The sequence below is a fragment of the Thamnophis elegans genome, chromosome 5, assembly GCF_009769535.1.
Source record: "Thamnophis elegans isolate rThaEle1 chromosome 5, rThaEle1.pri, whole genome shotgun sequence".
Lineage (NCBI taxonomy): Eukaryota > Metazoa > Chordata > Lepidosauria > Squamata > Colubridae > Thamnophis > Thamnophis elegans.
In genome coordinates, this window is record NC_045545.1 from 60,657,770 (window position 1) to 60,729,858 (window position 72,089).

General features: G+C 39.4%; 1 protein-coding gene across 3 annotated transcripts; it reads right to left on the reverse strand.

Moving 5' to 3' along the window:
• Positions 1 to 18,738: 18,738 nt before the first annotated feature.
• SLC16A1 (solute carrier family 16 member 1) lies at positions 18,739 to 60,352 on the reverse strand. Of its 3 annotated transcripts, none has more exons than XM_032217494.1 (5): positions 60,252 to 60,352; positions 30,602 to 30,852; positions 25,759 to 25,902; positions 23,470 to 24,333; positions 18,739 to 21,895 (listed from the first exon to the last, which is right to left on the reverse strand). In XM_032217494.1, the coding sequence occupies exons 2-5, from the start codon at positions 30,816 to 30,818 to the stop codon at positions 21,636 to 21,638; spliced, it is 1,485 nt and encodes a 494-aa protein (XP_032073385.1). In that variant the 5' UTR covers positions 30,819 to 30,852; positions 60,252 to 60,352; the 3' UTR covers positions 18,739 to 21,635. The 3 variants fall into 3 exon arrangements, with proteins under 3 accessions (XP_032073385.1, XP_032073387.1, XP_032073386.1); XM_032217496.1 differs by lacking the exon at positions 60,252 to 60,352 and adding an exon at positions 60,096 to 60,166; XM_032217495.1 differs by lacking the exon at positions 60,252 to 60,352 and adding an exon at positions 38,301 to 38,505.
• Between the last annotated feature and the right edge of the window lie 11,737 nt (positions 60,353 to 72,089).

Genomic DNA, 72,089 nt, shown 5'->3' on the forward strand with positions numbered 1-72,089 from the left:
TAAGCAGTCCATTTGTTGTGGCCTCAGCAGCTCAGCTGCCTTCTTTTGCCATGCAGATGAAAGGAATGAAGATATCAGAAAGGTGACACTCAGCGGTGTGAGACTTGACTCTTCATTACTGACTCATCAAGCTGTGGGATCGATTCCATTTTCCCACAGTTTATTGTAGTTCAAAGCTTGGTTAGCTTTAGCATTTCGTTTTCTAAGGCTCCTTGCGCTCTTAAGACAGACATCAAAGAGAGAGTAGTATTAGAGGGGTCAATGAACCACTCGGAAATGGCAGAGCACCTGTGAAAGTGGATTGCTCTATTCATTAAGATGTATAACAATAAGTCTTTTCTGGAAGGAAGCAGCTTAGAAATAGATGAGTTTGCTAACTTCAGCAGAGGTGGGCGGATTGTTAAATAGCCTGAGATGTGTTTTGCGAAGGTCTATTTGTTCAATAAAAATATTCATATTTCAGTGTTCTGTGGCTGTTATTCTAATCTGCCATCATGATGTGAATCATGCAGCTTTATGAAGTGGACGCAGAGAAAATCTTTTTTTCTGGCAAGTAAAGAATGCATCAAATTCAGACAAAGCCCAGATTCAAAGGCCTTCGAGGGTGCTGGAACAAAGCCAATTCTGTCAGGATTTAGAATTCCCCCAAATTCTGGTCCTAATCTGTAATTTCCAAGACATTAAGAGTACTGCAACTCTTAGAAATTCATTTTCCCAGTCAGGGAATGTCAGCCAGAAAATAGGAAGGATTTCAGGGTCTAGCAAATACCCTTCAGTTTCTGTCAACCAAATCATTATGGCTGCACAGAATTTTAAAGAATAGTTTGATTAGACAACATTATGATCAAATAACCCTTTTGATACACCTGCATGAAATAAAATAGGAACCCACTTCCCATGCAGAAAATTGTGTCAGACGATGGTAAAGTACATCACAAATTTACCATATTTTTCTGAGTATAAGACGCACTGGAGTATAAGACACACAAAGATTTTGAAGAGCCAATTTTTTTTAAAAAAGGTTTTGTACTCTGCAGACCTCCCCAAAATAGCCAGTTTTTCACAAAAACAGGCTCATTTTTTAATTATAAAGGGGGCATGGATAGCATTTAGGAGGCTTGTAAGTGCTCCTGGGGGTGGGGTGGGGCCAAAAACAAGCAAAAGAATGGCCCATGTTTCGCGGAAAGGGGCCTGTTTTTTGTCAAAAAAAGGCATGCATAGCCTTTAGGAGATTTATAGAGTGCTCCTGGGGGGCTGGGGGGGGGAGGCAAAATTAAGCAAACAATGGCCTATTTTTCTCTCCTTTCTGCCCTCCCCATCCCCCAGGAGCACTGTGGAAGCCTTCTAAAGGCTATGCATGGTCATTTCGGTGAAGTGGGCGGGGTTTCAGGAGGCAAAAAATGCTGTATTCAGTGTATAAGACACACTCATATTTTCAGCCTCTTTTTTGAGGGGAAAAAGGTGCGTCTTATAGTCCAAAAAGTATGGTAGTGTGAGTTTTCTAGTGTTTCTGGGATTGCAGCAGAAACAGAGAAACCCATCCTTTGGGAACCAGGACAAGCAAGTATCGTCCAGAATGAACACCATGCCATCACTGTGGAGAAAAAGTTGAAATCCAAAAAAAGATTCCTTAAGCCAGTTTTAATTGCACTGAATTTCACCATATTTCCACGGTTTTTTGGCTAACCAACATAGAGTTCTGCCAGCAAGCTGCAATCTTGGCATCACTAAGCTTGCCTAGAAGAGAAGGCTACTGCCTTCATTCTTCTAACTTTGCCTTAAAGAGTTCCTCCTTGAGGGAGTTGGGCGATCTAGAAATACAAGAATTGATCAATTGATCAATTGTATGAAACTCTTGAAGTCACGTGGCTGAAACCTGGCAGGGTTAATATTGTCTAAGTAAACTACAAACTTTTTTTCATCCAATTTTACCCCAAAATGAAAAAACTGCATGCACATTAGGTATAAAGCAGATGTTTGTCTTCAAAATGCAAACTTAAATTATTCAATATTGTTTGACCTTTCTCTGTTAATCATTTTTCTAAATTGCATATCATATAGCTGCTCTTATGCATTACGCCTATATTTTCTGGTATAATTTATCTTCATTTATTTCTGCTCAGCCACTCATAATTATCATTGGTGATTTATGTATATTCAGGTGTATTCTTGCGTATTTAGCACAATCATCTTTTGTTTTACTTTAGTACATAATAAAATCCAATTACTCAGGAGCTAAGTGCTCCCCATTTTTACTCCATGATCTAGCTCAGCACCCAAAGGTGTTTTTTCAAAAGCAACTGGACTTTACGGTTTTTCTTTGAAGATGTTTCACTTATCATCCAAGAAGCTTCTTCAGCTCTGACTGAATGGTGGGGAATGAAAGGATTTATATTCCTTGCAGACAGCTGGTCATTTGCATTCTTTTAGAGAGTTGCTGAGGCCACTTGGAGGTTTATCTGTGTCCTCAGGGTCACCTTAGTAGTGCAAATTGGTGTGGACCCTTTTTGGAACTGTTGAAAGAACTGTGTTATAGGCTAAAGATAGATGATGTCATATCCTTCCCTTCTGTTGAGAGAAGGAAGTTCAATTTTGACATAGATTATGTCTTCGACCCCTCTTTCAACCCAGCAGTTCTCTCTGTCCAAAATGTGGGCTTTGTTGTCTTCAAAAGAGTGGCCTTTGTCTTTTAAATGCAGATGGACTGCTGAATCTTGTCCTGATGGGTTTATTCTCCTATGTTGTGCAATGCGTTTATGAAGTGGCTGTTTTGTTTCCCCAATGTACAAATAAGTACACAGCTCAATGCATTATACAGCATATACCATGTTGCTCAGTTAGTGTCTCTCTAAAAGAATGCAAATGACCAGCTGCCTACAAGGAATAGAAATCCTTCCATTCCCCGCCAGCCAGTCAGAGCTGAAAAAGCTTCTTGGATAAGAAGCGAAAACTCTTCAAAGAAAAACCAGAGGATATGAATCAGACCATGTGTTTGGATATCCATCCTTCTACTGCATGAACTATGAGACTCTCCACATGACAACTCAAACTCTGCAAAGACTGTAAAGCCTATAGAAGGGTGCCAAAATAATTACAAGCATTCAAGGTTCCAGAAACTGTTTATCAGGCAAGATGACTTTAAGCCAAAAAAAAAAAAATCCTGGTAGAAGTTGGATTGTGTGGAATGAAGTTGTTTTTAGATAGGCATAGGAAAAAACACATGCAGGTTGGGTTTTATCAGGTGCAGAAGTGATGCTGAGTTATACCAGACATTTTCACAATGTTTTGTAGAAAAACAAAACAAGTGACTAAAATTTAAATAAATTAAAATCAAAACCAGTGGTGTGATATGTGATCATGAATCCAATCACTGTTGTTTATAAGCTATTTATAAACTGTTTATGAATCACAGTAATTGTAACTCAGAAATCAGGTTTAGTATAATAATACAGTTTTGAAAAAAGGCCACTCTGCTAAATCTGAAGACTTGAAATTCTGCTTACAAAGATATAGATTTTTAAGGATACATATAAATTCTCCCTTGAACTGACTTGAATTCCTGGTGACTACATGGAGCGGGATCTATTTCCTGTCTGATGAAATGTAATCTCATTAACACAATGAAAATCATGATCACTTGGATTACATTTCCCAATTCAGAGACAGGTCTTTTTTACATTTATCATTCAAGTAATCATTCTACCACAATGGAAAGTGCTTTGATTTCAAACTATTGTCCAGCTATTGAAGCTCATAAGTTTGGTAAGAAAAGAAGAGAAGAAAACTAGAACATCATTTTCCAAACTGGCATCATTCATGCATGCTAGATTACATTCCAATCATTCTTTAGCTAAAGGTGATGAGAATTGCAATGCATCTAGGAAAGCCTGGACTAGGAGAAATTGCCAAGACTTGAGATGCTGTCCACTATGACAATATTAAGAGCAACAGAATGCCTTGCATTCCAGTTCCCAATGCAGTATTCAAAACTCTGGTACAGAAAGCTGTTGAATTTTGCTGATATTCTGTTTGGCTTGCTTCATATTATATCATAAATCACCACAACATTTACTAAGTAGGACACCTAGAGAAGACTGGCATCCTTCTTTACCTGGCATAGCCACCCTCCACTTTTAGCCAGAAGCCATGTGCACAAATGAATGTACTGAGCAAAAGCCTGCCTCAAAAGGAAGATGGCTAATTGCCTGCAAGGAGAAGAGAAATAGGATCAATCTTTAATTGAAAACGATTACACATACAAGAAACAAATTCATTCTCCTGCATGATATAAGCTCCTAATTAAATGTTAAATACATTTTTCTTTTTCTCTCCTATCCTTTGTCATACAATTTTGTGTAGAAAGAAATTAACAGTCTTGTGAACAGGTAAGTTGTTAATTAATACTTTGTTCCTTATGAACTAGGTTAGATTGCTTTGATTTATTTAGTACTTCCTTAATGCAATTACTCCCACATGTTCGGGAAATGACATCAATGGCTGATATTGGTTTTCCCAGTCTGGATAGGAACCATAGAAGAGAAAAATCATACATATTCTGTGGACCCTGGATTAGGAAAGGCCAAAGCTGTGTTGCTAAATCCAACCACAATGGTTTATAAATTATGGTTTATCACTTAAAATACTGGGCAAATGAAGCCATTATGATTTATTCAATAAAGCATGGTTTAAAATAACCTTGACATAGCATGTGTCTGAGCCAGTGACATGCGGTGAGGTTTATGGCTGGTGAGGCACCGACACAGTGGTGGGTTTCAATTTTTTTTTAGACTTGTGGAGTTCAACTCCCAGAATTCCACAGCCAGGCATGCTCAGTTCCGATTTAAAGCGACAACATTTGTTTTTCTCCTTTGCGAAACAGTTTCCTTCATTCTTTTTCTTCTCCCTCCCCCTCCTTCTTCCCTCTCTCCCTCCCTCCCTCCTCTCTCAAACAGACACACGCATACAGAGAAGTTGGATTGGACTATCTCTCCTACCCCCTTCCCTCTCTCACTCACTCTCTCTCAAACAAACACAAACACAGAAGTTGGATTGGATATATTTTCCAATAGCTTGAAAGCAACTCCTCTGCCATACTACACCATTGCAAATGCAGCCTGCTGTCTGGGTGGGAAATGCCTGAAACGCAATAAAGCCCACCCACCCACCCACTCACCTCCTGCTTGCAGGCTGGGGTGAGAGAAGAGGCAGAGAAGCCGGAGGGGAGCCGTTGATTGCAGGTGGAGCCAGGTTGCCTTTTCAAACTTGTAATCAGTGAAGCTGGGCTTATATAGTTTTATCCAGTTGTGTGTGTGTATGTGTGTGTGTGTGTGTGTTTGAAAAGGCAACAATCAAACTACAGTTGGGGAAGGATCTACACTTGAGGATGAAGTTTGAATTCCTCCCCCTCCCTCTGACCCACATGTAACTTTTCCAGCTGTTTCAGAGAGGATTTCAACTCTGCTCTTGCCTGCCATCATGAAAAGAAAAAAAATGTAAAAGGAAAAAGGCAAGAGCTGAGGTCAGGCTGAGCCAGTTGCTGCCAGAGTCACCATGGATGACTCTGCTTAACTGTTTAAAAAAAGCCTCTAAAAAGCACCCTTTACAGGAGGAGGCAGGAGAACGACGTGCCTCACTTACATCAGGAATTTTTCGGCTTTTAACCCTTGCTTAACCTTGCTCGAGTGATCATAAAACGCCTAAAGTCAGACTAGATGAGACATGTCATTCTCCTGCCTCCTTCTGTAGAGGGCGCTTTTTTAGAGGCTTTTTTAACAGTTAAGCAGAGTCATTCACGGTGACTCTGGCAGCAACTAGCTCAGCCTGACCTCATCTACATGGGCTCTACATGGGGCTGCCCTTGAAGAGCATCCGGCGACTTCAGTTGGTACAGAACGCGGCCGCGCGAGTGATTGTGGGTGCACCGCGGTTCACCCACATAACACCTATCCTCCGCGAGCTGCGCTGGCTACCTGTCGATCTCCGGATGCGCTTCAAGGTGCTATTAGTCACTCATAAAGCCCTGCATGGTAGTGGATCTGGATACTTGAGAGACCGCCTCCTGCCACCTCCCTGCGACCAATTAGATCACACAGATTGGGCCTCCTCCATATTCCATCAGCCAGCCAGTGCCGGCTGGCAACTACAAGGAGGAGGGCCTTCTCAGTAGTTGCCCCGACCCTTTGGAACGAACTCCCCGTGGAGATTCGTACCCTCACCACCGTCCAGGCCTTCCGCACAGCCCTCAAGAACTGGCTAGCCCGTCAGGCCTGGGGACAAGGATAGCCGCCCCTCCCGAATGATGAATGTATGTTGCTTATTACTTTTATTATATGTGTCTATGTTACTGTTTGTACTTCCCCTCCCTGATTTTATGTGAGCCGCCCTGAGTCCCCTCAGGGAAAAGGGCGGCCTACAAATGTTAATAAAATCAGTACAAAAATCAGTACAAAATCTCTCGCCTTTTTCCTTTTACATTTTTTTTCTTTCCCTGATGACAGTGGTTACTGCCTCCCCTGCCTCCCCTGCCTGCACATCTGGCTGTTCCGACAGGCCTGGATGTTGAAATATCCAGACCCGCCTCAATTGTGAATGTTGTGCATTTTTAAATTCTTTGTATTGTCTTATTTATTTCCTTTTCCCTGTTTATTGTGAACCGCCCGGAATCCTTCGGGAGTGGGCGGCATACAAAACTAATAAACAACAACTAATAAACAACATCTCTGGTCTGAGCTGAATTCCCCTGCAGATATGCAAGTGAAAATAAGTCCATCCTCTGATCCCCATATGCCCAAGTCATTCATATATATAATTTATAGAACAAAAATGCTTTATTCCCATATTGTGCCAAACAGGTATTTTTATTTGCGACTAAGCCTGATTGGATAAACAGTATTGCTTGGGTTCACAGGCAAACACATAAACTGGTTTGTATAATCATACAAAGTCAAAACAAAACAAACTATCTGACAACTGACAAAAGGGAAAAAGAAAAAAAATGAATCCAGGAAACTACAGATCTATCAGCCTGACTTCAATACTTGGGAAGATTCTCAAAAAGATAATCAAGCAACAAATCTGTGAACACGTAGAGCAAACAAAGTCATAACCAGAAACCAATATGGGTTTGTCAAGAAGAGATCATGCCAGACAAATCTAATTGCATTCGCTGACAAAAGGACAAAATTGGTGGACCAATAAAATGCTGTGGATAAATTTTACTTGGACTTCAGTAAGGCATTTGACAAAGTAGACCAATTTTTCAGGGCATTATAAAACCCTGGATAAAAATAAATGAAACATAAAATATATTTATCAGGTTGATATATTACTTTTTGTGGATGTAGATAAAAATGAATAGAGAAATAAAAAATGATGCAGCAACTGATCATTTGCACAAAGTAATCATGATACATAGGTAAGAAATTCCTCTAAAGTCCTTTTTATACAAACTCTACTAAAAAATTAGTATTTTTCTAAAGAAGCAATATTTGTATTCAGTGCACCCTGTAAATATAAGAGTTTAACCTTCTGGTTATTATTAGCTGTAATCGGAGCAATTGCCACTAGAGGATGTCCTAAGCTGCAAAATCAAGTTAAACCTTTTCTCTACCAAAGATTAGAAAAAATGAAAGGCTTTTAGTTCCTCTTGTCTCTAATGCAAGATGTGAATCGTCCAGATTGTGACAGATTCTTGCAGCCTTTTAGCAGAGGAAAGTGTTGCAGAAATGCAGTTCTAGCCATATTGTGTGGGAACAGTATTCTTTTCATGTTTCCAAGAGATCGACTTGCCTGTTTAAATCTGATTTGCATTCTCTCCCGATGGAGCAGACTGACTAGTTCAACTTGCTATTATAACTGATATGTAGGATCTATTATTGTTCTTATCTCCCTCCCATTCATTACTGGCCAAGGCAGCAGGCTGTGACTGCCCAAAGGAATTTAACTCTTTTTTTTTTGGTCATTTTTAAATCTTTTTTTCAGTTTTATTTGCAAGATGATGAAAGAAATACAAACCTGCAACTTTTTGAAATATAGAATACAGGTAATCCTCAACTTACAAACATTCATTTAGTGACTGTTTGAACTAGCATTGAAATCACTTGACTTATGACTGTTTTCATATTTATGACCATTGCAGCATCCCTGTGGTCACATGATAAAAATTCAGACATTTATCAACATATTCATGACAGTTGCAGGGGCCTGGAATCATGTGATCTCCTTTTGCAACCTTCTAACAAGAAAAGTCAATAGGGAAGCCAGATTCATTTAATAACTGTGTTACTAACTTAACAACTCCAGTGATTCACTTAACAGCTGTGGCAAATAAGGTCATAAAAGGGAGCAAAATCCAATTAACAAATGTTTTGCTTCGCAACTGAAATGTTGGGCTCTGGTGTGTTCTTAATTCGAAGACTACCTGTACTACCTGTACAACTATGGCAAGAAAAGTCATAAAATGGGGCAAAACTCACTTAACAACTGTTTCACTTAGCAATAGAAACTTTGGGCTGTGGTCATAAGTCAAAAACTACCTGTATGCCATAAATGAAAAGTTACATTAATGCAGGATTGATCAAGGTGGGAGAAACAAAGAATCAGACATATAAAAGCAGAAGAGCCATCCCACTCCCTATAAAACCTATATTTAAAAAGAATTTTAAAAAATTTCTAAACTTACATAGGTTTAAACATTTTAAAGACCCTTTTACACTTTACACCATTTCTAAACATTTGCCCCAAAAGTACCTGAATTACTTAATTATGATTCTGCAAGTTCAATCATGATGCTCAGCTTTGTCCCACAAAGATTCTGTTGTGGCCTGCCGGGAGCTTGCAGAGCTGGCAGCAGAGTCAGACAGTGAGAAGGTTGGGGAGGAACATGGGCCAGTCCTGGTGGCTGAGGACAGCTCAGACAAGACAGCTCAGCATTGGAGGCAGAGAGGGAGCTAGACAGCAGTGAGGCAGAGGAACAGCTGGCGCCTGTTCCCAGTGTGTGCATGCGCAGAGCTGCCTGAAGACAAGAACAACTAAGAAAGCAGGGTCGATTTAGGAGTAAAGCCACACCTTTGAGGTGATTGGCCCCTCCCATAGGAAACAAAAGAGGAGCGAATGGGGAGTGGGCTTTTGCAGGAAACAATTTGTTCCTTTGGTTGTTTCAAGAGCGGAAAGTTATGTTTGTGACTATAAGAGAATCTGTGCCAAGTGTTGCCTTGCCCTGCATTTGGAAACTAGTTATCTGCAGCTTGCCAAGCAAGATAAAGTTCTTGTTGATAAATATTCCTCTGAAAGATTGTTTGCCAAGCCTTGCTGACTGTGAATGAAAGGAATTCACAGTCGTGTAAATAAAAAAGGTTTTGCCGGGATCAAGACTCTGCTTCATGCTTGTTAAGGAAACCTAGGTCAGAACAGATTCAGTGTTTCATTATAAAATTTGTTTTGTAAATTAAGAATTTCATGAACCACATACCACTATTGTTTTAATATACTAATATGAGCAGGAAGGAGAACTTGCTTGATTATTACTGTACTGAGATGACCAATTTGGGGTGGGGAGGGAGTGTCAACAGTTGTATTTGCCCTTTTTGAAATAAGTCCAGGGCCATACTGGTAAAGTTATTGAGGCCAGGTCAAAAAAAAAACTAATTTGTTTAATGTAAATTTAATTAGCCTAGTTAGCTTTAAGCACCTATTTGATCTTGGTTGATCTCAGAAAGCTAAATGAGGTCATATATGGATAAGACTGAGAGCTTATTAAGAAACACACCGCTGAAGTTGTGGGAGGGCGTGTGGGGAGAATCCTAAATGAAAGCAATGGCCAACTTGTTTTCATGAATAGCCACCAAGCTCAACCTGAATGAGATTTTCTTAAAAATTTAATAAGATTGCATTCTCTGTTTGCTAAATATTTAATATATTTTCCTTTCAAATCACACAGCAATTTAAATTTGGTAGCAACTTTAGATAAAATTGGAAGATCAGACTCTAGGTTTTATAGCACCTAGACTCAGGCCATGCAAACTTGGTACAGGATTAAAAAGAGGTTAAAACCCTGAAGGCCAAAACTGCTCAACATTAAAAGATGGTTCTTTGTCAGATATAATAAGCCATTCTCAAATCCTGTCTTAAGCTACAAATAAATTGTAAAATGCAAGGCAGTGTCCATATAGCAGATCTGGTACATCAAGCAAATTTCTTTGCTAACCTGGTGCTTTTATCTACACACATTTCCTTCTAGCCCAATCTCTATCCCCCGCCCAAAAAGCTAAGCAGAGACTAGACAGAAGCTACTGCTGTTCTCTGCATTTTGATTCCTGTTTACACCAAGAGAGAGAAAACTAGTGATGGACAGGAAGTATTGAAAGGGGATCAAAGGGCTCTGCCAGGCATTCTCCTTGAGGCCAAGACCTCAGCAGGTATTTATTAGTGATCTCTAGTACTAGCTCTGGTACTCTGGGCATTAATCAGCCTTTTCAGACCTGTTGTTTTTTCTCTGAATAGCAGGGTACAAAACACTTGACAGCATGTCTCCAGGGCAAGATGTGTGCCAAGCAAATTAGGCACTACATTGATTTTCAGTTGCTTTTGAAGTAGTTGCTTCATATGATTCATATTTTTGCATTAGGACAATGCAAAATATTTTTATTTAGAAAGGGCTTTATTGGATAAGCAATTTTAATATGTTTTGATATCTTGAGCAGTATTAAAAATGTTTATGTATATTGTAATCACATTTAACCCTCTCCTTGTTCATATTTTAATTAGTGGCCCTAAAGGCCTTCTGTTGATAGTAAGGGGGGAGAGGGAGGGGGAGGGGGAGGGGGAGGGAGGGAGGGAGGAAGAGGGAGAGAGAGAGAGAAAGAGAGAGAGAGAATCTGTCTGACTAGATTGTTAAAATTGCAAACATGGATGCAGATAGGAAACTAGGTGTATTAAATTCATGGAATTTATTTCCAAGTAAGAATTTGTAAAATTAACTTCCTTATTTCCCGTGAACACGTGAATATTTCCAGCTTCTTTAAATTTGGAGTCATTTTCTTCGTGTGGTAATGGAAAACAAACAATATTCATGTACATTTAAGATAAGATGACTTTATTGCAATTCTACTGTGAGCACAAATGAAATTCTGTAGCCTGCTCTCAAGAGAAAGTACATATCTACCCAAACGCATACATACCATACATATACACATGCTACATACATACATTTATACCAACATTTCAATATTCATTATTGCCTGAGTTAACAAGAGAAGGCTAGCACCAGTGGTGGCATTCAGCTAGCTTGCACCACTTCGGGAGAACCGGTTGTTAACTTTCTGAGCAGTTTGCTGAACTGGTTGTTGGAAGAAATCATTAGGGAAGAGAACCAGTTGTTAAATTATTTGAATCCCACCACTGGCTAGCTCCTATTTTATATGGATATCTGTAGCCTAAGTTAAAATTGCCCATCCATTCCAGATGCATAACCATCCTTCTTTTGTGTTTATAGTACACCAAACCCACTACCTTAACCTTTCCAGCAGGCATATGGATACACAAGTAGACATCTAGACTCTAGGCTAAGATTTTCTCGTTATTCATCTACAAGCCTTCAGTACACAGAGAACCTCAAGTGTTTCTTTAGATGCCAAATGTTCTATTAGGTAGGCCTGGGCCCATGCTGGTAACAATGTAAATTTATCTTTGCATATCCAGTTTATCTTTCTCACAACTCTGTGAATATTCCAGTTCAAAGGACAATTTTTTTATACGAGGATCAAAAGATTTCTCACCAACTTGCCTACTTCTTGCAGTTGTTTAGAAAACAAGGGAGCATTCAGTACAAAAAAGCACCTTCCTACTTTTGGGACTGCAGCCAGCTCTTTATTGTTCTTTCTCAGCTGCCTATATCTTTCGTGCAACTTCCTCCAGATGCTATTTTCCCCAACGTGTTTGGTAGTAAGATCTTGTTTAAAGGCTATCAACCTCGGCTATACAGGAGAAAGTTTCTAATTCAGTACAATTCAAATCTTCTGGCAGAATGACACAGTCCCCTGGCTCAAAAGAAAAGACAGGCAGGCAAGAATGCAATCTCTTCCTCGTGGCCATCACATGAATGAGATTGAAGTGCATTATGGCAATGATTAAGCTGCTTTGCCATTGCTTGAATGCCAGCCTGTGTGTGTGTCAAGAGGAAGGCCAGGTCTTTTCTATGTCAGGAAGTGGAACAAGGAGAAGCAATGTCATCTTCAATCCAAACTGTAGCAGGACAAGAATGGTTAAGGAACAGTTAACAAGAATCAGTTGCAAACAACCAGATGGAGCTACAACACCTCCAGTAACCTGTATACAGTACACACTTGGTAAATGGGAAGTTACTGTAGTGCCTATTAGAGGACTGTAATTTCAAAGCAAGGTAGAGTTAGCAATATAAATATTTTTGGCCAATAAACAATTTGTCTCTCACTCCATATAGTAGGTAGGATGACTAAAATCAACAGGCCAAGTGCATACTTCCAAAATACCAGACAAACTGCATCAAGATCTATGAGTAAATTTCCTTGAATCCTAGATGTTAATTTAAATTTTGTTTGTGTTACAATTTTAACTTATAACACAAAGTTAAAGTGATTTCACCCAAGAAATGTATGAACCATGCACTATATCTCATTTATTTTGGGGTCTATGAAAGCACCTCTATCTACATTTGACACAGGGAACTAGTACTCTCCTATTTCAGCTCCAGTCAGTCCCAGCATTGTCAAAGTCAAGAATTGTGAAGTTATGATCAAATTGCTTTTTTTGTTTCCATTCCAATTTTGATGTTTAGTTAAAATGTATGAAAATTCCATTGGCAACATAAACCAAGTCCAATAAAAATCTAATGACTAGTTTTGTATAATCAATTTTTGTTTATTTTGAAAATGCAAGGGTAAATGCAGGATAAAGAGTGGAGGAAAGGCCTACCTTATTATTACAATGAACCCCACCTTGTGAGGTCCTCAGAATTAGCATTGTGGAAAAAGCACATTAATTTTGTTTTCATAGAAGCCTGAGATTTCGCTTCGTATTTGCCAGAATTTCTTTCTGCAGTATGCAATATAAAGATTTTAAAAACAAAATCAGAAGCTAAAGTTCTCATATTTATTAAATATATATAGATTCCTGAATGTTAAAGATCTAAAATGAGGTATCTTTTTTGGCAGATATGTATAGCAGTTTTCTTATTGCTTCTAGAAAGATGCACAGGTTGATTAATGAGGAAATTTACTACTTTTATAAAAGACTGGACTTTACGGACCTTTTGTTGCAAATAGATAAAATGAACTGATGATTTCTGCATTTACTGATTAATAAGAGCAGAATCTAAGGAAACTATGGCATGTAATTTTGAAGTGGAGAAATGATTTTAAATATGTTTATAACTGCTGTGAAAATCAGAAGCTGCTTCCTTGTTTTTGCTTCCTATATTTGTTTTGCTTTTTTCTATTTTATTGCTTTAACACCTTTTTCTTCTTTTCATTTACTTTGTTTTAAAAATCTTCATTAAAACATAGGAAAGGTTAGAGTTAGGGTTGCATGTAAGGTGTCACCGTCCATATAGTGAGTGTCCTTGCAAAAAAACAGAAGCTTTGCTTTAACTTGAATTCACAAGCAATGGCACTAGAAATTATTTTTGAAATAGAAATTCGTGAAATTCATGAAAACTCGATACTGAAGTCCACAAATCTTAAAGTTGCCAAGTTTGAAGACCTTTAGTTTAAATCATGCAGTCAAATCTTTTTTTAAAAAAATTGCAGCTGATGAGGGAAAATACACGTTCTCTAAAACAACTTGACGCTAGGAAGATTCTTTACAGGGTCACAACAGAACAGAACCACTGGAAAGTCATCTGCTTTCCTCTCCAAGTATAAAGCTTAAATGAAGTGTGACCTGGCTATCACTTTCTGCAAGAGAACTGGCTTTAAAGAGGAAGATATTTTAAGGGCATGTCATTACTTACATGTACCAAAATAAGGAACAATGCTATGTGATAAGATTGGTCAACCGCAGAAGGGGCTTAGTGTCACATGAGGATAACTACCAGGCTTAAAATAGGAACATGTTTATTACAACTTGTATTTAGAAAAAGTCTCTGAAGAAGACACTGGGAAAGAACAGAAAATGATCAGCTGAAATTGAATGGACTCAATTTTAGTAGCAATGAATGTACTGCTCTAAGACTAAAAGACCAGATTAAGGACAGATCATGACAGAGAAAATTTGCCTATGTGGTTATGAAGAGTTGACAACTTCATGGCACACAATCTGTTTGGAAAGGATATTGAAGCATCAAATAGCATGAGAGTCTGTTTCAAACTAAGCTTTCTTCCAACTGGTGTTATGCACATATCCATAGAGAGAACGTTGGTCCTTACCTGAACGTCTTTTCAGTAGAATTGTGGGAGGGGTTATGTGTGGGTATTCTCAAAGCCTGATTGGTCCAAAGACTGATGGAAATTTCTTTTCTGTCCCAGCATTCGCTGTTGGCTCCCAGTTTCCTCGAGGTCGAATGAAGAAAACTGCAAAACACAGACCACATGACCGCCCAACCCTCCACCTGGCTAGCTACCTCAGCATAACTAGGGCGGGAAAGACGCCAGACCAGCTCTCCTACTTCAGTCTGAGACAGAACAGTCTCTGAGGCCACACTCATCAATTTGGTAATTAAAGCCAATCAGTCGAAATAAGAGTAGTTTAAATTTCTTCCAACAATGTTCTCTAATGGAGCTAAAACCAATGCTTGGACCAAAGACTGAGAGGAAACTGGGAGCCAACAGGGAATGCTGGGACATTAAAGAAATTTCCCTCAGTCTTTGGACCAATCAGGCTTTGAGAATAGTCATGCGTAACCCCTCCCTCAATTCTACTGGAAAATTATTTTGATAACTATATGAAAAATGTTTGGCAGTGCTTTGACTTCCCAGTATAGCCTACAGTCTTGTTCCAAGTGCTAGCCCGGTATAATGTTGTTTGGTTTCTTAGACAAGGTCAGTCAGGTGCTGTCCACTATTGAGATCAGTTGTCCTAACTAGAATTTTGTGTCTATGTAGCTATGCGATGATGATGGCATTTATTTTCTTGGCAGTCATGATTTTATTCATCCATGCTGCAAAACTGCTATCGAAGAAGTGAGTTAAATTGAGTAGTACTGTTTTTTCTATTTCCAACAGACAACTCTCTGTCTCCAAAACAACCTAAGAAAAACCAAATTTGAAAATAAAAAGGGGGAAGGGAAGAAGTGACAGAACATGTTTATGTACTACAACACTAAGCTGTAAATCTGCTTAACAGCCCGGGTAGTCTTTTCTTTAAGCTCCAGCCAAAGAAAGAGATAGATGGCAGCTTCGTTAGCAAGTGCTACAGTGGTACAGAATCTTTACTGCCAACATCCTTATTCAACATAGTGTGCAGAATTGTTTAAACAAGTCAGTAATAGCACTTATTCAGTCTAATGCTATTCAATCTTAAAATGGTGAATCTATATGCCTTACTTTTTAATAAAATGCTGTGACAGAACTTTCCATCCACCCAGTTATCCTTGCTCTGCATGAAACAAGATTATATGGATTCTTTCTAGCCTGGGTTGAGCCTGGGCGTGGACGAGATAATGCATTAACCACCCTGGTGGATGACTAGCAGCAGGATTTACATGAGGGAATATGCCATTCTTGGCCCACGTTCATATCTCGGTGCAGTTTAACACCATTATTATATTTGTGGTATCTTTTGAGGATTGTAGCACTGTGTTGTGATTCCACTTTTTTTGAGTGGACACTCCCTGTTGGCATTAGCGCTCTTGGAAGCTCTAATGTAAGCATGCCTTAAGGCTTAGGCTCTCTACCACATTCTTTTGAAAAATACTTAAACCTAAAATGCTGATTAAGGATAATTGCATATTACAGGCAGTTGAAATGGCAGAGGCCTTGATCCTGTGGCTGGAGTTTGTGTGACAGCGAAGAGGACAGAAATGACACGATGATTCACAGCAAGAGGAAGATACTTTTCAAAAGCTTTTGATACCCAAGTTGTGCTCAACAGGATCCCCCTACAATTAGTTTCTGCCAGATCTTTAGGTGGAGGCTATGATCAGGAGGGCCCTTGTCCAGCTTCAGCTAGTGCTCCCATTTTGCTAGACCAAGAGATTCTGGCAATTCATATTAACTCACATATGGATTACTGCAATTTGTTCTACATGGGTTGCTTTTGAAGACAATTTAAGGGAGACTATGATGGCTGCTATGGTTGCTGTCCTTGGCTGTCACTATATTTTATTGATTAATTTTGCTAGCCTCTTAGTCACTATTTGTGACATGCATAGCCACAGAAAATGATTGGAGAGATAGAAAGCTACAGCTGGTACCAAAAGTAGCTGTCTGCTTACTGACCAGTCAGAATCAATATGGTAGGATAACATTGCTATGGTACAAATCACACTGCTTGATGATAGATTTCTGGGTCTGTTTCAAGCTTAAATTCTCCTCTATAAGCTCTCTAGGATCTGAGTGTATGCTGCTACTTGGACTGTCCTCTTCCAGGGTATGTCTACCCACTATGCATTAGCCAAAATAGCATGCGGCAAATTCCCCGTCACCAAGATATTAAGGACAACCCAAACAAATCTGTCATAGCCCCTTCATCTAGAATAGCTTCCTATCTTCTAAGGTTAACATGTTCCCATCCCTGGTAAAAGTGCAGAAAGCTTTGGGATTTTTCCCTCCCAAAATGCCTTTGGAATGGCCAATGATATTTTACTGGAAGCCACTGCTTAGTTGGGTTCAAAAATATTTTAGCAGCAGACAGTTGTATATTGTAAGTAAAATCTTTGGATGAGGTGGCATATAAACATCTGTATGCAATCATAGTCAATAAATCTATCCTGGTTTTTAACATTTTAGGGGAGAATAGATCAGGAATTAGTTTCAAGAATAGCTTAAGATGAAAAACGAGCCAGCAAAAATAAATATTTCCAGGATAGCTGCTTGGTATACAATCTGCTTTAAAACCCAATAATTATGTTCCATTGTTAAAAATAAATTTTTGATCCTTGATACAAGCTTTAAGTTGGAATTCATTTTTTTAATGGAACTTAAAAGCACAAACATTTTATCCAGGATGTATTTTCTATTTTCAGCTCTGCTTGTGTTAGTTGCAGAATGCACTTTTATACCATTATTTTGCAGACTAATGAAATAATAGACTAGTCCCTTGGCTTCACCACTGTAACAACTGTTCTGGGAGAGGGAAGAGAAGAGAAAATGCTATAATCCATTTTACAGTATAGATTTGGTGGTGGTGGAGGAAATAATAAAAGAGTATGTGGCAACAGCATTTGAAAGGGTTTAGAATAGGCAGCAATAAATCCCTTAACAATGGTTTCATTTGTGCAGCACAGTATCTGTGTAATAAGCATTGATGGCCTGGCCTCTCCTGTATGTTTTACTAACAGTAAATAAGATCTGTGGACTTTTCTGTTATCTTGTATACTCTGGGTTCCTCTAGGATAACAAGAATTATCTGGGCAATTCTGAGGCACAGCTTTGTGGGATTCTGTCAAACATCAAGTCAGCACTTCTTACTTTAATTTAGTTGAAGCATCACTTGAGACAGATAGCTAACCATAGAATATGAAAGGAAATAAAATGGAAGAAAGTACAACCTTTACAAATTACCAAAGATGTGCTTAATTGTATTTACTTGTTTTGATATAAAAATGTTAAAGAAAAAAATATTTATTTATATGTTTCTAGGCTAAACAAGCTATTCACAAGTCTCAAAGAATCTAGTGATCATAGACCATAAGCAAGTGAAACGAATTCTATTTCTATCTTAAGACTTGATAATTTTAAACCTGTCAACTATTCATTTTCTACTAAACATTTAATCTAGTACATTTGAAAAATATTTAACCATGCAATTATTAAAATAAATTATTCATATTCTATACTGTTATTAACTTGTAAACAATTACCAGAAAAATGCTTGTTACCTGCTAAATGTTATAGAATTAAGATAATGGCAGAATATACACTTTTATCCTACTTAGATCTTGACAGCTGAATCTTTTGAGAACCTATTTTAAGTATTTTTATAACTTTTGAGATTTGTTTATTATTCCTCTCAGTGATACTTAATTAAACATTTAAAACAAAAAGAATTTCAGTTTGCTCCCTGAAATACAGCTTCATCTACTATATTATATCTATCCCTCCCCTCAAATTTAATGTGTTTCCAGAATGGCTATGATAATTTTTTTAATTCACCAAGTAAAATAAAGACCAGAGACCAAGTGTACTGTATTAGTTATCATCAAGGCTATTTATATTTACAAGAATATGGCTCAAACTAGCAGCTTTTCAATGTTAGTTTATTGCAAACTGAACCAGTTATGCATTCTTGACACGTCGACGAGGTTAAAATACAAGACACAAGGTTTTGTAATGTTACATTTTAACAGAGTATAATAACATATATATGAAAATATTCTACTGAATGTACAAAATATGAAAAAAGCCCGATAGGCTTCTTTTGTGTTTCATTTTGGATATATAAAAAATTCTAATAAACTCAGCAGCCAAGATATTTCACAGTGTATTTTTAATACTGTCAGGGGACTTCCACAAACTCTGTTCATTAAAGGCAACTTTACTTGTCAGATTCTTCATATGGGGGAGAAGGACAGAAAATATGAAATCCACTTTTTTACATTTTATTTACATAAACGTTTAGCTTTGGAGCAGTTACCTGTTAATTTCATGCAGACTTGCATGAAGCCGACTTAAATTTCAGCAAATAGGAGGCTTAACAAAGCAAGTGTCTTATGGAAAAGTAATTTATTTTTAATTTGGCTTATACAAAATAAATGTGCATCACACATGGAAAAACATTAGGGATCAAACTTATTAAATAATATTTCAATCTACTAAATTCAGTTAGTAGAAAGGGAGCAGAGTATCATGTTATGATTAGTACTTAAAGACAGGTATGTCTACATGGTGTTTTTATGGGGAGTGAAAAATTCTTAGAGAAAAAGTATTAATCAATATTTATTTCCAGAACTATCCTGCATATGCCTTGTGCGCTTTTTGGCTTGTTGTTTTTTACACTTTACTAGCTTCCATACATTTGAGCAACTCAATCACATATCAACTTACATGCTAGAAGAATATTTCTAGATCTCACAGGTACTGCCTTTACATTATACAAATGTTTTTCTTGTTCTACTATAAGAACATGTGGGAATGTGCCTGTACTACAATTGGGGATTCTTAAAGGAACATCACTGGCCACACATTCTGCAAAGAGAACTGGAAATGTATTAGTTTGCACATGAGTATAGCAACATAGTCCATAACCTGGAATTTCTACATTCTTGGAATATTGCTAAATCAATGTACACACATTTACACAAAAAATGTTTTGTGTAATTGGCCAAGCCAATACCTGAAAAATTGAAGATAATCTGCATTCATTTTAATAGCTTTTGTTGAAGAACAACCTCCAAGAACAACCATTTTATGATTACCTATTTGTCTCTCTGTACGAAAAAATCTTAATAATAAAATTAATTAATTGCAATTTGATTTATATCCATGTTTTTAAAACAAATATACTACAAATCATGCAGATTGAATCTTAAATGGAATAAGCATACAACAGGTTAGTGACATTATTCATTACTAGTATATCTATGCACTGCTTTGTCCTGGCAGTCTAATATTTATTTATTTTTCAGAATTATAAAACACAGATTTTGCTAGTTTTTGTCCATTGTCTAAGCAGTAGCAAATGAGATTCAGTAGTGTAGGACAATCAAGAGCATATCATACCATGACATATATAATCAGAAATGAAATTTTACTTGCCATATATTCCCCATAAGACTACTGAAATATTAAATATTTTGCTGTATGAAAAGTAGGATTCTAGCAGCATATTGTTTTGCACTTTAGTAGTGACATAAAACACTACATACACTAGAGCAAGCACCCATTTGCAAGCAAAAGGAATACTTATATCAATAAATTTTCCAGCTTTCAGGAAATTAAGTAATTAACTATATTATGACATTTGTAGAATAATATTTTACATGACAAATAGATCATTTAAACCAATCATCTCCCAGACTTGCTCCCATACATTTTGAATTACTGTACGAATAACTGAAATAGGAAAAGAACTAGTCACATTTAATGGGTGAACTATGCAAATGTAATTTACATAATCTAAACTTTTGATCGATTTGCTGCAGGGCCTGGCTTGTGACCAGAAAGCTGTTTTTCACTTGTCCTTGAAGTGTGGTATTTTTCAATACAAGAAACACACAGGTTTCTACTTTGTACAAAGTTTAAAAAAACACAGCTGAGCAGCTATATATCATATTAAAATATAATCCACTCAGAGTAAGTCAACATGAAAAGCATGAAAGACTGAATATTTTATCTATCCTGAGCACAGATTAATAAAATGTTGTCTGTCCTGACACTATAGCTGTGTTAAGACAATATTCTCTTGGTACTTACACTATACAAAATAAGGAGAAATATTGACACCCCCCTCCAACCGAGAAGTATTTTTTTTAAAAAAGCTGTAGCATAAAACAAAAATATATCCCTTTGGAAGTAGCATAACTCATAAGTGAAAGTTATATATCAGTATCACTATCCATGGTAATAGTGCAAATTTTATCATTACCTAAATGTAAGCAATATTGATTTCAATGAAGCTTACTTCTAAGTAAGTATGTTTGGCAATATCCTTAGAATTTCTTACTTCAAAGCTTAAAGAGTTAATGAAAATATTATATCTTTAACTTTGTTCAATAATTGCATACGCTATCCTCTTACACTGATCCCAGCTTCAATTCAGGATAATGATACTTTTTCAAAGCATGTAACAAATCAAAAAGTAATGGTAATTGAAAAGTAATTTCCTCTCCAGAGAAAGTCAAGTGAAGACAGTATGAAAATGTTCACATATTTTATTCAAAGAAGCCCAACAAGTTGGGAAAGTTTTTAGAAGTTATTAGAAACATATCTTAGAATCTGGTATCTAGAAACATTAGGCCTGCCATACTGTTTTTTTTTTAAAGGATCCACCAGTCTTTTCTTCATTTGTTTGCGCAAAATATTTGTACACCTACCATGAGACTGGCAGTAAGGAGCATAGGAAATGGTTTTTGCATACGAGCCAATTTTGATCCCTAATAAAACAAGCCAGCTATTTTTTATGAATATTGCCTCGTAGACACAAAAACAAACAAACCCTACAACAATTTACAGAACAGTGTTAAGGCTTTGCTAAAATAGCCTAGACATGGAAGCTCTAAGGCACATATTAATACATTCACACTGCTGATAAAAGAGAGAAGCAGAGTACACATTCCCACCTTGACCCCCCCCCCAAAAAAAACCCTACTAAAATGCTAGCACTGCCCACTGACCTGTTACATATCAGGTGTTGATAAAAAAAATACTATCTGCAGTAACAGGTTTTATATTTTTGAAAAAGCCTGATTTATATCATTTTCTACCACTGTTCATTAAGACCAGCAGTTCCCTCGAATATGTCAGTATTTTTTAATGATTACAAAACCTTCTGGATTTATGAGTCTCTCACACACGACTATCTTCTTTTATACCATCTTCTGTGGTTTTTGGAGGTAGATTGGACTCCTTCTGTTTTTCAGCTTCATCAATATTGGTTTCTTCTTCTCTTCCTTCAGCAATCTGCTTATCCATTGCCTTCTGCTCTTTTGCCACTAGCCGGTAATTGATGCCCATCCCAATAAATAGGAAGATCCCAGAGAAAATAAGGATAATGCCACATGCCCAATAAGTGTATTTGTAGTCACCATATATATCATTGAGTTTACCTAAAAGGCAAAAGCGGAGGAAGAAGGGGAATAGGTTATAAGGCTGTTTTGTAATAGTGAATAATTAATGATCACAAATGCCAAGAATTAACCTCAGTGCTAAATAATTTCCTCTCATTACCGGACTGTTTCTAGATATCTGTATAACATAGGGATTCTCAAATATTGTGGTGAATTTGTGTAACACACCCTACTCTCATGAACCAAACTTACCAGTATACTAGAAGCTACTGGAAGTTGCTCCTGGCACTAATTTAACAAATTTAAGAATGATAGCAGTTAGACTTATATACCGCTTCATAGGGCTTTCAGCCCTCTCTAAGCGGTTTACAGAGTCAGCATATCCCCCCCCCCCCCCCCCCCCAGTCTGGGTCCTCATTTTACCCACCTCGGAAGGATGGAAGGCTGAGTCAACCTTGAGCCAGTGAGATTTGAACTGCCGAACTGCAGCTAATGATCCTTCTCGAAACAGAATTGTCAGGAAATTCTACATCCACCTTCCCTGCTATGTCAACCTACAGTTGCCACGTTCAACTGCAACCAGTCCTGGCCATGTCTTTCTTCCCAGAAACTTTATGCATAAGACACAAGAACCCAATTCTTGAGGGGTAGAGGAGGCGAAAGAAAATAATAGTGGTCCATAAGGGACTCTAATATATCTGGGTAGGAACATTCAAACAGCAATGTGCAAACGTATTTCAAGAGACACAGATATGTATATTTAACTAGTGCAATACTGGAAGGAATGCAAAGAACATGAGTAATGTTTTAATTAATTATCCTTCTCTTCAAAAATTAAGTTAGTATGACCAGCAGAGAAATGATTGTAAAAATCAAAGTTTGTTCTAGCCTTCATGTTGACTTATCTCTATTTAGAAATAACCCTTCTCTTAGATTTATCTTTTACCACTAAGCCTACCAATCCTGCAATGATGATCAGAATGGTGCCCATCAAAGCAGTGAAGTTTGTGGTTCTGTGGGTGGGCAAAAGTGTCCACAGGGCCAAGATAAGCTCAGCCTCCTTGCCAATATTATATAGTTAAAGGGCAATTTTAGCAAAGTTATTTTTAGCCCACCTTAGTTGAAGAGAAAAGATGATACAGCGGCAGCCGCAGTATCATTTATGCAGATAAGAGGGGCAACCCCTGGACAAGAGCTGAAAAAGGATAAAATGCAACTATCGTCACATCCAGAGGCTCATATCCAGGGGTGAAATTCAGCAGGTTCTGGAGAACCGTAGCGGAATTTTGAGCAGTTCGGGGAATCGGCAAATACCACCTCTGGATGGCCCCAGAGTGGGGAGGGAATGGTGATTTTGCAGTATCCTTCCCCTGTCACGCCCACTGAGCCACGCCCACAGAACTGGTGGTAAAAAAATTAAAATTTCACCACTGCTCAAAACCCAGTTTAAGAAATCCTAGTATAAGGCATTATTATAAGCTGAATCCTGATGGTTTTGTCTACGGCGGCATAAATTATCTTTCTCCTACTTATCTCAGGTCAGATTCATAGGTCATCAAAATGCCTATACAGTCTCCTTCCTCCCTATCCCAGGGATGAAATACATATTTTACCTAAAAGAGGTGGTCCCAAAAGGACTGGGCAACATTCCACGATAGTCACCAAACCAACGGCACTGGAGAATCGCTGAGTCCCAACTAAGTCCATCAGTGTTTCAAACAAGACAGAGCTCAGCCAGCCAAAAGCAAATCCAAAAAATCCAGCGTAGATACAAAAGCCAGCATAAGTAGTAGATAAAGGAGCCAAAAGATGGCACACGCCATTGTAGATAACAGACACAGCAAAAAAATATTGGACTCTAGGTCTAATCCACTTGGTGTTTGCCAACAAACCCATGGATGGTCTGGCAACCATGTCTACAAAAGCCAGAATAGATAACAGGAAAGCTGAAGATTCTTTAGAAAAATGTTTGCTCTTTCCATAGTTGCTAAGAAACACTAATGGTGTAAATAGTCCAAAAAACATAAACACGTTGCCAAACAGGTAAATCAAGAAGCCACGATGTGTGAAGAGTGACAAATCCAAAAACTTGTTAATTGTTTGATAGACTGTAGTCTTTTGCTTTTTATTTTTGCCAGCAATAAGATCTGTATTAACATCTCCTGTTTCTTTTACTGACCCTTTGCCGATCTCCTGCAATGCTTCCTTATTAATTTCTTTTTTCACTTGATCAGGCTTAGGTCCTATTGGTCTCATCAATGACCCAGCCACACAGCAGTTCAACAAAAGTCCTCCAAGAATTAAAAAGCTCCCCCTCCATCCAAAAATACTGTAGAAATATTGGTTCAGAGGAGCCAGCGTAGACAGGAATACAGGGCTACCAGCCATGGCTAATCCATTAGCCAAAGGACGTTTCTTATAGAAATACTTCCCAATCATGGTCAAAGCTGGGTTTAAATTAAATGCAAGGCCCAGACCTGGGGATAGAAATACAATTATATTAAATTATTAACACACACAAATGCATTCCTTACAAATCCCTGTGTTCTAGAATCAGTTTATTATTTATCCGATATTGTGGCGTGCACACTATATCCATCATATTAAGCTAAAGTGATAAAAAGTAATACAATTCCCTTAACACATTCAAAAGACTTTGGGATACAGAATGTAAAACACACACACACTAAATACTTGGGGATAGTTCAGTGATATTTGAAACATCTTTATACCAAAACTCTTTGTTTTCAAGTATAAATGTGCAAAATTCAATGATTTCATTTCATTTCATTGAAATGTTCCTATACTTAAGTGTGTTGAACTTCTACTGGACTATGCTGTTTCCAGGGTGGTTTGGTAATTTCTGGATATAAATGTCCTGGACAGGAGAACAACATATTGTGGAATACTGGCTCAGGAACACTTCAAGCTTTTCCCAGCTGGGGAATTTACTTCTAGAAACACTGAATCCCTTCCCTAAAGAATGGCAACATTTCATTTTCCACTTACTAAAATCTGCAGAGCTATATTTCATATTTTAAAAGTGAAAAACATTAAATATATAAAGCACGGGTGTCAAACTCAATCGCGTCACAGGTTCGATAGTGATGTATCATGGCAATTTTTGCCTTTGTGGAGCTGAAGTGGGTGTGGCCTTCACGTGATGTATCTGGCCCACGGGCTGCCAGTTTGACAGGCCTGATATATAGTATGCAAACCTTTTTTGAAAAAGCACTTATGAAAACCAATTCAAAGCCAAAAATAAATAAATGCAGATAGTCCTTGACTTAAAACAGGTGATTATGATACTCAGGAGAATGGATTTGTTTAGTGATGTACTTTGCTTAGTGACCACAATGTCTCATTTTATGAGCATCATAAAAACAGTCATAAAATGGACTACTTATATGCCAATAAGCAACAAAATAAGTTTGGGAAATATAGAGATACTACAGAGATAACAAATTCCTTCAGGCAGGTTGTTTTGAGAAGGATGCCAAAGATGGAAAAGACATCTCAAAGAAATGCCATCACCCGTTTGTATTCAGAAATTGCTTGGGGAAATAAAATAAAAAAACTGAAATAGCTCAATGCTATTTGACTTCTTCCCAAGCTACTTGGCTGAATGGGATAAGAGATATTGTGAATTCGCTTTTGACTAACATTCAAATGATGAATAATGATTAATATCCTTCTCTGAAAAAAAGTAGCCATGAATTCTAGCTCCCCAGCTCAATAGATTAGTCATCCTGGAAAGGAAATATTGGCCTTTACTTAACATTCCAGATTAGTGTTTTCCTATAGAAAATTACATTTCTCCTCTGTAAAACAATTATCTACATTTATATTTCTGAAAATTATACAATTACATATATCTACATTTTATAGATACATTCACTTACCACCCACAACACCAACACAGAAGTACAACTCTTCCACAGTATTACAGAAAGAGGCAGCGATCAGGCCACAGCCTGACAGGCAGCCCCCGGCAATCATGACTGGACGGCTGCCATATTTGTTCACCAGGATGCTGCTGATTGGGCCTAGAAGAAATCAAGGTATTTCCCAATCTTTAAAGTAATACACGCAAAGTAAAATAGAGACTTCTGAAGACTATGAACACTACAATACAAAAGAAACAGAGAGCAAACATTGCAAAATTAGATATTTTCATTTAAAGCCCCTAAAAGTTGGTTTTAAGATTATAGCACAGCTTTGTTCTGGTTAATCTAAATTGAAAAGTGGATGGCTTGACCTAAAGAGAAAATAATAATAATGCAATTGAATAGGTTTGGGTGTGGGTGTGGTGCGGGAGCTGGTTGCAAATGATTCCGATTTACTTATATTTGAATATTTTGGTTTATTTTTCTTTACATTTTGGTAAAAAATCTGTACCTTGTTAACTCTCCTAGAAAAGATAATTACAACTGAAAGATGAGTAAAATAAAAAAGAACATTCCAAACTATATTCTAATTTAGCCTAAAGTATATTTTATCAGTTGTACAATGAATATGCACTACTGAGTTCATATTAACAATACCAAAGATCCGGGTGGAAGGATGAGGGGAGAACTAGATGGAAATATGCAAGCCAAAAACACACTCAAAGGTTTTGATCATTTAACTTTTAAATTCTCCTGGTATGTTAACAGTTTAAATTTTGCAAATCTATCTATAAAAGTATATGATTGTTTCTGTTTGCAAATTATTTCTTAATGTATTGTGAATATTTCTGCTTTGGCATAATTTGTTTAGCGCACACATCTTATTAGCACTGAGAAGCCTTGGTGGGCCTCACTTAGCTGAACTATGCAGTCTGCTGTGGAAAACTGTCATGGGAACACAGCACAACTGGTAAAGGGAGCTGCTTGTCCATAGTGGGGGGAGTAGCATCCAGACTGGGTTGACTTCGTCTGCTCATTGATTGGACTGAGTCTGACAAGACTGTTAAGTCATGCCCCTGTTGCTAGGCAGACCCAGCTTCTGACTCAGTCTCTCAATGTGGATGGATGTGTCATCTCAGTGCTCAAGAAGAATTTCAAGTCGAATGGGATTAATTGTGAATTGCAGGTCTAAATAATAGTATCTCCCTAGTTAACACCAAAATCCCAATGGGGGTGGTGTCTGCCCGCCTATACCCCCTGGCAGTGGCATAGAGGGTCATTGTTGAACTATCAGCTTCACCGGTCGCTCTGAGGGAGGCTTTCCCCTTCTGGCCACATCGGAGGAGATTCTTATTGCCTTGGCTATAGCGCTGCCTGCGGGACTGGCCACTTGCTGACAGCCAAAGAGAAGTTAGACAGGAAGAGCGGCCACAAGGTCTGCGCCGGAGCGCTCTGCCACTCCCTTTGAAGGTCGAGCGTCGAACCTTGGCTGTTTTAAAACGCTGTGGAGCGTCCAAACTTTAAAAACAACTAGATTGCAAGGCAAGTGGCTGCAAGGTTTCAATTGTCGCCATGCAAGCCGATAACTGCAGCGCTTGACTTGTCAGCCAGCTGGGAGGCGTACAGCAGCCCTTAGAGGCCCAAGCCGCTTATTCAAGAGCTTCGGAGAGTGCACTGCTGCTGAAAGTTACTTTTGGTGCGAATCGCCATTTTGAGCCAATCCGAAGCCGCATTTCCCCCTTCATAAGGAATTACAAATTAGACTCTTTTGCTTTGGCTGAAGCCGCATTTGAACAAAGGGTCTTACAGTCTATGCATAGAGATGGTGATTCTACGTAACATGTTTAGACCCTCCCAAGGGACACCTTAGCTTTCGTCCCAGTCTGGATGTTACTCTCCCCACTATGGAGAAAGGGCGTTGGTTCTTACCTGATACGCCTAGTCTCAGTGGGGGAGTAGCATCCAGCCCCTCCCTAAATTTGGCAGGGTGTTTATTTGACTGTTAACCTACTGTATATAGACGTATTTACAGAAAATAATGGACATTAATGACCTGATTCCTGGTTTGGAGAAGACGACACACTGAGTGTGATAGAAATCCTTTGCCGGAAGCTGGGTCTGCCTACCAGCAGTCTTGTCAGACTCAGTCCAATTAATGAGCCGATGAAGTCAACTCAGTCTGGATACTACTCCCCCACTATGAGAATAGGCGTATCAGGTAAGAACCAACGCCCTTTCTCGTCTGCAATACAAGGCGTGTTTGTGGGGAACCCAGAGCTAAATCACACACCTTATTTGCTTTCTTGCTATGGTACTACTTTTTTAAATGATTGACCAATACATGAGAAATAGTACATAATTCAGCTTCAAGAGATATATCATATTTGTTTACCAGGACATCACATATGGAAGGCAGATGTTTGTAATTTGAAGCAAGACCCAGGACAGGTACAACTTCCAATTGAACAGATGTTTCATTTAATTTGTATCACCAACAATAAAGGATAATGGCCAACTGTTTAACAGCTAGATTGTTTTAGCATACAGCTAGGATCAGATATGGTTTCTAAAGTGTTTAATAATGGCAGTATTTATTTATTAATGAATGTACAGATAGTCCTCAATTTACAACAATTCACTTAGTGACCATTCAAAGTTACAACAGCATTGAAAAAAGTGACTTAAGACCATTTTTCAGACTTATGACCATTGCAGTAATCCCATGGTCACATCATTTACATTCAGATGCTTGACAACTGATTCATGTTAACGACAGTTGCAGTGTTCCTGGGTCATGTGATAATATTTTGCAACTTTCTCACAAGCAAAGTCAATGGGGAAACAAGATTCACTTAACAACCAGGTTGCTAATTTAATAACTGCAGTGATTCACTTAACAAGTCTGGCAAGAAAAGTTGTAAAAAGGGGCAAAAGTCACTTAACAAATTACTCACTTAGTAACATAAATTTTGCGCTCAATTGTATTTGTAAGTTGAGGACTACTTGTATTGTACAGTTACATGGCTCAAAAATTGTAACACTGGGTTACTAACATTAAGTTAAAATAGGCTAAAAAATGTAAGAATCAACAATGAGGCCCCAATTATTTTCTACACCGTTACAAAATGGCCCAACTGAACTCCTGGCTCAATCCTTGAGACAAATTTCCAAGATATTGCAAAAGGCCACAGGACTAGGGTCATATAAATGTCAAGAGTATGTGGTGTTCCATGGAAAAGGTACTGCAACGAAAAAGCCCCAGCTCCCTGATTTCCATAAAATGGCACCATTAATATAGATGCTGGATATTCTGACACAAACAAAAATAATCAGAAACAGATATTCACACAAAGAATCTAACTCTGTGCCATGATGTGCTTAATAGCTTGTAGTCAACATTTTTTTAGCATTACTTATTATTCAATTCAAAACCAGATAATAGCTACTGTATAATAAAAGCTTAAATGAATTCTTACCTTAACTCTTTTATGTACAAATTGTATAGTCCTTTAATTACCACTCAAAAGCTTGGGACTGATTAATTTACATTCAATATTTAAAATATTTCTTTAAAGAGCTTAAATCTAAAATAAAGTGACTAAATGCCAACCGAGAAAAACATTCTACAAACTCTAGAGCTTTTTTTAAATGCAACTAGAAACACATGTCCTGAATACTGACTTATGTCCTTTTAATCTGGATAATTACGCATTTTATTTTATTGGTGTGACATTTGACCAGGGAAGTGCCACCAATGGCAATGAAAAGTACCCCAAAACTGCTCAAAAACTGGGGGGGGGGGAGGAATCCCAGTTCATTAGTAAAGTTGAACAGATTTTTCAAGTTTTTTTTTAAATGAACACTGTTGATCTTTACATTATTGACTCTATCTGTGTTTTGCAACTGATTATTTAGGGACTGTATTTTCTAAACTAAAATCAAACAATGACAAGATTGTTAGAATTCATGTGCTTGTTGCCACCATGAAGCAGGAAAATATGCTGATTGCCTCAACAGTTGAATAAGGACAAAGGCTGTTCTCTTCGAAAGAAAAAAACCATATGCAACGCAGCATAGTTATTTATTTCTGAGATATACATGCAAAGTAAAAGTTGGCTGTTCACCATATTTCAACAGCAGTGAAGCCAAAATTATTCAGGCCTGTTTCGAAACTATGAAGAGGTATGTCTATTTAGTTTTTAAATTGCCTCAAATCCTGTAAATAAATAGGACAAAAACAATAACAAAAATAGGTATGTAAATGTGGATTTTAATGGTCCATTTCCATATACATAGCATGATTGTATGTAGAGGTTTTGTACATCCTTAATTTCTTTTAGCTCCTGGGTAAAACTTTGTTATTAATTTATTATTCAGTCAATTTAAATCACTAATAAAAAGTAATAAAACAATGGCCCAGAGTTCAACACACCTTGAACATTATCAAAAACACAGATTTAATTCTAGATAACTTTAATAATTCTCACATAGAATAGAAGGGGGAAAATTAGAGTATATATTACCTTAAGTAGTTATAGATTATTATTAGCTATTAGCAAAAATGATAGCAAATATGTTGATAACACACATATACTTCCACTCTAGTTACAAAAAAGCAGTGAATGCATGTGATTATTACAGACCATATTTCTTAGTACCAACATTCTAATACCCTTTGAAAGATATTATTTATATTTGCACAAACTAAATAGATTGGCATATTTTTCCCACACTGTGTACTATAGGAATATTTAGATTTACCTACAGATCTATTAATAACATTTTTCTTCAGTTAAAGCATGACATTATTATTGAAACTGTACAGTAAAAATGAGACTCAATTGGTTTGTAAACTTACCCCCTGCGTACATAACTGCCAACATAATAGAAGAGATCCAGGAAACTTTGCTGCTTGATGCATCAAAGATGATTTCGATCTCCTTAAAGAATACTGTAATGGACTTGGGGAATGCATATGAAAACCCAATAGAAATAAAGGCACCAATAACCACAGCCCAACCCCATCCTCCTTCAGGTGGTGTGTATCCTACTGGGCCTCCAATTGCTGGCGCCATTTTGAATGAAGTAATTCAACAGGTATTTAAAGATCTATAAAGAAAAATGACAGTATTTCTTTCAGAAAATATGACAATAAGCATTCAGGAAACATTGTTGAATTTTGTCGCTAATACTATTAAAACCATTTTCTGTTAAGACGATATTCTTTTAAGACCATACGTATCACCAAGTTTTAGACAAGACTGGGATATAAAGTTATTATAAGAGCGAGTAAGAATAACTCCTCCTGGGCTTATAAATGTCATTTCCTCCTCTTTTTAAGAAGTTAAGAATATTTAGTGTTGTCCCAACTCTAAACTGTATTTCAGTTAATCTCAACTACTGGTAAATTGTGAAAACAAATTATTGTAATAACTTTGTCTGTTTCTATCAACAGCAGTCAAAGTTCAGAAAAATAAGTTGAGATACTGTGTATCTTTAAAATGCCAAGGACAGGATAATTGAACTTAACCTGACTCAATGCCAAATTTCTTTTTCAGGCATCCATGAACCAAAGCTACATGTCAAATTCAAATCATTCCTGTCTATTCAACTGCCTCTGGAATACACATCAAAGTATCCTTTCCTTAATAAGCTTGGGATGCATTCACAAAATAGATGCTTCTCTGGAAACACTGGTAATTTGGATATGTACTAAAAGAGTTAATTGATTTCTCACCACTAGCAGTGTTGTACAATACATACTTCAAATATAATAATAAGTACCCTGTTTCCCTGAAAATAAGACCCTGCCTGGATAATAAGTCCAATCGGGCTTTTGAGTGCATGCGCTAAATAAGCCCTCACCCAAAAATAAGCTCTCTCTGAAAATATTGCAACTAATCCAACAAGGTATCTTGGATAGCATGACATTTTTAAGTCTGAAAACAAGTAATGTTCATGGGTAAGCATAATTCCTGGTTCAAGTATCTACCGACTCTTGGAATTAGTGGGCACATTTTGAACTATAAGAATATGTTAAGAGTATACTAATGAAAAACGGAGACATAATCAGTTAAAAAATACCAATTTTACATCATCACTTCCTCACCCCACTATATTACATTTATTTTTGCCTTTCTTTTTGGTCACATTTTCAAAATACTAAGGTGCATCTCCCCAACTTTTTCATATTACACAGAAAGCATCTCATATTCTCATTATTCATTCAATTGGCAAAGTGCTTCATTCAGAGATTGAATTCTAAACAGTTGTCAGGAGTGACCAATATGTATAGCTTCCCACCTACCTGACCTAATGAATTAACTAGTGAGGCTATTAATAAATCAATTGGAAGCCTTTAAGGCAGTGGTTCTCAACATGTGGGTTGCGATCCCTTTTCAGGTCGAACAACCGTTTCACAGGGGTCGATGGGACCAGTTTAGACTCCACCTCGCATTCCTTGAAATCCCTGCGGATGGGCTCCGGAATGGCCACGCAGAGCATCGCCGCGGCTCCACACCATAAAAAACATAGGTTCACGCGCATATCCTGTAAAATTAGCCTCAGAGATTTCGTAATGGAGGGAAAGTGTTCCTGTGAGGGAGAAGGGGGCTTAGCTCCTGCTTGGAGCTGTAATTGTGTGGGGCGTGCACGCAGCTGTTTTCCACGCCACTGCAGGTACTTTTAACTATATCTAAATCCACAACCAGACCTTTCATCAAGAGCCAAGCTCACACGGGAGCCTGCCGCCGTCGGGAGCTCAACGAAGCTCCTGTCAGGATTCTGGTTCGTATATCTTATAAGATCTATAGATATCTCCCCTTTCTGGCAGAAAGGGGCAGGGAGAAGGTCAGTCGTTAGGATCTCTTTGTAATTCATAGCCTTTTTTTGCTGTGAATGGAGAAGAGGTTCAACATTAGCTGAGCCTTTACTCCGGCCAGTTTTCCGCGCTGCCTTTTTTGCAGCCCTAGGCAGATTGCCCCCCCCCCAGGACAAAGCTAAGCTATTTAAAAGTCAATCCGGGCGGGGACCATTCCTGAGGAATTTCTTCTATTACTATCTAAAATACCAGCTTCAATTTCGCAAAAGGCTCCCTTTCTTTTTTAGCTGCGTCACAAGATGGCGATCTCGTAGCTTTTGTGTTTGATGTGACGTACTTAGTCAGCCCTACCCTCCTGAAGGCTTCTCCGTACTAATTGCTAAAAGATTAACTGAGGGGAGCAGAGACTTTGATTTTTGGCTCGCTTGATTGCTTGTCTTTTATTTTTACTCTGGAATGGCTCCCAAATCTAAACAGAAGCGCTTCCTTAATAACATATCTCCAAAAACTGCTATGAAGCCGCTACCCTTGCCTCCTACACCCTCCACGGGAGATTTGTTAACACAAGAATTTCTTCTCAAAACGCTTAATGATTTCAGACAGGAAATTAATCAACTGATATCGGATTTATATGATCAATTTGATGCTAAAATTGCTCAGGCAAAGAAGGATATGATCGGAGTAATGACAGTCATGACAGATTATATTGCTGAAACGGAGGACAAATTGGAACTTTTGGAAGAAACTAATCTTAATTTGATATCCAAAATTCAAACGTTACAACAGGAAATTGAAAATGCTCAAAAACAACTTGTCATGATAAATTATAATAAGACTGCCTTTGCCATAAGAGTTAGAGGATTGCGTGAAAACCAACAGGAGAATTTGAAACAGATCTTCTTTGAGGCTTTCAGCCGCTTGGTGGGAAGTCCGGGATTTAACTTTGATTGGCAGATTCAAAGAATTTACCGCCAGAATTCGTGGGTAGCAAAACAGCGACAGCTTCCGAGGGACATAATTATATACTTTACCACAAGGGAATCCAGAAATGAGATAATACAGAGGCTTTACAGCAAGAGGTTGAGAATTGATAGACAGGACTTGATTGTTTTTAAAGAGATACCATCTCAAATATTAAGAACAAGGAGAGAGTACGCTTTCTTAACCGAAGAACTCAGAAATTCTCAGATTCCATACAAATGGGAAGTCCCAGCTGGTATTACAGTTACATTTGGCAACCAAAAACACCGCATTAATTCTGTCTGTGAAGCCCGAGAATTTTACTACGAGACCCTGAAGGCGGGACTTCCTGATTCATCCGGACCTGGAGAGAGACAAGGAGAAGGAGAAGACAAACAGCGAGACACGTGGCTACAAGGCGGAGGGTGTTGCTTTCCTCTTCCAGAAGGGCAGAAGACTAAAGAATAAAGACTTAGCGATGTTCTTAAAGCTTTATGATTTCCGTCTGGGATAAAATGGAAAAGTTGTATATCGATGATGAGACATGGAGACTGAAAGAAGCGTTGCTGATTGTGGACACATATTGTATATAAGATTTGTCTGAACTCTAACTCAAATTGCGCATGAATTATTTTCCTAGGCGAGGAGAGCGGAGATTGCGATCTTTTTGAGTTGTGGTCTGGGTCGAACGGAGTTGGGAGGCGCGTGGGAGAGGGAAGGGTAGCGAAAGCTTAATTAGACTACCTGGGGCTAGAATGCAAGCTGATGTTTGTTTGAGTTGCTATTTCAATATAAGGTCAAGAAAGATTGGTCGGAGAGTCTTCAGGAAAGTGGAGTAAATATGGGAGGAGCAATGGATGCGGATAAAATATATATGTGGATATGGATAAAGGCAGGGTGGAAGGTAAAAAAATTTACATGTGGAGGTGGGTAAGGATAGAAAGGGAGGTGTTGGAAATGAAAAATGAAAGAAGTACTTGAGTTTAATGGTTTTATAGAAAGGTTTGGATATTCGGATAAAAAAGAGATAAATTAAAGGTCTGAATAGATAGACAAAGCAATGAGACTTTTAGTTGGGGAATCCTAATTGATCAACTTACCTGGCTCTAATACAGTTTGAAACCCTGCAAGTAGTAAAATAACCGAAATTTGGAATGAGCTACATTGTTTAAGATTTACAGATAATGGGAAGCTGTGTTAACGTAGTGGGTTTATTGACCCTTCTTGTTTCTCCTTTCTTTTTCTGTGTGTGTGTGTTTTTTTTTTATTTTGTATTTTTTACTATTCTCTTTTTTTTTCTTTGGCTTTACTTTTATTTTATTTTTTAATTTTAAAGTTAGCTGGCCTTATTATACTCAAATGCTTGTTAAAGAATTATGCCGGGAATGGGACCTGCGAAGCCGTAAGGGGGTTAGGGAGGGGGGATTATAGGGGGGAGGGGGGAGGGTGGAATTACAGTTTCAATTCTTAGAACAATAAGAATTCACTTGTATACTGCGGCTCGTTTTTCTTTTTTCTTTTTTTCTTTTTCTCTTTTATTTTGAACTGAAATGTATGGATACACCAAAGCGAGGAGAAGAGGGAAAGAGGAGGGAGAAGTAAAGAGGGAGTGAGAGGGAATGTAAGGAGGGTGAGATGGAGGGAGGGGGAGATGTCTGAGGGGGAAGGGAAGTAGAAGAGGGGAATGCTGGAGGGGGGAAATGAAAGTTGGAGGGGGAGAAGAGAGGGTGTATGGGGGAATGAAGTGTCATGTTGGGTTTTTTTTTTCTCTTTTTTTACGCACAGTATATAAGTGATTGTATAAAATGAAAATGAAAATGAAATAAATAAAATGTATTCACAAGAGCCAAGCTCACACAATGAAAACCTGCTTGCTAAAAGTACCATAAACCATGCACAAAGGAAAAGAGCAAAAAAAAAAAAATCAATGCAAGATAACAATTACCTCCAACAGACCTATTAGATCCCACAGACTAGGCCTCCTCCGAATTCCATCTACTGGCCAATGCCGATTGGCTACCACCCGGAGGAGGGCCTTCTCTGTGGCTGCTCCGGCCCTCTGGAACGAGCTCCCCGTGGAGAGTCGGACCCTCACCACCCTTCAGGCTTTCCGCAAAGCCCTTAAAACCTGGCTGTTCCGACAAGCCTGGCGCTGACGAGTTTCTGTCCCCGCTCGAATCCCAGTAAGGATATGGCTAGCTGATGAGAGCTAAATAGCTTGAAATAGATCTATACTAGTCTTCCTTTATTTATTTATCAGCACAAATAAAACCAAATATAACAAAGGCAACAGTAAAAATATTGGGTTTCTGTCGTGATGGACTCTTGTGATGAGCCGAAGGACAGATGATGGAAGCAGTTAGCTTCCTCCCATAATTGGGGCTTACCAGGGGTTGTAAAAATCTAATATATACCTTCTTCCCTGGCTTCAGCTGATGAGGAGACCTGTGGCATAATGGCTAAGTCGTTTGCCTAAGATGCAATACAGCACAGGTTCGAATCCCAGTAAGGATATGGCTAGCTGATGAGAGCTAAATAGCTTGAAATAGATCTATACTAGTCTTCCTTTATTTATTTATCAGCACAAATAAAACACAAATATAACAAAGGCAACAGTAAAAATATTGGGTTTCTGTCGTGATGGACTCTTGTGACGAGCCGAAGGACAGATGATGGAAGCAGTTAGCCTCCTCCCATAATTGGGGCTTACCAGGGGTTGTAAAAATCTAATATATACCTTCTTCCCTGGCTTCAGCTGATAAGGAGGAGACCTGTGGCATAATGGCTAAGTCGTTTGCCTAAGATGCAATACAACACAGGTTCGAATCCCAGTAAGGATATGGCTAGCTGATGAGAGCTAAATAGCTTGAAATAGATCTATACTAGTCTTCCTTTATTTATTTATCAGCACAAATAAAACATACATACATACATACATACATACATACATACATACATACATACATATATATATATATATATATATATATATATATATAACTTTTAACTTAGCTACAATACAGAGACAAAACAAACAAACCTGTATGATAAACTGGATGCAAAATGTCAAAAGAAACAATTACAATAAAATAATGGGAAACCGTATGGATTAAATCTATAAAAGTTATAACTTAAAGGAAAATTGGTACAAAATGGTAAGACAGGCAAAACATACTGCAACAACTGTTACAAGTGTCATGAAACAGAAGAAACATTCTATCACATGTGCTGGATATGTAAAAAACAAAAAGGTCAGAAGTACCGAAAAGACATAAATAGCATAATGCAAAAATCTTGGAAATGAAATAAAATCAAACCACAAATTTTCCTTCTAGATCGGAATTAATTTAAAAAAAAATACAATTATAATTTCATGTCACAAAAACCGCTTGACAACTAGACAGATATCTCTGTTATGTCACCAAACAATTTTGCAGAGGAAAGGATTTGTCCCAAAATTTAATTTAAAAAGTGGACATGCACAAAATTTGTCAGTGAGAAATGTAACAAGTCCTTAAATTACCACCAAAGGGATATTGCACTATTTTGCTTAGGATGGGATGAGAATACTGAATTGCGGCTCAAATTTTGTGATTCATCAGAAAACCACCCTATATAAATATAATTTCTCATAACTTAGCTCCTGCTATGGGATACCCTACTTGATTTGATTTTTCCTGCTTAAAACCGTCATTTAATGCATAGCTGTCATACACAGACAAAATCACACTAATATTGACAAATTGAGGAAAGTGTTTTGTTTTGAATTTGTAACAAAACCATTGGCTCTTGGAAGTTCTGCTGAGTCAGACACAGATTAACTTGAACACATTGATTATCAGGCCAGATTTCAGAGGAAACAACAGATATAATACAGATTCAGTTACTTTTAAAATACAGCATATCCATCCTAAAATCATATTCAAATTCTTTAATATTGATACATTAACCCTTGCAGCTATTGCTACTCTATGCTGAAATTAATGTTACCAGATTTCTATAAAGCAAAACTAAATACATTTGCAGGGATAACAAACTGGTGGCCTGCAGCCAGATGCATCATGTGCAGGCCACGCCCACCCCAGCTCCGCAAAGGGAAAACCATTGTGATGTCAAATTATGGCAATGTGACGTGGCGAGTTTGACATCTGTGTGTTAAAGTGCACATACACATATTTCTAGCACTGGGATTTTTGAGACTGGAGCAGAAGTCTTAAAGAAGACTCTTTACAATAAAAAGCTCTGTCTGCCTTCTTCAGTTTACAATCAGTCACCCTGTGGTCATCACCATATATAAACTATCATTACTGTTACAATAAACATGCAAAATCAGTGCAGCAGCTGCACAATGGAACAACTTCCCATTTCATTCTCCACAAGAGTTAGCTGAAATAAAATCCTCCCACTAACGAACTCTTCCTAAAAAGGTAATCTGAATTGGAAGGTCAATAAGCAGCATCTCTAATTTGCATTAATACTTAATGCAGGTCTTTCATATGATAAAAAGTTTCTTTCCGAACAGTGGAGCAGCATAGTAATTGATAATTATTTAATTTGAAAAAGAATATTTCTTGCTTTCTCTATTAGGCATGAGAGTTCTGCATTAATTAGAAATAATCATTTTGAATTTCTGTACACCAATTACATTTCATTCTTCAAGTGAAGGTGCTGATTTTGTCTCTGTTGACCTATAATCAGTCATTCTGATCAGTTATATATTCTCATAGACAAAACAGTGAGACAAGACAGCCACGACTGAATTGGCAGTTGGTCTTACCTGAACTGCTATTTTATAGTTGAGACAGGAGGCTCCAGTAGAGGTATTATCATGCCCAATTGGTCCTGAGACTGGGATGAAGCTGAATCCTTGACTTCCAGTTTCATCGAAGCGAGCTCTCCCGAGACCTGAAAACAAGGAACAAAGGAGAAACTCCCTCCCCACCTGCTAACTTGCTAACATCAGGCAAGAACTGGAGCCTCCTGTCTCAACTCCTAAAATAGCAGTTCAGGTAAGACCAACTGCCATTTTCCGGAGCGAGAGACAGGAGTCTCCAGTAGAAGAACCTACCAAAGCTAAGTCTCATGGGTGGGAACTAACAATCTGCAACAACCTGTTGTAGTACCCTATGCTCGAATGCCGCATCAGCTGATGCGAATGCATGCAACCTGTAATGGCGAATCAACGGTGATGGGGAGGCCCACGTTGCCACCCTGCAAATGTCATCTAATGGAGCCTGGGACGTGCAAGCTGCTGAGGTGGTGGCGCTCCTAGTCGAATGTGCTGTAATACTGGCCGGCACAGGCAGGTTCTGGGACTCGTACGCCAGTGCAATAGCTAAACTGATCCATCTGCTGATGGTGGAAGACATAACCCGCTTACCTAGCAATGAAGGTTGAAAAGATAAGAGTGCCTCCGACCAACGGAAGGCGGTCAACTGCTTCAAATATATGCGTAAGGCCCATCGGACATCCAACCGATGCCACTGTTGCTCTCGTTCCCTAGCTGGAGCCGGACAAAAATCCGGAAGGACTACCTCCTGAGACCGACAAAAAGACTGGATTTAACTGCAACACAACCCTGCTGCTGTGGAACAAGCATAAATCCTCCCTGGAGGAAAGAGCCCCTAACTCTGACACTTGCCTAGCTGATGTGATAGCCACCAAAAACACCACTTTAAGAGTGAGAAGTTTCAGGCTAACTGTCCTCAAAGGCTCAAAAGGTTCAGCCATGAGAACCTGCAATACCATAGGGAGATTCCATGTGGGGACCTATAGACCACTGGGGGCACAAGTTCGAGACCCCCTTAAGAAACCTCTTAACAATAGGTAACGGAGTGAGGGAAGCAGAGCTCTCACCGTGAAGAAGCGTAGCAAGAGAAGTTAACTGCCTACGCACTGTACCTAAGGAGAGCCCCTTATCCAACTCGTCCTGGACAAAGTCAAGGACCTGTGGAACTGTGGCCTGGTGGGCATTACCTGGGCTGCTTGAAACCGGGCCACTAAGGAAGTCCAGGAGGAATCATAGATCCTCGTAGTGCATTTCCTGTGCAAGGCCTCTATGGTCCAAACCACCCGCAGCGACAGGTGAGCCTCTCTCAGGGGCTCCCGCTCAATCTCCACATGGCTAGTTGTAGCCAGTGTGGATCGGGGTGTATCAGTCTCCCCTGATGTAACTCTATCTCCCCCTCCGGAATTTGCCATGGAGGTTGGACTGACAGAGACATGAGGTCCGCAAACCAGGCCCTCCACAGCCAATGCGGTGGCACCACAATGAGCTCCGCCTGCTCCTGGACTAGCTTCTGTATGACCCCATGAAGGAGGGGAAGGGGAGGAAAAGCGTACAAGAGTCCTTCTGGTCACCTTGTGCGGAGAGCGTCGACCCCTTCCATCCCCTGAGCCGGGAACCGAATGAAGAAGCGGGGAAGCTGTGCGTTGGATGGAGTGGCGAAGTGGTCCACCACCAGTTGGCTGAACTTCAGGCAGATGGTCTGAAACAGCTCCAGGGAGAAGCTCCACTCTCCGTTGTCCACCATCCCTCGACTCAACCAGTCAGCTTGATGGTTGTCAACGCTTGTGATGTGCTCTGCTTGGATGTACCGCTGGTGCCTCTCCATCCAGTTGCCCAGTGACATTGCCTCAGCGTGCAGTGCCTTGGAACGTGTGCCACCCTGCAAATTGATGTGACGATCAGGATGTGACGACCCTCAATAGAGACCCGGAAATGCCGAAGTGCCAGATGGATTGCCTGGAGCTCCAACCAGTTTATATTGTGCTGGAGGTCCTTCCATGACCACCGGCCCTGCGCTGAGACCCCAGGGTCACCCCCCCAGCCAAACAGCCTGGCGTATGTGGTGAGGATGAGGTGCTCCTGGTCCCTGAAGTCACATCCCCTGAACAAGGCAGAGGTCTGGCCGGTGAACTGCTGGTATTGGCCCTCTGGAATGGCAGAAGTCGCCACTGCAAGGTCCTGGCGTGTACTACCTCAATGCAGGATGAGCTTCTCCAACGAGCTGGAGAGAAGGGCTATGGGAACATAACGGTCCCTGCGGACCTGCTTAACCATACTAACCAAACTGGACCTACGGTCTGGGGAGAGGTAAACCTTTCCTGAACAGCAATCTATACAGCCCCCAAGTAGAGGACTCTAGTGGACGAGGTGAGAGAACTCTTCTCAAAATTAATAGAAAAATCTAACTGTTGTAGGGTGTCTATGACCTGCAGAAGGTCAGCCCTCGTCTGATCCGGTGATGTCCCCTGGACGATGATGTCATCCAAGGTAACAATGGAACCTAATGGGAAAACCCCTTGTGTACCGCTACAACCGCCAGCACCTTGTTAAATGACCTGGGTGCAGACGACAAACCAAATGGCAGGACCCTATATTGGTAATGGTGCCCCAGATAAGAGAACCAGAGGAAACACCTGTGGTCAGGGAGGATGGGAATATGGAGATAAGCTTCCGTAAGGTCTATTGATGCCATGTAGTCCCCTTCCCGTATGCCTGCCAGAATGGACTTAAGGAAGGCCATCTTGAACTTGCAGTAAACTAATATTGGTTCAGAAGCTTCAAGTTAAGAATAACCTTCCAGCCCCCCCACCCCCGAGGCCTTTGGCACAAGAAATAGATTTGAATAGAATCCCCCTCCCACCTGGTCCGCTGGGACCGGTTCCACAGCAGAAATGTCAAGCAGATGTTTAATGGCCTGACACATCCATCTGCGTTTGTTGATGCATTGCGCTGGGAGAATTGTGCGGAAGGAATTCGGGGGGATGGAAAGGAACTCCAAACGAAGGCCATGTGTGACTGTGCTAAGCACCCAAGCATCTGTAGAAATTTCTGCCCAGGCCACGGAGAAGAGAGCCAGGCGACCACCAATGGGTGGGTCGGAGACAACCTATTTGCCCCAGCGGTAAGAGCGACTACCTCCCCCACAAAAGGGGCGCTTACTCTGTTGTTGGAAGCGCGATCTATCCCTATTGTAACTATGCTTGGACTGCCTCTCTGACCTGGGGGAAGAGTACCTGCTCTGCTGAGCTTCCTGCTCCTGAGGTCGATATGATGGCTTGCGGTAGAATGGCATAGACTTTTTCTCCGTCTTCTTCACCGACATAGGCAGGACCTTTTTCTTATTCTTATCCTCCACGAGGAGTGGGTCAAGTGAGACTCCAAAGAGGGAGCCCCCCGTTTAGTTGGTTGACACCAGCTGCCACTTTGACTTGTCCACCTGCCAACCCCAGAGCCAAAGAAGGTGACAAGAGGCAATGGATTACGCCATTGCCCTGGAAGCATTCAACATGGCATCAGCTGACAACTGCGCTACTGCCACTAACTTGTTTAAGTCCTGGTGAAAACGCACGTCTTCTTGAGGGATGCGTTCCTGGATTTTCTCCATCCACAAGATAGCCGTGTGGTTGAAGAACAAAGCCGATGCCGCTGCCTTGATGGCCCAGGCTGCTGACTGGGACATCTTCCTCAGTGTCACCTCTGCCTTCTTGTCCTCCGCCTTCAAGTTGTCAGCCACATCCCTGGCCACGAGAGAAGCAGGAGACGCCAGAGTGACCACAGGTGGGTCCACAGTGGGCAGCTGTAAGGCCTGGGAAAAATCTAGCTCAATATTCTAAAAGCGGCTATCATTATTGCCAGGGTTTGGAAAAGCTGCAGGCTTCTCCCATTACTTCTTCACCACCTCCAGGAACAGGTGGAGAGCAGGGATCTCCTCCTTAGCAGCCTTGGGTTCAGAAAAAACAGGGCCCTGAGGCTTCTTCACTGTAACCCCTTCCTTAGTTGCACCAAGGCCCCATCCTTCACTCCTTCCTTAGCATCTTCTCCCTCTTCTACCTTTGCAGTGGCACGCGCCTTGCACAGAAGAGATCAAAATAAATTTTGGGGGGAAAGACCAGTGATTCCGGCTTAGGAACCTCCTCATCCTCAGATAGGTCAGGATCCCTCTGGGCCTTATCCCCTGACACAGAGCCCTCACTAACCAGGGAAGGGGATACGGGATGAGTCACAGAAGCGGAGGGAGGGCGTGCCTGGGAGGAGCTGGCCCTAGGGGTCTTGCCTTGATCCGATGCTAAGGACTGAGCGGCCTGTTGCTGCAAGCCAGCCACAATTCCTGAGGAAATGGTCCTTTCAATAAGATTCTGCAACCTCCTGGTGAGATTTTCCACATCCAAAGAATCCCAGCCGGAATTCTCTGGATCTTGAGCTACCCCAGCCTGGGGAGCTAGAATAGGCCTAGGCAAGGCCTGATCTCCCATGGGATCCACATGGACACAGGAATCTTCCAAGTCCATGTCCTGGTCTTTCAGGGAAAAAGGTGGAGATGGGGAAACTTCCCCAAAAAAACCTCCCTAGGGAATTAGGAGAACCTGGGGGAGGGACAGGCTGAGACTCACCCCTCAAAGGTAATCTAGAGCGGGGGAAAGAGGTACTGAACCTACCCTGCAGGACCTTCAGTTTCTCAGCCCTGGAAAAGGTTAAAAATTGCCTTATGCCTCCTAAGTTCATCCCTCTGGGTGGCACGAAAGGGACGAGAGGCGGCAGCAGCCTTCTGTACCCTGGCAGAGGCAGTGGGGAGCTGCCTGGAAGATGGGCCCTCACTGGGGAACATGGGACAAAGGGGACCTTCCTGTCTCCTCCGCCACCTTTGCCAGGCAGCCCCTGCATCAATGCTGAGCATGGTGTGTGTAGGGGCTGCCGCCAAGGCTTGCCTTGGTTTCAGACACCCATGCACCTTTCTGCCGCACTGTGGCATGCCCGCAGCCTCCAAAAGCTTCTTCGCACTCTTGCCAGCGCTCCGCGATCGCCAGGGCTCAAATCGAGCCACCAAAGCCTTCAGCCAGTAAAGTGGAGCAATGGGAGGCCCTGGGCCTGGAAATCCCAAGCCTGCAAGCCTACCAATCGCCCAAGACCCAGGGACCGATGCCATGTGTTCAGCAGAGCCCAAAATGGGCACCGCAACAGCGACCAAGCTCTCCCAGCCCCCAGCAGTTTAAAATAACCTCCGTGGTGGCCAGTAATAGGAACCACACAGAGCTACTTACTGGCAGGAGAAGGGAGCTGTTTTTCCAGAGGCTGTAGAGGCAAGGAGGTACCAGTAGAGGAATTAACAGGAGAAAAAATATTTATGTCTCGTTTCTTGGCCGGACTGAGATGAAACTGGAAGTCAAGGGTGAAGCAGAAGTGTGGCTTCAGCTTCATCCCAGTCTCGTGGCCAATTGGGCATGATAATACCTCTACTGGAGACTCCTGTCTCTCACTCCGGAAAATCTGCTAATTCAATAAAAAGAAAACAATTCCAGAAGCAGCACACTGATGTGATGTGTCTCCGTAATTTGGCTTTTGGGTTCTGGAATTTACAACAGTACAGAACTCTGTCTCTAAGCACTAGATAAAATTAGAATATCAGAAATTGTGCAAACTGTGCACAAACTATGCAAACTGCTATAATACATATTAAGATTACTTCTTGAACCAATCAATTTAAATTTAAATTAGATGACTACATATATTTTATACCAGACATATTTTTTTACTATCTTATTACTTAATTTTGGGGGGAAATCCTATTCTTTTCAAATATAAAATGAAAAAGAAAGACCCAAGTTTAATCAGCCTGATACACATACAAAGTTGTTTCAAAGTCAATTGTGCAATTTCCACGTGACTGGAAAAAACTGCTGCAACGTGTCAGACGTGCTTGGCAGTTGAATTTACAACTGTCAGCTATGTGTAGGAATTAAACAAGTTATATATGTGCAGTATATTTATGGTAATTAACAGTGATTAATCAAAATGATGCAGCAAAAATCCTATTCCTTATTAGACTGAAAATTAGTTGCCAGAGACAAGATACTGGCACAGAAAGATTGCTGAATGAATTCTATTCAGAGAAAGAGAAATATGTAAACTGGTGGCAGCCTGAAAAGCTCTTAATCAAAGTGTTGAGGAACAAAATGGTTACATTTGTTCCTCATGTTCATCCAAAGTATGAATGGATAAATGTAACTTGCATACTAAAAAAGCATGTGGTTTCTTTGATTTTGGCTTTGCACAATGTGAAATAGTCTAGTACTGTGATGGCGAATCTGTGGCACGCGGAGCCACATTTGCTGGAAGGGCAGCCCTCAGTTCCTGTGCATGTACACGCCAGCCAATTGATTTTCGGCCTTCCGGAAGGCCGGGGGGGGTGTTTTTGCCCTTCGGGGGCTTTGGGAAAACCTCCGGAGCCTAGAGAGTAAAAAATAGGCCCAATGGCCCAACCTTAGTTTGGGAACTTACCTCAGGGTCCCCGCAGCCAGGCCCTCTACGCCCCCACAACTGCCTTGCCTCACAGCATCGGCAGCCATGTGCAGCAGGAGTATACATGGCCGTCGCCCCACTTCTTCTGATTGCTCACAGCCACAATGGAGCAGTAAGCGGTGTGCTGTTGCCATGGCTGCAAGGGGATGCAGGTGTTGGGGTGTGGATGGCTGCTGTTGGGAGGGTGTGTGTGTGTGTGTGTGTGTGTGTGTGTGTGTGTGTGTAGGGCATCTGTGGCAGTTCCATCCCACACCAGTGTGTCACTTGGCCTCGCAACCACAGCACCAGCATGTCACTTGGCCTCCTGCTCCGTTGCAGCTGTGAGCAAGCTGAAATGGATCTCCCATACATGAGAAAAAATAAGGTGCCCCTGAAAATAAACCCTAATGCTTACTTTGGGGCCCCCAAAAAAATAAGACGTGGTCTTATTTTCAGGGAAATACAGATAACAACTAATAGATGGGTAAAAATGCCAAATCCAGTCTAAACATATGGCTGACAGTGTAGCAGATCATAAGAAAACTAATACTTGGTGTCTGACTCTCGATGACTATGGACAGACTATGGACACTCCAAGTGATTCTGCACCAAAACAATTTGTTGTAACGTTTATTTTTTTTTAAATATCAGATTCAAACCTTAGAAGTTTAAACAAAAATAATCATGTGCACGAATAACAAATTTACATAGTGTAATTGTGCACTTTTTGTTGCTATCTGATAACAGGCATAAAACAGAATCAGAGGAAAGTTCACTCCCTAGCACTTCTTTCCTGGCACTGGATTATCCTGGGAGGCATAACTCGACAAAATCTCTCCTATTCATGCTATGACTCTTCACAAGTAATGCCAAGAATTGACTTGCGTTCCAGCTCTGTTCTTCCCTCAGCTTTTCCCAATCAAAAAACCCTGGAATGCTGCACTTGAAAATCAGATTTTCATACTCTAAAAGGGTGAGGGAAATATGGTTGTTTAACTACCTCACCCTTTTAGAGTTTGAAAATCTGATTCCATACCAACTCTAACTAAAGCCAAGTATGTGATAAGATTATGATAAGAGATAGCATTAAGGTAAAAGGTAGCAATAGGAAATGCAAAGTTAATGCTTCACTTCAACTTAGAGAAGCACAGCTAAGTGAATTTTTCCAAAATGTAAGTGTAAATCAAAAGCTAGTATAATAAATATATATCATCAGATTCCCAAGTTTCCTTTTGAAGTTTTTTAGTACAGGCAGTCCTTAACAATACGGCTTGTCATTTTGTGACCATTTGAAGTTATGGATGACTGTGAATCACACCAATGAATGTGATACTAACAAATCAGTACTCCTGCAGCAGGTCTGAATTGTTTCTAATCTCCAAAAAGCAACTGCCTATGCAGCCTCAATAATACAGCTTGTACAATTGAGGCTGCATTAGACCACTTGCTCAGTGATCAAAGTTATAATAATGTTGAACAAGTGGGACTTACAACTGGTTTGAGAAACTGCGGCTACTGTAGCATCTCTGCTGTCATATGATTGCAATTCAGGGGCTTGGAAATCAGTTTATAATTACAATGGTTGCAGCGTCCCAGAGTTATCAGATTGCTATTTGTGACCTTCTCTGCTGGCTTTCCACAGGCAAAGCCAAGGGAATCCAGCAGGGGTTGCAAATTACCCCCACTGCTTTTCTGCCTGCTTGCCCAATACCTATCTATGGGACCCATCTCTCACCTACAGCGCTGTTTACCTGGGACTCCCATCTCTTCCCACATAGCAGTCACATGACGTGCTATCTTAATGACCTAAGACTGCTGAGATTTCTGTTGCTAAGCAATGCAGTCATGCGATATTATGTTTCATAAATGCTCAGCTTGGTGATGGAAATTCTGGTCCCAATTCACGTCATAACCTGACGTGGTAGACTACCTGCTGTCCATTCAAAGACATGTCAAGTGATGCCAGATGGTGGCTAAATGGTCTCTTGACATTGAACCTGGAAGATCCATGCACTGGAATTGCTCTACAGGTAGTCCTCAACTTACAATTCATTTAGTGACTGTTTAAAGTTACAATGGCAGTGAAAAAAGTGACTTATGATCGTTTTTCAGAATTATGACCATTGCAGCATCCCCATGGTAATGAGATCAAAATTTAGATGCTTGGCAATTGATTCATGCTTATGATGGTTGTCGTGTACCCGGGTTCACGTGATCACCTTCTGCAACCTTGTTACAAGCAATATCAATGGGCAAAGCAGATTTACCTAACAACTGTGCTATTACCTGAACAACAGAAGCGATTCTTTTAACAACTGTGCCAAGAAAGGTTGTAAAATGGGGCAAAACTCACTTAACAACTATAAGGTTGTTAATATAGTTATGATAACTATGAAAATAGCATGATATTCTAAGACAGGATGTTTTGGAAAATGCCATGGGTGTCACCTTCACAGAATGCACAATTTGAATTACCTGTGTGTTGAGCACCTTATCTTGCTCATGACCTTGGATAGTGTTGGAAAATGTGGCTGCAAAAAAGAGAATTCCTTTCAATCAGTGTCAAAAGGAATTGCTCCTCATTGCTATAGCTGTCTTGAAATTAGAAAAAAAGAACTTTACTTGCCTCTAAGAAAATCACTGAATGTGTGAAGCACTGCAGCTGGAGCAGAAACTGGTGACTTAAGCAGTTTACAGTTGTGGTGAGGAACTAAAATGTATGCATTTTACCAATACAGATAGCTGTTTTTCCTCCTGTGTCAAAGAGCCTTCAGTGGTCACCCTCTGAAGACTCTTTGAACTTCCCTAATGATTTATACGGAAATTTGTTACAACACTGTCTGTCCTGCAAGCCTACACTCTGACAGTGTTTTCCAGGCTGGTCACAGTCATAATTTCTAGATGGCTGACAGGCAGAACTGACTTGGAACAGGACCATGCTCCTTGCCCAAACCTGATTTGGAAATAAGCTGCCTACCCATTAGACTAAGTTCTGTGCTCATATGATCCCTGAGTGGCACTGTGTGTTCCAAACTGTCTGTACCAACTGTCTATGCAGATATTGGATGACCTTGCTTTGACTTGTCTGTTATTGGTGGAACCACTATAGCATATTCTGTGGTACTAAATGCATGAATTCAGTGCTATGATCATTATAATCTGTAAGAATTTCTAGAATCAATCCCAAAGCAGTCTCACAAAAAACAAATCTGACAAGGAAGGAAGTGGTAAAAAGGGAAGGGCATTCAGATACCAAATAGGAAACGTAACAAATAAGATCAGCCATTAAGGGCTCAGATGCCTATAACCTAAATGCTCGAAGTACAGGAAACAAAGAGAGAGAACTTGAACTCCTCATACATGAGGGTAGGTATGATATTGTCGCTCTTACTGAAACCTGTTGGGATGGAACCCATGACTGGAATTAAAAAAATAGACCCAGGAAACTATAGACCAAATAGTTTGACATCAATATCTGGGAAAATCCTGGAAAAGGCAATCAAGCAGAAGATTTGTGAGCACCTAGAAATGAACAAGGTGATTAAATAGAAGCCAGCATTTTGATTTTGTTAAAAACAGGTCATGCTTAAACAAAACTTATTGCCTTATTGATGGACGACTTCGAATTGAGAAATGTTTGGCGAGAAAGAAATGCAGAGGAATATGACTTCACCCTTTTTTCTGATGGACATCAATCCCTTTCAAGGATTGATTTTATACTAATCACTAATGATTTATTTTCTAGGGTGAAGAAGACAAAGATTGCAGCGAGCGTCCTTTCGGATCATAACCCAGTCTGGACGGAATTGGGAAGGGTAGTGCAGGCAAGAAGGTCTTGGAGGTTGAATGAGAGCTTATTTAGATATGAAAAGTATATTAATGATTGTAAAAAATTGCTATCTGAATACTTTGTTCTGAATATGAATAAGGGTACATTCATGGAATTTGTAGGGGATGCAAGTAAAGCGTATATGAGAGGAGTACTGATGAATATAAACAAAATACATAGACATAAACAAGGGCAAAAACGAAAAGAATTGGAAGAGGAAATTAAAAGAAAAATTTGAAATGTATCCAAATTGTGTTATAGAGGGAAGGAGGTGTTTCAACAGGAGGAGATTTAAAAGGCATTCCGGGAATTTTTTTTACAGAATTGTACAAAGGGGACAAAATTAAGGGTTTAGATATAGACAGATACTTAGATAAAGAGAAAATACCCCTAGTTAGAGAAGAGTACAGGCAAAAGTTGAACCAACCAATAACCTCTGGGGAAATCCTGCAGGTAATAAAACAACTAAGATTAGGAATAATGTAAACTGCTTAAAGTTTGTGTAACGGCAAGAAGCTGAGTTCAACGCAGAGATCTTATTGACTTTTTTCTTTTTTTTTAATTTCCTTGCTTTTAATATATTTTAGACTGTGTTTGATAAAAAGCTATACCGTGTACGGGCTCTGGGAAGTCGGGGGGGAGGGAGGTGGGGTCCTAGGGGGGAGGGGGGAAATATAGTATGTGCTAGATTTTAAAGTAACATGATTGCACTTGTATACTGTTGCTTTTTTAATTCTAGTGTAAAAATAGGAAGCTGAATATATTGATAGATAGTAGAAATACACCGAAGGGAGGAGCAGAGGGAAAGAAGAAAGAGGGGTAGAGAGGGTGGGAGAGAGGACGGGAGGGAGGGTGAGAAGAAAGGGAGGGAGTGTATTGGGAGAGAGGAGTGACAGAGGGGAAGTAGGGTAGAGGGGAATGTTGGAGGGGAGAAAGGAAAGTTGGAGGGGGGTGAAAGAAAGGGTGTATGGAGGGTTGAAGTGGTATATTGGGTATGTATTTTGGGGGGTATTGTTGACAAGAATGGCTGTGTTTATTGTTCAATGTTATATGGCCCCGGTTATGCACAGTATATATGTGACTGTATGAAATGAAAATGAAAATAAAACATATTTACATACAAAACGTATTGCCTTATTTGATAAAGTGACTAAATTAGTAGACCTAAGAAATGCTGTAGATATATTATACTTAGATTTCAATAAGGCAGGGGTGTCAAACTCTATTTTATTGAGGGTCGCATCAGGGCTGTGGTTGACCTGGGGAGGGCAGGAGGGGCATGGCTGTGTGCAGCCCTCCCAACTCCATTTTCACTGGCAGAGGCACCATGGGCTAGTCCTTCACTGTTTCCAGGGTAGCCCCACGGGCCAATCTAAGCACCCTGTGGGCCAAATCCAGTCCCTTGGCCTTGAGTTTGACACCTCTGCAATAAGGCATTTGATAGACCACAGCCTACTTCTTGGTAAGATATGGGATAGACAGTACTTTTTACCAGATGGCTATACAGTTAGCCTTTGGTTGGACTAAAAACTCTTCAAGGTCCTTTCCAGTCCTATGACTCTCCATATATTTCAATAGGAATATCCAGATCTATTTTATTATGAGCTTTTTAAGGTGGAGTCCCTTTGAAAATTTTGAATTTCTTCCTGCCAGGATTTCTGAAACTCAAGACTGCTGCTTTTTACTACATAAGCCACTAGGCAAACTGTTTATATCTAAGAGCTCCTTGTATTTCTTTCTTGGCCTCCTCACAATCTTTCACATTGGAATAGCTTCCTTTTCTCTTTGTTCATGGGGATTTTTCAAGTAAACTTACTTTGATGTCACCTGCCCACACCTGGGTAGTTTCATACAAAAAAGCATCCCTGAGAACACTGACTCATTAAGTTGAGGTTGTTTCACTGAAGACTGAAGGAAGAGAAGAGACAGGAGAAATCTTAACCTTTTTTCTATTGTATCTCTAGTGATCAGATCAGGAAAAATCCCAGTATGTTACAAATTGATATGTGCAATTTCTCATTTCTGGGTAAAATAGCTGGAGTATCTGTAGCTAGGTTACAACTAAACTAAATAAAAAGGAAGTTTATTGTCCTAAATCCCTCCTCATGTTTTACTGCAAAGTCAGGGCCCATTTACATTTCATATTTGTTATCAGGACGTGACAAATACTAATCAATTTATTCATTTATTATATGATCATAATATAAGAAGGAAAAAGTTATGTTTTGTGAGCAGTGTGTTCTTTTTAATTGATTGTTATTTTCCTATGCAATGCCAGTATATTTTGATTGTGTCATACATTGTTACTAGATCCTCTGAGAGGAATGTTGCATAAATGAATGAGAATAAATCAGCAAGCTTAAATCCTTTATCCTTATTCCATTTCAGCAGTCCAAGTTACAAAGAATATGTGTTAGAAGACGTCTGTTTTTTTATTCCTTACAAAGGATTTTAGGATATAAATAGGCCCATTTTATTTTATCTCAAGCTATAAAATCCAATGAAGTCAGTTTAATGTCCAAATTGGGTAGATAGCTTAATGGTAGGAATTGCACTATGACATTACACTAAATGTTTACAATATACCAATTCAGCAGTATCAGACCTACTGCAAACTATAATTAAAACACATGTTTAGTAACAAATTTACCTTCCTATTGTAAAACAGGTCTTTTTCTATTAACAAACTAATTACCAATTTCTGCTACCCAAAATTAGTTTATACCAAAGATCGGAATTGTTTAAATATATTTCATCAGTCCATGTGCACTTTCCAAATGGAACGGTATCACCTTGCTTTCTATTAAATACTTAAAAAAAAACATTCAAGACTTTTGATAACGGGTTCAGTTGGGGAAAAAAGCTGGAAATTAAATAATACTTTTTATTTAAGTACTTAAATAAAATTCTTACTAAGAATGCCAACATTTTTCTTAAAAAATGAAACAAAAAAATAGCTTCTCTCTACCAGGATTTTCTCTTCATCATGTCAGCCCTTGGGCTGCCATTCATGCGGAGGATGGGTTCAGCAGCCCATCTGATTTCATGCTTACCCTAGCACCCCGGCAGTGGGGTGCCCTATGGCTCCCGTTCTCCCCTGCTCGTCTTGCATGCATTTTTCGGCCTCTGGGTATTCAAAGCAACACCATGGCTTTTGGTGCCTGCAGCAGCATGGGTTTAGGCGCTCCGTTCCTCGCTCCTACTGCGCCTGTCGGCAGAGCACCACAACGGTCCTTTAGCACTTCAGGCCTGCTGACAATCGCCTGGATGGATTCTGCCCCTTCTCTGGTTGGCATGTCTTGCCTGGATGGCCTCCCCCTCTCCCCTGCTTATCTTGCATGCGTTTTTCGGCCTCTAGGTAGTGCCAGGGCTTTTGGTTCTTGCAGCGGCATGGGTTTCGGCGCTCCGTTGCTGGCTCCCTCTGCACTTTCCGGTTCCAGTGATGATGATTGTGCAAGTGATTAATCCAGTTACTCAAGCTTCCCCTTATCTTAGGGAAGACTCATCCAAGGTTTCACAGTAGCCTTCTTAGACCTGCACATGACGGCCTTACGCAGTGATCCCAGCCAGATACCTGAACTGATTCAGGTTAGTGGGGATCGACATTATGAGATCTCACAAATCCTTGATTCCCATCAGCATTGAGGCCAAACACAGTACCTGGTTTTGTGGAAGGGATACCCCCCCTCAGAGGCCTCCTGGCTGAGGTCCTCAGATGTATGTGCACTCCGCCTCATCGCCTGATTTCACCGCAGACATCCAGGCAAAGCCGGGAAGGATAGCTCTAATAGTGTGCCTTGTCTTCCAGGTTCCATCCCAGTGGTAGAACAGCATGTCAGCCCTTGGGCTGCCATTCGCGCAGAGGACAGGTTCAGCAGCACATTTGATTTCATGCTTACCCCAGCACACCGGCAGACAGCTGCCCTATGACTCCCGTTCTCCCCTGCTCGTCTTGCATGCATTTTTTCGGCCTCTGGGTATTCAAAGCAACGCCATGGCTTTTGGTGCCTGCAGCAGCATGGATTTAGGCACTCCGTTCCTGGCTCCTTCTGCGCCTGTCAGCAGAGCACCACAACAGCCCTTTAGCACTTCAGGCCTGCTGACAATCGCCTGGATGGATTCTGCCCCTTCTCTGGTTGGCATGTCTTGCCTGGATGGCCTCTCTCCTCTACCATCCTCTGCCATCTGTGCGTGGGTTGGCTGTTCTTTCCGGACTATCTGTGGGTTGCTGATCCCTTTGGGTGGGGGTGGGGTAGGTGGTGTCATCACTGGGGGACAGGGAGGGGGTGTGGTGTATGTGTAGATGTGTGTGGGGTTGAGAGTATATATTACAGTGGTGTGGTTAACCAGGTTAGAACTGACTTTGCATATTTGCATTTGTGTTATTCGTCAACTGGTGCCGGTTATCACAAGTTTTGCAAATAATACAGATAAAGCATTTTCAATACCACCTTGCTTCTCTGTTTGTGTCCTTGACTGACGCTGGAACTTGACACATTCCTACGTATTCCTACGTATTCCTACGTATTTCCATCTTACGTTTTACCCACTTAACATTTAAATGTTAAATTCTATGTTATTCATTTCTGCACACATTATTGAAGTCTGCCTCTAAAGTTTTAAATCTCTTGGCTAGGTAGCCACCTCTTTCAGTTTAGTGTAACCAATAAATGTGCAAACATCTCTTCAACAACTTCATCTAAATTATTGTCAATGCTGAACAGCAGAGGTTGGGACAGGCAATTTAGAATTCATGATTTGAGCAAAAATGTACATAGGCAGGACTTACATAGCTATGGGCAACTCTCAGTATTTTCAATTTCCAATTAGTCTTGAATTTTCTGAAAATTCTGAGTCCAAATCCATTCATCTGCAGACCATCTAGTTTGGGGAAAGCTAGATTTGGGCCACATTATAAAGAATGCTGAAGTCACATGAATTGATTCTCTCAAGACCAGCAAAATTACTGTAATGTCCGAAGTTACCGTATATCAAAAGTTAATTAAAATAGGAGAGAGTCAGTCTGATCTAGTTGTTGAAGAACCAGGCTAGAAAGCCAGAGACTGTGAGTTCTAGTCCCACGTTAGTCATGAAAGTCAGCTGGGTGATCATGGCTAATGACTCTCTCTCAGACCAACTCACTTCACAGAGTGGTTGTTGAAGGGAAAACAGGAGAAAGAAGTTGTGTTGAATGTTTGCTGCCTTGATTTATTGTAAAAAATAGTAAAGGTGAGATACATATTAAATAAACCAATACAGCAACTGATATTGTGCATTTGGAATTTTTCCATATCAAATACTGGTTTAAATAATAACAGCATGGGATGTAATAGAGAATATGTATTTTTTCAGATACATTTAAGGTATTGTAACAGAATTTCCAATAAAAAGGTTAAAACAAGAGCATTAACAAAAGCACTAATAATTTTCAGCCTGACAGACATTTCAGCGTAAGACTGTTTTGACCTTATAAAAGCCAGGAGGGTGAGAGCTGTACATATTTCCATAGGAATAAAATTATGTGTGAATTTTGTTTTATTTTTAAAACAAAATTATTTTGAAGCTTGTCTATCTAAAGCTTGTATATTTATATGAAAAATGCATGTTAGTGAGTGTCAAAACTCATTATTTTTGCTGTGTAATGGTAAAAATAATGTCGACTCATCCAGTGCTATCTCTTAAACTGTTTCTACTTATCTGCTATAATGATTGCATAGCTTGGTTTTAATTAGAACTGACAAGTTTATCTCTCAAGTAGCAGAATCAGCATACAGCATTCACATTCTATTCTTTCAGACAAATGTCCTATAGTTTACAGATGGTAAGAGTAGAATATCAACATATGTTTAATCAACAAGCAATTTCTCTATCCAATAAGGTCAAAATTCTAATTGTTCAAATTGAACATTGGTTTACTTCATTATTTGACATACCGTAGGTTGTCAGTTCCAGGATTATTATTCTTGGATATCCTAGAATTTACCAAATTCCCCTTTTAATTGGTCATTCCTTTTGGTTTTAAGAAACTTTGAAATAAGGCTTTCCAATCAGGAAAATTAGTCTTCTTTGTGTAAGTAAAATGCACAAAATGGTATTTTGTCTCAAATTCAGGACATTAGCAAATTAGTAGACCATCATGTAAATAAAGTACTTACTACATTGTAGGATATAGCCTAAATATTGTCAGGAATATATGATATGAGTATACTTAAATAAAATAATATGGATGGAAATGGAAAACAGGCAAATATATAAAAAAGGATATTAATAGCAGGATTCAATGACTTGTTACGCTTACATTGCAAAATAACTTACAAAACAAGGAACCTTGCTCACTTTATATGATTCTGTGATCTAGTCTTGTGCTATTACTTATTCACAACCATTCCTTACAACCCTCAAACAAATTAGCTATGAAACATGAGATGAGATTGAGGAACAGGAAGCAACTAGAACAGAGGCATTCAGCACAGAAATCTTGAGCAGGATTATAAAGAATTTTTAGAATACAGGTCCTGATTATCACAATGCAAGTCCCCACCTTGACTACTGTGTAGATTTGAATTTATGAAGAAGACAAAATTCAATGCGTTTAAGTACTTAAGTTTAAGCATTCAGAGTATTATTTACACATTGGCTCAGAAGTAAGAGCAGAACAGCAGTCCAAGTATAAGTGAATAGGAAAAGAGATTGTTCAGTTCTTTCTTCACTGTCCCATCATCTTTTCCAATGTATTGCCATTGCAAAGGAACTATTCAAATCAAGCTCTTACATTTCCTGAATTGTCTTTCTGATCTAAATATTACAGTATTCTTCTACAATAGTGCAAATTATAAAAGACCCATGTAGCTTTTTGAACTGATTCTCAAAATGTCAATTGCCAAATGTAGTTGTAATGTTTGGAAAAATATTACCAGAAAAAGCAGCATGAGAGTTAATCTCTTGCTCTCTTTTCAGTCCTTGCACTCATACTAGCCAAGAAAATGATGAAATATTCATGTATCTACAACATGTTAAGTTCTGTACACATTGTCTCTGTTTGGGAGGACACTTCCTGATTTTTTTTCTTCAGAAAAGGAAGCATCTTAATATAGAGCAATGAACATTCCCTTATAAGTCTGATCCAAATTCTTACTTTCTAGTTGTTACTACTACTACTATTACTACCACCACCACCACCACCACCACCACCACCACCACCACCAATGCCTGATCACTATAGGAATCTCATTAAAGTTTTCCAGCAATGTTTTGCATAAAGCAGGGGTCCCCAACTTCTGGTCCATGGGTTAATAGCAGGCCACGGCATGCAGCAACCGGGCTGCAAAAAGAAGCAAAGCCCCATTTATGGAATGCAGGCAGCAAGCACAACCACACCCCTTCTGGTTTGTGGAAAAACTCTTCTCCACATAACTGATCCCTGGTGCCCAAAGGGTTTGGGGCCACTGGCATATTGAAACATTTGCTTCCACTAAGGCACAGCTATCACAACAAAACTATTACAGGTAGTCCTCGGCTTACAACAGTTCATTTAGTGACCATTTTAAGTTAACAACAGCATTAAAAAAAGTGACTTATAACAATTTTATGACCGTTGCACCTTCCTCATGATCACTTAATTTCCATTCGGATGCTTGAAAACTGGTTCATATTTATGATGGGTGCAGTGTCCCGGGGCTCATGTGATCATTTTTTGTGACCTTCTGACAAGCAATCTCAACAGGGAAGTCAGATTCACTTAACAACCATGTCACTGATTCAACAATTGCAGTGATTCATTTAAGAAATGTTGGAAGGAAAGTCATTAAAATTAACAAATTTAACAACTTTCTCATTTAGCAACATAAATTCTTGCTTGTCAGTGAACTAATATATACTTGATAAATTAGTATAACTGCAGAAATGCAGCATTATGATTGGGGGGGAGGAATACAAAACTAAAACTGTGACTCTTGAGATTAAAAGCGTGCACATACAGAAAATATGCAGTGATTTTTTTCCCGTGGGGCAATATGGAACAAAAGCTGAGAAGTCATATGACAAAGAACACTGAAGTCAACATGCTTTTTTATCACAAACTTCAAAGAGCTTTGCAAAATAATTGCTGGGGTATTAAAGTATTACCAACAATAATGCAAATAAATCAGAAATAAATAGTTTTGTCCAAATACCTGCTATTTCACATACACAAGCAAGTATACACACATCCTTAAAGGATATGATTCAAATATCCAAAGTAACATGCAATTCACATTCAATACTATCTTGAGTTAGCTTGGATGAGCATGCCTCATTACTAAAAGCTACACCTAGTTTGCAGAAACTCTGTAAAAGTGCAGTCTGATATATATTTACATTATTCTTCTTTGAAGCAAATTGGTATCTGATGATTTCATAGATACACCATTTGGTTTTCTTAAGAATTTATAAGCAGTTTCTCCACTCTATTTCCGTTGTTTTTTTTTAACTTCCCAATTTAAACCACAAACTTCGGATTTTCTGGTGGTTTCCCAGCCTAGCAGTAGCATAATGGGATGGGGGGACTACTTAGCTTTCTAATATCAATCAAAACTGTCTACAGATTGCTATGCAACTGGTCCTTTATATGTAAACAAACTGTTAAAAATGTAGTTTTTCATAAGTCTTTTAAGTAAATATGCAAAAAATGTACTGGACTGGACTCGAAGTAAAAACCGAAACATTTTTGGGCAGAGGCAAATTTGTAGCCACAAAGTTATAAACAATACTGGGAATGTAGATGAAAGCTTATAAAAGCTAAGTAAAGCTACTCTTTTTTCTTCACCAGTTTCATCATTCCTCCCCAAAATATTGTCCATATTAGATAAATGACATTAAATAGTGTAACCTAATAGTATAGATATCTGAAAATTGTAATAATTGCCAGATGCACGCATTATGCAATTTTAATACTTCAGTGTTTTCATATTTGAAAACATTATTCCCTTCCTGATCAACTAGAAATGGCATTGCAACTCCTCATATCTTCCAACATGTTCTTGATCATAGAAAGTGCACAGAAAGCATTCAAAAATACATAGGGAGAAAGAAAAATGCATGCAATTTCTTAAAGTGGCTAAAGTCAATGATGATTTACAATATGTAGTTATTTTGTTGAACCAGCAAATTTCCAAATATAAGCCTCCAAATAAGGACATTTACCCCGTTTTCCCAAAAATAAGACCTCCTCAGATAATAGGCCCAATCGGGCTTTTGAGCGCATGCGCTCAAATAAGCCCTCCCCAAAAATATTGCAACACAGCAGCAGCCATGAAGTGACCATGCTGGCCTCCTCCTGCACCTCAAAAGTAATGACTTCCCCCAAAATAAGGCCAAGCGCTGATTTCGGGGGTCAAAAGAAAATAAGACCATTGTCTTATTTTTGGGAAAATACAGTATTCAATTTTGTCATGCTACTATTTTACTTCCAATTAAATCCTCCACCATTATAATAGAAGAAAAAACTAGTCAAGATCTGATGAAAGAAAAAAACTTATACATGAATGAAAAATACACTATCACATTTGTGTAATTTTTAAAATAAGTACTGAAGATGAAAATACAAGATCTTTGCCCAAAATATAGTCTACAATGACTATTACTCTAATGAGTATCCCAAATTTAACAGTGACCAAAAGCAAATTTTATTCATTGTAATCCCAGCAACTTTTTTCCAGTGACACTTCATAATTCATTCTACTGATCAGTTATTTTTATAGAAGAGTTTCAACTCAACAGTAGCCACAACAAAGTCACACATGATAAGTGATGGTTCTAAAAATAAACAGAGTCGTTAGATAATCGTCACAGCACAAAAGTGCACACCTGCATTAACAGAAACTTTATTTTCTTTTTCTGAGTAATGATAGAATTGGAAATCCAATCTAATATTAAAAGATGAAAATTCCCATAGCATTGCAAATTTATCATTTTATACCTTGCTAAAAACAATTCAGAAAATAACATGGAAAACATAGAAATACATAGTAGTTTCATTATATAGGCTTACACAGACTCCTGATCAAGCAAATTATCTGCATATCTATTTTGGAAAAGTATTTCAGTGCTTGCAATTCAAATTAGTTTGTTGCAATGTACTCAAAACTGTAACTGAAAGTCTTCATTTGAAAAAAAATCAGGAAGCTTAGAATGAAACCCTATTTATTCAGAGTTTTAACTAAAGAGCATATTTGGGATTAAAGAAAATAAGCGTATAATTGTTTCTATACTTAAATTTGTTTCAGCATCAGCATCCTTAAAAGTTTGTTGTTAAAAAAAAGAAGACACAGTAAACAGTAAGAGTTCTTTTCTGCCCATCCATTTTGTAATACTTATTTCCTCCCCCAAGAAAAAGACATAGATTTACTGCCATAAATTTTGTTGGTGTTTTTTTTTTCAAAATTAGAATGAATTTAAAAAGCAATGTTTGTACCAAATTTTGTGAACTTCTCTCGTACCTATTAAGAATTTCATTCACCCCTTATCGCAAGTACCATTATGCCTCTAACATTCCATACTATGTAAACACTGGCTAGACTTCAGTGCGCTTCACGCATACACAGCTCATCAGCCGGATGGATACATTACTTCCATTTATTGTCTCCTATTACCTTAATGTTAGTAAGATGACAGCAGCTCATTTAGCAAATTTCTGCAATCACTTTAAGTAGTCTGCATTATCCATAAAACTTCTAAGGGATGCATTGGCAGAATGGGATCCTACCATACTTCAGAACAATACACGAACACAAAACAATTCCAGAATAAAGAAAAACTGAAAAACTATCCGGCACCTTTATATGGGAAATGAATTATTTAAATACTAAGAGGCACACGTGCAAGCAAGTAAATCGCGGAGTCTGTAACTTAAGCGGGTTACAGGTTCGTAACACAAGGTTCGTGTACGGACGAACCCCACACACAACCGAAGCTTTTTGAAATGAGCATTCCTTCACCCCATAAATCCAAATCCTACTTTACATCCCCCCCTTCCTTCCTCTGCCTCCAACATGTACTATATTTAAAAACAGAAGACGGATCCGATCTTCCCCAGCCCCCCCCCCCCCAATTATCACGATGAGGATCATTATTAGTTACCGAATGGCCCAAACCCAAATACCCGGCCATTTAAAAAGCATCTCACGATCATCCTTAAAGGCAGGAGTCCAAAGGGCCTCCTCGTGGCACTATGGCCGCCCATACCGGGCCTCCGTGTTGCCTGACCTTATAAGTAAACCGCCGGGAAAACGGCTTATTTATTTATTTATTTAACTGGTGGCGAGGAGGGGCGAAACCCGCCACCCACAGCCCTTGCCGGCATCCCCCTCCCTTTTCGGCTCTTTCCCCTCATTTCTCCATCATCCTCCATCTCCCTTCATTGTTCTACCGCCGGGGAAGAGCCAAAAAGGGGCTCCCAAGTATCTCCTAGGAGAAAACCCCACCGCCTTTGGGGGCTTCCTTCTGGTCTTCTGCCGCCACGTGGAACTGAGCAGGCTCCTCCAGGGAATCTACTAGGAGAATATGGGAGACTCTATCTCTCCCTGTAGACCGGTCAGTCCGCCCATTTGGCCAGTTAAGCCAGCCAAGCCAAGCCATACCTGTTGCACGCAGCGACCCAGACACGCGGCACTTCTTTCCCCCCAAGCGCTCACCAGCCCTGGACTCTCCGGCGCTCCCGCCTCCTCACGTACTATAACGGGCTGAAGAGGGCGGAGCTCAGCCGTGGTAGGCCGGGCTTCGTTGGCCCCGGAGAGTTGAGAGAGGTTGACGGGAGCAGACGCTTCTCCTTGCCCCCCCTTTCCGCAGAGGGTTCGGCTTCCATTGGAGAGAGGCGCCTCGGAAGAGACGCGGGAAACGAGCTTTTCAAGAGGCCAAGGAAGACGACGCTTTCCGCACGTAGCTCTGGGGGCCAGAAGAGTTGGAGAGCGTTTCTTTGGTCAGAAGCAGAGCCAAGCTGCCTAAAAAGGGGGCGGGGGGCGGGGAGGCTCCCAATTTATTTCCCCGTGTCACTCTCGGCAGCCCCCAAGGGCAAATATCCTTCCAAATGACTTTAAACAGGACCCGTGCTGACCTCCGACTCAACGCTTACACAGCGATTTGTAGTTTTCTCAGAATCACCTTTAGCCCTCAAAAACAGGTTCCGAAGAATATCCTGACTCAGAACAAACTGCCACTCCTTGACCTTTACAACTTGGCAAAGAGTTTCCTTCACATTAAGGTGCATTGCTCTTTGCTGCTGCAAAAAAGATAAAGCATTGAGGAACAACTCTTGGTTTAATTTGCAGGCATTGTGGCCTGCATGCATACAAAATCCACGTTGTTGTGGGTTTTTTTTTAAAAAAAAAACAGGAACAACAATCCCAAATTTTATTTCTGTGGACCAAAACTTATGGAACAGAGTGGTCTTTGTCTCTGTAGTAAGCATGTTTATGGCTGTTCTGTTAGCACTGAGGATACTAACCATATAGGTATGAGATATGTTTTTAATTGTGCATTCTGTTCTTTTTTATTTAAGTCTAATCTTGCCTAAAAATAAAATTTACAAAGATCACTTCAATCTATCTGAATATAGGTGATGTTGTGCTTAATGCCTGGTGACTTCAGCAACAGTCCATGCATTTTTAATAACCAAGAGGGGTTGTCCTTACTGTAATTTCTTCAGCCTCAGAAAAAACAAATCAACACATTGTCATGTGACGTATCATAATTCTTCCCCCTTCGCTAAACCAGGGGTGGACATGACCATGTGATGCATCCAGGCCACGAGTTTAACATACCTGTAGAGAGGTAAAGGTATGTTTGTTTGCATTGTATTATTTTGATACAACAGCATTGTTTACAGTATCGACAGCAGCAACTATTCTGGCAAAAGATCCCAGTAACATGTCTGTCTGTCTTTCTGTCTCTATCTATCTATCTATCTATCATCTATCTATCATCTATCTATCATCTGTTCTATCATCTATCTATATCTATATATCTATATCTATCTATTCATTCATCTATCCATTCATCCTGTTGTTCTGAGCTCCAAGCTTGGCAATTTGGTTGTAAATGTTACATCACCATTTGAGGAGACATCATCACTGCACTTTGAATTGTGTTCATCACCTATTTATCAATGTATCTATCCATCCATCCATCTATCTACCTATCTAATCTATCTCTAATCAATAACATTTATTTATATTTCATATTTCTTAACCACCGATCTCCCTCACAGAAGGGCTCTGGGCGGTGTAGAATACAATCAATAAAATTAACATTAAAATCTTAATTTAAGATTAAAAAGTTATAAAGTTATAGAAATAACATAACATTTTAAGTGTGAAAGATTCCATGATGTGGGGGTTAGCAGTTGTTAATACAGGCGGGGCGGGGGGGAGTCACATTGAGCCAGCCAACTCCACAGTTGTGTTGGCCTTAGTTTCCTCCGTACAAGGCACACAGGTTTGACTGCTTTAGGGAAGGTCAACAGATTAGGGCTTTCCTCACCTCTGGTGCCAGGATATTCCATAAAGTGCAGGCAGTGGTAGAGAAGGCTCTCTTCCTAGACACCCCACCAGACAGAATCTGCACTATACCTTCCCAGTCTGTAATGTGACGAAGCTAGTTCTATAGGTAGCCTGGTGCTATTCCCTTTATAGATGATGACTAACACCTATAAATTGTACCTGGATGCAAACTGGCACTCTCTGCAGTTCACAGAGCAAAGATGTTATATGTGCCTTTCTTTGGCCACCAATATGGCTTGCACAGCTGCTGCTGAATACTTTTCAAGGGTATCCTCATGTAGGGTGCATTGCAGTAGTCCAATTGGGTGATTTTTGAATACATTTTTACATTATATACGTGGAATAATATGCTATATTGATTTAAAGATAAAAATTTCCTCCAATTTTTATTTATTTGTTACATTTATATTCAACTTTTCTGTAGGAGCTCAAGGCAGCAGGCATAGTACTGTATTATCACCTTCATTTTTTCTCATGAACCACCTATGGAGATATATTATACTAAATCAGCAAACATTTATTGGAAAAGATGCAGTCAATATATACTGCCTAGAATTGATTGTTGTGAGATAGGTGGCCATATAAATCAGACAGACAGATAGATATGGAGCAAATAAATAATATCAAGATTAAAGAAAAACAAATTCTCTTAATATTATATGGCTACAATATTAGTATCACAGATATATCATTTGTCTAGAGGTCTATGGAATATGATTGCCATCTGTAAGTTTTAGCATCTGGATTAGGGAAGCTTATAGCAGAGTCAAGTCTTAAAACTTCCAAAAAGCCATGAGAGTGGCCCACCAATATTGTGTTCAATAGACCTTACTAATAGATAAAAATGCCTGTAATAAATTCCAGAATGTCAGATTCATAAGTTGAGATGAAATAGCTGATGTTTGTATGATTTTATTGTAGAAAAGCATTCATGATTTCATTATCAACAATATTCAAGTGAATATGATAAAGCTGAAATGTATAAAGCTATTCCTGGATTTTAAAAATAGACTCTGTCTATACTGTGTATGTTAATGAATTTTACTAGCAGTGCAGATTAGTGGAGAATACATTTATAAATCTGCATGTGAAGTAGACATTATACATGTTAAATTAAATTAAATCATTCCAAAAGGATAAATTGATTTGGAAATGCCCATGCTATCATTGTTTTATCATTCTCATTTTATCAGATCTTCTAACCTGCTAATTATAGTGTGTATATTCCCTATATCCATATCTTTATAGATTGACAGACAGGAAAACTTGATAAAGTGGATTGATAGGCTGCTACTGATTATGCAGTTTATGATATTCATATCATATGCACAATTGCACTACTGGATATCTTCCAGCTACTTTGACACTTCCGATATTGCACACTTGAATGGAAGTCTCACTGAACTCTCAATAGTCATTCATAAAGTTACTATACCACGAATGTTTGTTTGCATCCGTGAAATGCTAAGCATTTACGTTCAAATAATCTATTTTCAAGTTCAGGAACAGTACAAAGTGTAGGTATTCTTAAGTATATTATTTAAAAGGAAAAAAAAATCAGAGGCACCCTCCAGTATAACCTACCTCCTACTGAATAGAAAAGACTAGTAATGTTCCAGAGCAACATGCCTTATTATCAAACCTGAGAAATATAAGAGTAGTAAAGTACAGAGTAGTGAAGTAACACTAAGTCATTATCTGCCTAATTATTATCTACTGAATAACTATAAATGGCTGAGTTCTTAAATATTTCCCCAAAGAATAAACACAAATATTGGCAATTATAGTTAGCTGTGACTTGACAGGAAATAAGAATCCAAGTGTAAAATGTATTTTTAAGACGCATTAAAATATTGTCAAAGGATCATTGCCATATGCTTTTCTCTAAATTAATGATTAAAAGAATATTTTTCTTAGTTCACCTGTCATTGTAACCTGAAATTAGTTAAGACAGATTCAGTTTCCTTTTTACAAGAACAAATGTTTAATATCTAGTGATTTGCTCTAGGTAGAAAAAAGATGAAACAAAGCTGTTAAGTTGTGACAGTAAACAGATCTGTCAGATCAAAGAGAAAAATCATTTCTGCAGTAGGACTCAGCACTCCAAGTACGCTTGATAAATGTTAAGGCACTTAATGATGCTGAGGCAAACCCATTGGACAATATCATAATTCTGATCCATGGGTTTCTTTATTTTTTGTGCCTTTCATCTAATACTTTTGGTGACTGCTTGGACATCTTTTTTGACAAGATTTTTGGAAGTGGTTTGCCACTGCCTCCTTCCTAGGGCTGAAAAAGTAACTGCCCCAAAGTCAGCTAGCTTACTTCATGCCTAAAGCAGGATGAGGACTCACACTCTCCTGCTTTCTAGCCTTGTGCCTTAGTATGACTATTACTAACTACTATACCAAATTGGCTCTCAATCCATTAATTAGAACTATTTTTTTAAAAAAAACAGCAAATGAAGACTTTAAATGTGATGACCTATGACCTATGATCTTTTTTGGAGCTTTCTCCCCACTTCACATGAGATACTGCTGCCTATACCTCGGGGAAAAAACAAACATAAATAACAGAAATACAGGTGGTTTTTTATTTAATGACCATTTGTTCGGCGAACATGCAAACTTACCACAGCACTGAACAAGTGATAGTTATAACCAAGCCTCATACTTAGGATGTTGTAGCTTCCTGTAGTCACATCATCACAATTTGCAACTTTCTGTGCCAGGTTCCTATAAGCAATGCCAATGGGGAAGCTGACAGTTAGTTCTAAATTGTGGTCATATGGTTGATTAACGATCCAAGCGGTTTTTGTTTAATCATAGCAACTGACACTGTTAGCATTGCCATTGCTAAGTGGCATAGTCACATTGTTTTTCAACTTAATATCCACTTCACTTAAGGAGTTCTTGTTCCCGATAAGCAAGGATCACTTGTATTTAGAAAACATAAACCCAAAACACCATTATTCAAATAAAGATGAAATCTTTTACAGAATTATTTAAGATTGCCATAAAACCTTCAGCAATAGTATGTAGCCAAACATTTGAGCTGAAAACAAGATAATTCATTCAGAATACACTTTCATAAATTGAAATTTAACTCTAAAGAAGTGTTCTGTTTTTGGAAATGTGTTAATTTATCAGCTATAAATGGTCAGGAAGTTGGTTGTAAATTTAATGTCAATACTTGGACTTTTTTAAAGAATGTTTTAATTACCTCAATTAACAATTAACTATATTTGGTTTGTTTCTCTTATTGCAAATTCCATATAATTCAAAAAGGCAAATTTCTCCAGTTCAGAATAAAAAAACAAAAATAGATTCATTCATCCATCAAAGATTAGTTCTACCCTATCATTTTAGCTTCCAACAAGATAATTCTAGATAATTGATAGAAGTAGGCAGAATCTCTTTTTTTAAACTGATTTCAATGCTTGAAAATTCTGGATTTTAATGTTAACAGTAGAGAACTGTTTTTAAATGATCAGTTAAAGACAGAGTTGTGTTTAAAAGTTTGTGAATTCTCTATATTTCAGCATAAACATAACATAATATGTGATCTGTTCTCCATACAAGTTGTAGATTAGATAAAGAGGACTCAAACAAATGAGTAAAAAACATTGTACTTGTTCATTGGTTTATCAAGGAAAATTATTCAAAGCTATGTATTCAAAGCACATTGTATTTATGGTAGGCACTCCAGCTGGTCTAAGTTCTGTCTCTATCATATGCTAGTACTTTACCTGCTAATACCCATGCAGTTTGACTTGACTTAAAGTTAATATTTGTTTCTTCATTAGGCAGAATCTTTCAACATTCATGTTCTTATTAGGTTAGTAAATTCATTATCTTAGTTCAGTAGCCATAAACACAAATCAAGGTAAGACTGCCTTTTTCTGAACTTGTCATTAGAAAAAATGCAGTGAAGAAGGAACCCAGGATTTTTTTTTGTATCTGTCATTTGTCAGCACCACCCCCCCCCCCAATGTAGTAATTTGGACAAGATGACTTTATTCAGTAAAAAATAAAGAAATAAACAAATCAATGTTCACACCATTTCAAACTCTGGAACTGCTGTACAGGGAAATCAGATTTTTTTAATGATCTTAATTTAGCATTGATTAAAAGCATATGAAAATTGATCAGACTACCCCACACGTAAAAAAAATAACCATCTTAAAATTAAATAAACTAGTTTGGCAGCCTTCTCAATGCTTCTAAACCCAATTGTATTTATTTAACTGAATGTAATAGAGCTATTAAATGCATTAATTTTACGTTAATAAGAATTCTTATTTGTTCAGAAATCCAAAATTAGGGAGGTTTTTTTTATTCCTGTAAATAAAACACCAAGCTTTTATTTGCGGTTAATGCTCATCACATCCTGCCCAACTGCAATTTGAATTAGTCAAATTATATCCAAGAGCCAGAGGCTTTTTCTATTGTGTTTTCTTCACTCTATCAGTTTCACAAATATTTGTTTGTTCAAGAGGAAACCAATCATTACAAAGATCTTATCACAAATGACTCTTAACTGAAAGTATCAACGTACTTCTATGTCCAGGTTTGTTTGTTTTTTTCATCAGCTACCTTTATACCATTGTTTGTTAGTTAGACCCAAAGAATGATTTTTTTACTGCCATTATGCTGTCAAGGGTTAATACCCATGGGGCAGTTAATTAATGATTGAAGTTTTTTTTCATATACTGTAATTTGACAGGTAAAATACAGGTTGAAAGAAAAAGCGGTATGTGAGAAACATCAAGTTCAACCAGCTTTAAAGGAATTCTTTTGAAGTTCCCAGTTGAAGAAAGTATGCCTCATTTTAATTTTTTCATTTAATTTTTATTTCTGCATGCCTTTGCAAGATGATACTAGAGGATTGGAATATAAATTAAATTGTGAAATTTCTTCATGCAGCTACAGCTAAATGGGAGTGAAAAGTTTTCCCTCACAGTGCTAGTGGGAAATGAAGTGCACTACTCTCAAAACAATGTATTGTTTTTATTAATAATGCATCAATAAAACTGTGGAAATAGTACCCACCCATTAAATAAATCTATTTTTAAAAAGATATATGGATTATTATTAAATTACTAGCTGTACACGGCCACGTGTTGCTGTGGCCCAGTCTGGTTAAATGGAAAAGAAAGAAAAGAGAAAGTGCAAGTTTCTAATATGTTTAATTTCACAATGCTTGTGGGTATACAATATTTTTTGTTGTTCCATTCTCTATGCAGATATATTGCCTGGTTTGCCGACTCTAGAACACACAACATATAATTGTCCATGTGGAAAGACGTTGGACCGGGCACATTTACCAACAGCATGCGAAGAAAGAAACATTCAAAGGGTGGATCCCTCCAGGCAGGGTCATGCTGTTGCCAGCAGTGGCAAGGTTCGTGAGGGTCTTGCCCACCTGGTGGGCCCTGCCAGTCACTGCACCGGCCACGGCTCCCCCGGCAGAGGTGGCGCCGGCATGGAAGTGAGCCACGGTGGCCCCTGCAAGAGCCACCACGGAGGATGCTCCCGCAGGCCCCGCCTGGCACCTTCTAAGCTCTCCCCGATGGGCTGAATGGGGCCCCTCCGGACATGGGCAGGGGGACCCCAGCATGGGAGGGAGGCTGGGGTATACTGGGGCAGCAGGTGGGCACTGCCATTGGTCAAGTCTCAGGGCTGCTGGGCTGGGTGAGGCCAGTTGGGGGAGACGGTGCCGGGGCTGTTTGCCTGGTGGAAGTTGTTGAGCATCTCCTCAGAGGCGCTGCACTTGGGCTCCCCCAAGTCGGTTGCCCGGGAGAGTGAGGCTTCCAGGATCTTGGAGGAGGAGAAGTCCTCGGTGTGCGATTTGTCCAGGTCGTCATAGCTCTCCGTGTCTTCAGTGATGCTGTTGTTGGACCTGAGGCTGGCCGAGATCTGCATCGGGGTCACGCTGGTGATCTGGAGCTGCTCTTCTTCAACTGGGTGCCCGCCGGACCCCCCGACGCCTCCTCCCTGCGAGAACAGCGCCAGGCTCTGCGGCAGAGGCGCCCTGGGAGGGCAGGAGACCAAGGCAGCAGCGGAGGCCAGGGGAGGCGGTGGCAGCTGGGACAGCAGGCCAGGTGGGAAGTCCTCCAAGCTGGCGCCGCTGCTGCTGCCGGCCCACCAAGGCAGCATCGCGGGCTGTGTCATCTTCCTCTCCCGCGCCTCCGCCGTTGAATCAGGCTGCAACTGCTGTTGCATTGGGGCCGACGGGAGGAAGCCGACAACAACACTTCCCTCAGGCATTGCCCCGGCCGAGGAGAGGAGGAGGCAGCTGCTGCTTCCGACCCAGCTTCCCTCGGTGGCAGCGGCGAGAGGAGGCACCCGGCGTCCCCTGAGGAGCATGAGGAGGAGGAAGGAGCCGCCCCTGGCGATGCAGACAAGAGGCAGCCCCCACCGGCTGTGGCCCAATCCAGAGATGGGACTGCCGCTGCAGCCGCCGCCTCACGAGGCACCCATCCCCCTGCGCCTCAGGCTGACACCGTTGCCGCCGCCCCATTGGTGCCACCTTGGCAAGGTCGTAGCTGGCTCGCTGTGAGAGAGGGTGGAGAGTGCGCACGGCTGGCCATGCTGAGGAGACGCTCCACCACCTCCTCCTCTGGAGCTCCGCTGGGTTGAGTGGGGAGAGGTGGGCTTAAGGGCAGGGAGAGGCGGCCGAGGGATGGCGCAGGCAACGCTCCACCGCAGACAGCAAAAGCCGAGTGGGAGAGGAGGGGAGAGGGGAGGCCGAAGGGCTTCAGCTCCCCTTGACGAAAATGGCCGAAGCTCTTCGGAGGGGGGGAAAGGGGAAAGGATGCGGCCGCAACCCAGCCACACATATAAAGGGACCGTCAGGACAAAGCTGGAGAGAGGCCGAACTGTTCCGAATATACTATGCTCACGAAATGAAGTCTATGGTAAACAACACAGCTCAATTCCAATGCAATGTCACATGAAATAAAAATGAAAATAAATCAAAATCTATGAAAATTCAATATAACAATGCAATCGGAAACATTGAAATGGAATCATAAAATATTTAGTATAGCGTGTGTTGCTTTTATGTCCAACAGATGGCGATGGTTTTCAAAAAAGCATGTTTTTACCTGTCACAGGTATGACATCTATATAATATAGATATATAAAAACACGTGCGTATTCGAATGCAACGTATCAAAATTTCAAAGCAATCGGTGAAGAACTTTCGGAGATTTAGGATTTTGAACAAACGAACATTTACATTTTTATTTATATAGATTAAGGATTGAATAGTATGCTGAAATAGTATAAATATATAAAATGCATGTTTACCGTTAAGCATACTTATTAATAAGGAAAAGCTCTAATTAAAGGAACGCTAAGGAGTTTCTTTTAAATTATTCTATCTATGGCTTTGCTGCATATGCATTTTCTTTGTAATTTATTGTATTGTGGCTTGGGACACTTGTGAATCAGTGTTCTATTAGAAGATATTTGATCCCCTGCCTTAGCTATTTACAGTAGCTACAAAAATTTCATTGGGGAATATATCATGATTCAAGCTTATTATAGTCTTGTGTTTGGAGAAAATGTGTTTAATAGATAAATTAACTATTCCAAAGATAACCTTTTTGCCATACTGTAGGTTTGTACCATCAAGAATATGAACAGAATATGAATATGATTCAGTAACTACCTATGAATTTGTTCTCACTGAAACTTCAAATTGTAATATTATTTACATGAAGTATCTGCAGATTAGTTTTTGCTCAATTCAGAAAAGCTATATTCATTATTTCAAAGGTAATTGAGTCCTATTTTGTATTAAAATAGGCTGACCTTGACATTTCAAGTTGTTTTGTTATTAAAAATCCTGATTGTAAATGATAGTTTCCCCAGGTCTTCCTTGGTTACAATAATTGGTATTTTGCCTTCTTCCTTTACTTATGTTTACAAAGGAAATAGCCACTTGAGTAAGACTGTGTGATTTTGCCAACTTTATCTTTCCCCACAAGAGTATATTTTCTTTGCTTTTTTGCCTTATTCAGAGGACAAGCAGCACATATTAGTATCAAGGCTCACAGAGGGGATATGGATAATATTTCAGCAGCAAATATGTGATGTGACAGAGCCCTACATTGGGCTTTCATTGCCATTGTTTCTAGGGAAACAAGGAAAGGCCCTATGGATGTTATGTATCCATGGACTGAAGCCACTACTGTGAATATGATTCAAGGATGTTTCAACAAGATTTCCTCCATGAGATTACTTGAAGAGTTCCAAAGGTATGAAAACATCACAGTCAGATTGGTGTTTGATGTTTTGTTATTAGTTTGAGCTCTGCCCTAAACATAGATAATGTAGTCAGAGCACTCAGTGGTTGGTTTTTTTATGTGAGTAGTAGCAGAGGAGAGAAAATTAGAGATACAGCTGAAGGTATGAATAATAGTAACTGGCTGAGTCAAGTCAACTAAGTTTATTACAGTCAAAGACCAAAGACTTGTACTTGAGAATGAATTGTTGTTTTGAGTTCTAAGATGCACCCTTGATTTTCCTAGTAGAAATCACTAAAGAAACTAATCTTAGTATTGATACAATCATGTAAGAACTGATTTTGTGTCTCCTATTCAGGTATATTTCAAAATTATTTCAAGTTCTTTGAAAAGCATTGAGATATGTTGCCTCTATTTTTAGAAATGAAGTTAAAATAAAAATGTATTTTTAATGGAATATAAACAATGTCAAACTTCACATACTGTACGTGTAGAACTCCATATTGTTATAACTCAGAACACTATTGAGATTCGTGTATTCTTCACTTTATTGGATTATATTATACATTGGACTATAATGCAATTTATTTCACGTTCTGATATGTGAGCCTAGCCACTAGATCAACAAATCATGGCTTAGCATAATGTGTGAAACTTTATCTGCATTTTGTCTTTTGTTTCCACAGAACTACAAATCTTGATTTCAATGGCAACCAGAGAGAATACTTTTCAGACCTTTACTGCTAATATATGAATATGTGAACTGTTTTTGTTAATATAATATGTTTATATGTTTCCATCTCTCTGGTGAGACACAGATATCTGCAAGGCCATTTCTTATGCTGTATTAAGTAAATAACCTTAAAAAAAACTTTGGGGAGGTGCCTGCTAGAGTAGGAACAAAAAGATCCAGATTCTAGCATTCCCTTTATAATGGAAACCTTGGGGAGTCATGCCCTCTTAGCCCTAATTAGTGTGAGTCCTTGCAACAATTTGGCTGATAACACCTCTCCCATCATGTTTTGATAGCTTCGCTATAAGTGGTAGGTGAGTGCAGTTCAAAGACAAATGGACCCTGCAACACTAAGAAATACATTTGTTTTACATTTAAATCTCATTTTCTTTCAGTAATTTGAAATAGACTTCAAGTCTCATGATTCCCAACTCCATTATTGTGCATCTATTTTTGTCAAATAACCAAACTTGTAATGGTTTTTAAAAAATATTTCTTAAATAAAACATTCAAATTCTGTGCTTGTTTCTTAGCTCTAGCTTTGTTAGTCCATTTTTTAAAATTTTCTAGATTGCTGTTTTTTATGTATTGTGCCTGTTTTTTATGTATTGTGCAAGAACTTTGTTGCATGTAGTGTTCTATTCTTTTCATTCATCGTTTAGTTTCAGCTGATAGTAGTTTATTTAAACTTTAATAAATAATTTATTTATTAAACTTGTATTCTATCAATGATTCTGGGCAGCTCACCGGATTGAAAGAGATGTGGCCATCCTTGTCTATGCAGAGAAACTAAGAACAGTTACAAGCAATGTCAATTGAATGAGAGACAAACCAGGAATATTAGGGTTGTGGTTTAGATTAAAAAGTTGGGGGGAAACGGAGCAAAGCAATCTTTACTCATCATTTTACCATTATATTTTTGTTTCATAATTTT

Coding starts and splice junctions, on each gene's coding strand:
- SLC16A1 (XM_032217494.1), bottom strand. CDS start 30,818: ATGGCGCCAGCAATTGGAGGCCCAGTAGGATACACACCACCTGAAGGA. Junction 25,903..30,601: donor GGCAGTTATGTACGCAGGGG/GTAAGTTTACAA, acceptor GATTTCTTCTAG/GCCCAATCAGCAGCATCCTG. Junction 24,334..25,758: donor CTGTGTTGGTGTTGTGGGTG/GTAAGTGAATGT, acceptor TTCTATCCCCAG/GTCTGGGCCTTGCATTTAAT.